At 38.1% G+C, this 72089-nt stretch overlaps 1 protein-coding gene across 3 annotated transcripts; it reads left to right on the top strand.

The window, feature by feature from the left end:
- The first annotated feature begins 6079 nt into the window (after window positions 1–6079).
- znf644b (zinc finger protein 644b) lies at window positions 6080–43925 on the top strand. 3 transcript variants are annotated; one of them, XM_046854895.1, is made up of 9 exons: window positions 6080–6649; window positions 17112–17158; window positions 17873–17959; window positions 24458–24609; window positions 29573–32335; window positions 32963–33493; window positions 39448–39573; window positions 39779–39875; window positions 40953–43925. In XM_046854895.1, the coding sequence occupies exons 5-9, from the start codon at window positions 29587–29589 to the stop codon at window positions 41122–41124; spliced, it is 3675 nt and encodes a 1224-aa protein (XP_046710851.1). In that variant the 5' UTR covers window positions 6080–6649; window positions 17112–17158; window positions 17873–17959; window positions 24458–24609; window positions 29573–29586; the 3' UTR covers window positions 41125–43925. The 3 variants fall into 3 exon arrangements, with proteins under 3 accessions (XP_046710851.1, XP_046710844.1, XP_046710859.1); XM_046854888.1 differs by lacking the exon at window positions 17873–17959; XM_046854903.1 differs by lacking the exon at window positions 17873–17959 and having other exon boundaries at window positions 32966–33493.
- Window positions 43926–72089: the final 28164 nt, after the last annotated feature.

Raw genomic sequence — 72089 nt, forward strand, 5'->3', positions numbered from 1 at the left:
TTGCTAAGTTTACTGACATTCGAGGTTCAAGTAAATAAGTCAACAAAGCCTCTGGCACTGAAAGTTTACCGAGCACCCAAGTTGAAGTTTGCAAGCAAGGGAAGAGCATAGAGTGATAAAATTGCTGAATAAAGTGGAGATACATTTTTTTTTTTTACAAACTACATACAGAATAACTCAGAACTGGGAGGCCAGCCTTAGTTTAAAAACAAAGATTAGCCAACTATCGAGTAAACGAAAAGCAAAGAAGCCTGAAGGGGTTAAAAAAGCTCTTAAATTTTTTATTTTTTTTTTACCAGTTTGTAGATTTTCATAAGGGCAGATTTTCTTAAACGATTCTATGCAGCAGCCATGAATAAATGATGGTGTAGCAGTGCTGAAGATTCAGAGCTGCAATTTTGTAACACAGCAGCCAGAGGCAGTATGTGCAAGTCTCTTGAGGCTGTTCTAAAATCAAGGTCAAATCCAAAAAGGCAGATCTTTACTGGTAAAACAGGCAAAGATACAAACCCAGTGATTCGAGACATCAGAAAACATGAGAAACTAAGACTAGAAACGATAAAAAAGAAAAAGTGTAAACATGGTTTGTAATGTTAACAGTATATATTCGGAAAAAAAATAAATGCATACACAGTGGTAAAAAGACATAATGAAACAAATGGTAGAAGAATATATATATATATATATATATATATATATATATATATATATATATATATATATATCAAATATTATATTATATTATTAATTTGAATAATACTTTTTTAACAACCATATATTATTATTATTATTATTATTATTATTATTATATTTTGATTATTATTTTTTTTTTTATTAATATTTTCTTACTAATAATCTTTATAAGAAAACTTTATTCATTCATTTATAATTTTTCCATTTCCAAATTATTCTTAAACAGCTTTATCTTATAGAGGTCTTGTAACATTCTGAGGCTCCTTGCTGGACAATATTAGAGGTTAACTGGAGAACATCCTGCCACCTTGTGGTGCTACTGCCCAGTGCAATAAGTAAATAAAGGTCTGAACTCATAGACCCCATCCAATGAACTCTTGTTCTCTTCAAAATAAATAAACATCTTTTACAAGTCAAACAGGTTTGAAGAGTAGAAGACATGGCATCCTCGATAAACACATAAGCGTGGATACAAAATCCAGTGGCACTATTGATTTTGGCAGTGAATATGTAACTTAATTTTTTTACTAATTCAGTCATTTGACTACTTTTATTTTCAGTGTCATAAGACTTATTTTTACATTTAGTTTAGCAACACCTATGCAGCGTAGAAATCAGTCAATGCCTTTCAATAGAAACAAGTTAGGAAAAACAGTAATATCCATCCTGGAAGAAAACATGGGCTCTATTGAATGGGGTCAGTTATATTGAATTGATCAAATATATTAGTGAGATTACTGAACAAATGTTTAATTAAAGCTAAATGACAAATCACACAGTGGGTAAGATGTTTTTGCTAGTAGCTGAAAGTGGATGTAACATAAAACTATGTACCTGAAACTGTTCACGTCATTGTAAATTAATTTAAACCAAATAATAAACATAAACAGTACGTTACATTAATTAAAAATCCAATTTAGTTATTAATCATTTACATTTGCATATAAAAGTCATTCATTCATTCATTTTCAGTAACTGATTTGACTTTATCACCAGAACTGGACTCAATCGCAGGATCACTGGGGACAGCATGAGACAAATGACCCCACATCACAGGGCACGATGTACACTTACACAGATTCACTTAGAGCAAATTATGAGTACACACTCCACCTACATGTTTTGTAATACAAGAGAAAGCTCAGGATTGAACATGTAGATACTTCAAAATATGTGTGGGTTAAGCAATGTGTTTAATTCTTCAATGAAGAAATAAAAAAATATGAAGATAATTTTATATTTTATGGTGCACTCACAAATATCAGGGTACATCATACATTATACACAGAACAAAATTTATGAAGATATACGTGGAAGAACTTAGGCGTCCTGAACTGAACGTCACTGAACACCTTTTAAGATAAAATGCACCTTTCATGAGAAATATTTTGTTAACACATTTTGCCTACATTGACAGAACCTTTTAAAGTCCACATTAAAATTATACCTAGATTTATATATAGGTGAACATTTATTACACATCAACTATGCCCCAGGATCTGGCTGTAATGGACAATTAACCCTATCCAGGCATGAGTTGTTGGTTTAGTTTCAGTGTTATTACTTTCCAGCATAACTGGTCTAACTTGCAGATTTCAACCCTGTGTAAATAATTCACATGCAGGCTGTGTAGTATCAAAGCTTCTTTAAAAACTTATGAACTTGGCCAAAAGACCTTGCAGCATTCGATGAAGCAATGTGCGTTCCATTAATGTGTAAAGAGTGTGGTGCAGGAGACACACAAGAGATGTGTGCTCTCGGTTAAAGTCAAACTTCCTCTGGTGTATTGTGACCCGTGTGTGTCTTTTTTTATGCCCTGTAATTCAAGTTGGTGCAGTGGAATAATAAGCCATTTTTCTGTGATGATGTTCCAACACCATAGCTTCAGGCAGAAGCCTAATCTGCAGCACACAGGATAAAAAAAGCAAGCCAGTGAAAATGAAAAAAGTGGCCCTGCTGTAGCTCAAGGTAGGGAATAAATGAGATGATAACTAACATTGCCAAGCACAAGCAGCATAAGAAATGGTTTAAGATTCTTTCCTGTTATATCAGGCTCAAATTTAGCAGGTCTGGCCATTAAAAGAATTATTTCATAGTGCTAATGTCAGTTTTACAGTATTATAGGAAAGGTGTGGCAGGCTTTCTTTTACTGTGCTCAAACATGGCTAGAAAGGTGACAGGAACAAAATGTGTATTTATTTTTGTCAGGTTCCATAATCATGTAACTACGTTAGTAAATGTATACATGTAGCATAAGCGTATAGAAGACTTTTTCATTACAGATCACATACATGCTGTTAAAAAGCTAGATTCCTTCCATAAATATTATATAAATGTCTCCAAACAAAGTCATCAACGATTAAGCTCTTTTTGTTAACAGGAATGTAATGTTTATTATTAGTTTTAGATTCCGCAGAGCATCCACCATACAAGTCTAGTGAATGAGTTGTTACTACAGAAACAATATCCTATTAAAGTTAAAATTTAAATATAATTAATTAACACTCCTGTATTTAGGAGAAATTCACTTGGAGGAATGCTACATTAAACAAAACAACTCCTCACATGCCATCCATCACCCTGTTGCTATTTTGCCTTTAAATCCTGCAAACTGAACCACAAACTCTGAGGGGAGTCCAGGAAAATCACAGCACATGGATTTCCTACACATTCTCACTCCCAACTTGTCACATTTGCACACATTCTTCAGGATCCCATTGGCATTCACTTTGTGACGCCTGAATTACACCCTTTGGCACATGCATGGTTAGGAGTAGAGTTAGTAAGGAGGGGTTAGAGTTCAGGCTAGTTGGGAGTAAAAACGTGTTGCTGAATGCTGTTTTATAGACCGCACATTGATATTAGATTAGATTAGATTAGATTAGATTCAACTTTATTGTCATTACACATGTACAAGTACAATGCAACGAAATGCAGTTTGGGTCTAACCAGAGTGCAATAACAGCAAGTGCAGGATATATAGATTTAACATGAATTTACAGTTAAATAAAATAAAGACTATAAACAGTAATTAAAAGATGAATATGTACTATAAATGTTGTATACAGATGAATATATGTTATATATGTAAAACACAATATACAGAGTAGTGTATATATATATGTACTATAAATATAAATATAATTACAGATGAGCACATATCAGACAGCAAGTGAATTTTTAAATCAAAAATCAGTTGAAAAGCTGGATAAATATGACCTCGGGGCAGTCTGCTTATTTCGCACGTCAAATTTCAATGCCGCAGGCTCCAGTTCAAAGTTCTATTGAAGTCTATGGGAAACCCTACACGCTGAAGAATTATGCCAAAGGGGTCGAAATCTGTGGGAATCCCCACCCGTAAAGAAATGGGGTACCAAAGGGGTACCCAGTGCTTCAAAAAAGTGACGACAAGGGACCCTGACGAATGTGTCTATATGTGACGAGTTAGGAGTGGGAACGTGTACAGATTTTACAGTTTTCAACTGAACAATTAGCAAAATTGGTGCAAAATTGGTGCCAAACTAGTGACCTTTTAATAATGACTTGGTGAAAAAAATAGAGGATATTTCTTTGCAACAGCAAAGATCATTTGTAATTACACTGATGTTTATTTAAATATATAGGATATAAGATCTCGGACTTTCATCATGCCTTGTGTGGTAGGAAAATACCACTGCAAGGTATTTAACTAAAACATTTCTGTGCTGTGCAGTTTACCACTGGATTTCTCACTGGTAAAATGTGCAAGTTCAGAGAGATTTATGGGCTGCATCCTAACTTGGATAATGCACACAAACTAAATATTAATAGCACCGATTGTGAACTGTTAAATATGGTAGTATGAAGCTTGGGAAAAGATGCAAGAGTGCCTATAATTAAATAAATTAATCATAACTTTATACACCCTTTAGTTCCTCCAAACATTCAGCTGAAATTCTTGGCTATGCCTTTTGTAAAACTAGCCAAAAGTATTCTTTACTAGTTGGATATTCTGACCTTGTGATCCAGTTCCTCCCAGAGCAGTTCAATAAAATTGAGATCCGGGCAGGCCATTCCATGATAGATAACACTCCGGCTGACTGTTTGCTCTCTAAATAGTGCTTACAGCGCTTGGACGTATGCTTAGTAAGTATTGCATAGCCTTGAATCATGAAATGGTATCTATGTTGGTTTAGTATTCCAACATGGAATATTTAGTATTCACTATTTTACCTATGTTTACTGACTACAGGACAAATAGGTACTTTACTTGTTGGGTAACAATACAGTAAATTGGTAGCTAAAACCTCAGCAGTCCTGAATTATTTTTCCTATTAATATTAGACTCCTTTACTTCCTTTTAAAGTGCATATATTCACTCAATCTCACCTGCTTGACCAATGCTGCTCTTAGTCATCTGGTAGTCTGACTTATTTTGTGCACAAAGTCACGGTGGGATGATAATTGATTTCTAGGAATATACAATAACAACATGACGTTTTTCTAATACTTCCAATTTGACAATCTGGACACAAAAATGTGTATTAATCCCAGACTTGTATTAATCCCAGACTTGCTTATGCAAGTCTGGGGCGACTGTGGCAAGGAAAAACTCCATTAGGTGGTATAAGACAGAAACCTTTAGAGGAACCAAATTCAAAGGTGGAACTTGTCCTCATTTGAGTCATATCAAGAGTGTGATTATAGGTGTTAAAAAACAATTCAAAACACTGGAAAGTGAGAACTACCATGAGCATCAGAGTGTGTGATTATGAGTAATGTCCTTTTTACAGTCTTATACAGTCATTTGACATTGTGGAACCAGGAGCTACTGAGCAACTCATAAAATAGCTCAACATCTGAGTCCATCATAGATCCATGCCAGAACTGTTCAAAGAAGTCCAATGTCCAAAAATGGGAGTTTCTATATTGCACTGGTACGTCTCTAGATGGTTCGGGATGATCTACACTTTGAAGGTATATATATATTATTTTATATAACATTTTTATATAATATTGTATATAAAATTGTTGTGCATTACCCTGAAAATGTATTGTAAATTTTCAGGGTAATGCACAACAATTCAGGAAAATCAGATTATAAAATATGTTCTCCCGATCTCTTAATAATCGTGTCTTTTTTTAAATTTTTTATGTGAATTAAAGAATGTTTGTGATACAGGAATTTTGATATGAGGGACAAAGTGCAGTGGGAGGTGTTGCCACGTCACTGCTTCAGGGCCCCCGGTTTGTCACGAGCTTTTGTTTGACACTAGTTTTTTTTTCCTTTAAGATTTTTTGCATTTTCTTAGAAATAACATTAAATAGAATATAATAATAATAATTATTATATATGAAAATCAGTCAGTTAATCCAGTGTAATGTCAGCGTGGTGTACAATAAATACACATTACATGCCAGAGGGCAGCAGAAGGTACAGGGTGCAAGAGGGCAATTCTTTTACAGTAATACAACCAGAATATTTAAGAAAACTTCGAAAGAAATTCTTAAATATTTTATATTTTAAACTCAGTCATTAAATAGTAATGTGTGTTTAGCATGTGTTTCACACTTCTCTGTAGGTACCCTGTAATAACTCAGCCGCAAGTTCGCTCAGGAATGTATTAACCTTATCCTTTTTTTGGGGGGGAATAATCCATATTCCTGGGAGGGGATCAGTTTCAGAGCTAAACACCGAGACTGTTAAATGGGTCAGCATTTTGCAGGCAAATGATAAAAGTTGCATAAATACAAACGATCCTTCCTCATTGTGTTAGTGGAAAGAGGTTGAAAGCGGCCGGGTCGCAGTAGGGAGACGTCGTGATTTTCCTGGACACCCCTCTCGGAGTTTGTAGTTCAACCTGCGGAATTTAAAGGCAAAATGGCGACAGGGTGATGGATGGCAGGCGAATATCCAGCGCTTAACCGAGTGTCATGGCGAGCTTGTCGTCGCCTATGAATTTTCAGCGTCGGAAAGGTAGGTCTGGTTCTCGGTTACGAGCGTCCGCCATTATCCATTTGATATTTAAGCTGTAACCACCGCCGACAGCGCGGTGGTGTCCTTTGGGTTTCGAGTCCTTGGGATGAAAGCTCAAAGACACTGTTGTGGTGGAAATGCAGAAAATGGCCAGGTCAATGTGTGTGTGTGTGTGTGTGTGTGTGTGTGTGTGTGTGTGTGTGTGTGTGTGTGTGTGTGTGTGTGTGTGTGTGAATGAGTGAATCTTTATGCTTAACCTAATGTACAAGTACACAGCATGGTGTAATCTTTCAGTGTCACCACACTTTAATCAGACTTGCTAAAGCAATTGGAGTTCTCAAATAGGCACAATATACCATCATGCAGATATGCTTATCAAGTTTTCCCTGTTTTAGACACACACACATACAAAATCTAGTTTCTAATCCTAATATTCAATACTGATCTGGATCAGCCATGCTGGAGTGTGGCATATTCGCCACGATTGTTGCCATTAATAAAACTTTCATGCAGACTTTCAGTGTTTTCCTTCTGGGAACATACCATATTATACACATGCAATGCTGATGGTGTCAGAATGCTGTCAGTCAATATAAAAATGCCTGAAGATTTTGGATCATGATGTCAAACTTCAAACTCTGCAACATGTCTAAGATTTTAGGGTCTGATGTGTCGTGCAAAACTTCTGTAAGCTGATCTTTTTGCAAACCTACACAGGACTATGTAGTAGCTCAGTACTCACCTGAAGGCAAATCTTTTGTTGAACATATTAAAAACACATTTTGTATATAATAATGCATTTGGCAAAGCAAAAATGAAAGAAATGAGTATGATAGTCAAATCCCTATGGATTAAGTGCTTGAAACAACTGGCATTTGAATTCAAAAGCCCAAATAAAATACATTATGGACGAAGAGATTTATATATACAGTCCCTGTCAACTTTTTGGAAACACCTAGTCTTTTATTTTTTACAAAGACCTCTGCATGTTCCTTTTTTGAATCCAATTAATTTACTAAACAAACATACAGATCTGCAACTTAAGTTTCATTGGAAAATCCTTTCTTATCACGAATGCATATGCTTGTTGTATATTTCTTTCTCACCTTGTGATCCAGTTCATCACAGAGCAGTTCAGTTGGATTTACGTCAGGTGACTGGACAGGCCATTCCATGATGGATAACACTCCAGCCGACTGTTTGCTCTCTAAGTAATGCAGAGCTTGGACGTATGCTTCAGGTCATTGTCTTGTTGTATGGTGAAGTTGCTTCTAATTAACCGTAGTCCAGATGGAATTGTATGGTGTTGAAGTATAAAATGGTAGCCATGTTGGTTTAGTAATTCATTCTTACAGAATAAGTCTTGAATCTTCCCTGGTCCAAAACAACCCCATTAAGCTTACAGCTCAATGTTTGACTGTGAGTGCCAGGGAGTCTGCTAACATCATCTCTCCTGTTCTCCATCTTAGTCCACCTTTTGACTAATCTTTCCACAGAACTTTCTTTGTCATTGTGTTTTTGGCTTTTAGCTAGTTTGTTACATATAAACAAATGGAACATTCATTTGTCTTAAAAACACTTAGACAATAGGTGTTTCCAAACTTTTGAAAAGTAAAGTTTTTCACATTCTGTAAACAGATGTTAGTTTCAAAATAGAAAGACCAGGTCTTTGGTCTTCCCTAAGTGTATACAAATGAGCCTGGAGTGAAGAGGTAATACGTTTGAATGCACAAATAAGACTTTTTACGCTTTCAGTAAAGATGTGAACGAAAATCCACAGACCACCTCAGTCTTGTGTCTTATAATAACTTTTGTTATTGACCAAATACTTATTTGGCACCATAATTTACAAATAAATTATTTAAAATTCAGACAATGGGATTTTTGGAAATTTTTTTTTTCTCATTTTGTCTCTCATAGTTGTACCTATGATGAAAATTACAGGCCTCTCTCATCTTTTTAAGTGGGAGAACTTGCACAATTGGTGGCTGACTATATACTTTTTTGCCCCACTGTATGACGTTTATAAAATATTAGTATCATTATTCAAATGTGAACAATAATGTACTAACATTTCCAGTGACCAGATTAACAGGCTATAAGAACACTTATAATTACAAATATAACTTTTGAACAAGATTTAAACAAGTAAACTGGATATTCAGTGCGTGTACACAAATCAGCCGTAACATTAATGCCGTCTGCCTTTCACTGTAAAGCTCCTCCTTGTCCAGATAAACCAGTTCTCAAATAGACCTGCTGAGGCATGGACTCCACAGGACCTCTGAAACTGTGCTGTGGTATCTGGCACCAAGATGTTAGCAACAAATCCTTTAAGTCCTGTAAGTTGTGAGGTGGGGCCTTCACAGATCAAACTTGTTTGTCCAGCACATTTCACAGATGCTTGATTATATTGTGTTTTGGAGAATTCTGAGGGCGAATCAACTTGAACTCTTTAATGTCGCTCAAATTATAGCTGAACAAGTTTTGCCCGAACAAGTCCACTTGCATTAGAAAATATCGTTGCCATCTCAAAAATCATATGCATTTATGCATATCTTTTTATACAGTCCTACCACATCATCTCAAATGGGTTGTGGTTATTTTATTGACTTGGGCAGCCGGACATGTTCATTTTTTTCCATTATTTAGTCTTAGCTGCTAAGCAGATGGACTATGTTTGACATTTGGTATGAGGTGGTGATAGTGTGTTTGGATTTTAATAGAAATGACTCTGTGCTCAATGACCAAACAGCTACAATATTGTCTTACAAGTCTGAAGGATAACATTGCAGAGTGTTTGTGCTTAATTCAGCAGTAACAAGACAGATAAAGCAGAGGAGCCTCGTTCATACACCAACAGCTCAAAACTTCAGGCCCACAACATTATTACCAGTGGATGCACCAGAGATGTTGGAGGTTTATGAGCAATAAAGTCACAATAGCCGGAAAGAAAGTTGGACTTTTATTTAACATTTTTTTTTATTTATACATTTGTGTTGGCATTTTGATGTAATATGCCAATTAAATGCGCTAAATGGGTTTAGTTTTCACGGATATTCTTTTATGCCATAAAATGTACTTCGATGGAATAATTTGGTAGAATATTCAATTGCTAAAAGAATCGATAGCTACAGCATTACATTTGAACATTCTGACCTTGGAGTGAAATTGTGGGGACGCTCACTCCAGAGAATACTGGCAACTGTTTAGAAGGTTTTCCCCCCTTTTTATTTATTTATTTATTTATTTATTTTTTACAATAATCCTTTTCTCTGTAGAATGTTTCACTTTAAATTGTTTGGAGATACAGCCTTATAACTCTTCCTAGACTGATCATCAACAATCACTGGCAGAAAATACAGGAAGTGAGACACTAATCACTGATTACGCAAAAAAAAAAAATTATTGGATATGGGATTTTTTTTTAAATGGTTAAAGTGTTTACTGTAAAGCATCAGTGTTAAAACTATATTTATTAGGGGAGCACACAATGTGACCTCTTTACACCATGTCAAAATAAAGCACATAAAAAAATTAATAATCACACTATCATAAATCTAACTTGCCTACCAAATAAAGGCAAAAAATAGGTTTCAACAAAGCAAATGTCATGAGGTAAAACAGTCTTGTAAAGGCAGTCTGAGAAAATACTTGTCTACTTAAAAGAGATGACTGTTGTAAGCTGTCAGAGAAGCAAAGTTAAGAATTCATTAGTGCTTGTTTACCCAGTGCTCATCCTGTATTGGTGATTTTCCAGTTCTAACCCGTTTCACCTCTTCACTTAATGTCGTAAACTGTGCTGAACTCTGAATAAAAACGATGCAAGGACTGCTTTAGGCCTGCAGTGACCTGACTGCACTTCATGCAGCCCACATGGTGTGAGGCACATTTTTGTTCCCAAGAATCAGTTAAAAGCATGATTACTTTCTCTCCTGCTTCATTTCTGTCAATGTCTGTGGTCAGTTGTAGGTGAAAGACAAATTAGCCCAGTGTTTTCTTTTCTCCTTTGTGCTTCCAAATCTTTTTTATTTATTTCAACTTTTGTTTTAACCCTCTCCTAATTATTTGCTCACCTCATGTATAGTTTTGTGCTGTTGTCAAAATGCACAGAGAATATAGCGATCTACTTTGGTTATAATTTTCTTAAAATAAAGAGAGAGAGAGAGAGAGAGAGAGAGAGAGAGAGAGTGTTCATGCAGAAAGACAGTTGAACTTTAACAGTGCATTTATAAATGATATTTTACTTTTTAAATTTAAGGGTTTTTTCAGAACATTTTCTTATTTTTTGCTTGTTCATTAATTACACATCATTAATGAGAATTAGGAACAATATACTCATACTTGCAAATTATATATATATATATATATATATATATATATATATAAATCCCGTTTTTGGCATAAATGTGTCTATTGTAATTTCAGATTCCTGTTTTTGCATGACACGGCAGTAATTTGATAGTCTTCTACTGTTGGAGGACTCAAAAATGGAGAAAGGAGAACTTTTAATTATAGCTAAACTGGAGGCTATAAACTTCCCATATTACCATCATAAAAAAGTAAAAGGGGCAGGTTTTCGTGAGGGGAAAAAAATAAAAATAAAAAATAATATATATATATATATATATATATATATATATATATATATATATATATATATATATATATATATATATTTTATATAATATTCGTGTATGTAAAGAAGCTGTGGTACAGTGTCAGAAAAGAAGGGAAAAGCAGTTTGGTGATTTTAGTTGGTCACCAGCTTGGTGCATTTTTTACAAGTAAGGAATATGCCACCAAAGATTTAGTATTGTTTGTTTATCTGTTCTAATACTCACCTAAAATAAACAGGTGGTCTTCTACCAAAAGTGCCATTTTCTAAGTTTAACAAATAAAGAGTGCCTTTCAAAAGTTTGTAAACACAAACACTTTTGTTGTTTTTTAGACACATGAAAGTTCCTTTTGTTTATATGCAACAAACTGGGTAATTTAACGGTTTAAAGATTTACTTTTACCTAACAAACATATTAATGTACAGATGTTACTCTTTATCATTATCATTATCAAACATCCCTTAGGAGTAAACAGTTAGTTTCTCCAAACATGCAGGTGAAATACTTTGCCTTTCCTTGAAGTTGTTTTTTCACTAGTTAGATCTTTTATTTTTTTTTCTGACCTTGTGGTCTACTTCATCCCAGAACAGTTCAATTGGATTTCTGTCAGGTGACTGGACAGGCCATTCCACGATAGATAACACGCTAGCCGACTGTTTGCTCTCTAAATAATGCTTACAGAGCTTGGATCTATGCTTCAGGTGATTGTCTATTGTTTGGTGAAGTTGGTTTCAATAAGCTGCAGACCAGTCAGAATTGCATGGAACTGAAGTATGGAATGGTAGCTATTTTAGTTCAGTATTCCATTCTGTCACACATTCTGTTAGATCCGAAAGTCAAATCTTGACTCATTTGCCCACCAAACATTTTTCCAGTCATTCACTGGTCAATTTTGTGTGTTTTTATCTTATACCTAGTTTGTTGCATAACCATTAAAGAATAGGTTTAAAAACTTATAACAGCCACTTTAGAGTAGATGTAAATATCAGGAAATAGATGTTGAAAATCAGACTCTGATATTTGATGTTTTATATTTCATGCACATGAACTTTATTGCTTGAGTACGAAGCTTAAGAAGGTGCGGCTGGTATTGGCTGATTGTATTTATTTATTTTTGGATAAACTTTTTAAACACTGCATTAAGTGTGAAAAAGTTCCTTATATTGTACATAAGGAGCTCAAAATCCAGCACTCACCTGTGACACTTTGTGCATATTTAGGTTTCGATATGCAATACATGGGAATACAACCGTGTTAATACTCAATTTTGGGTCTGGAGCGTGTTTCTCTAATGAAAATAATTCAGATCATTGATCATACGTCGAGATTCACGAAAAAAATTATGAGCATTATAGTAATAACGATTTCTTTCTGAAGCAAGCTTTAACACGATTCAGTATTGCAAATTCAATACTGATTTAATACTGAATTGTTTTTACTTATTCCATCAGCTTTTATTTTACCTGGGAAATTTATTATTTTGATTATTACGTGTTGTACAGTGCCACCAAAAAGCTCCTCTCTTTAAATAATTCTAGAATACAGCAAGAGGAATAATCTAATATAAGCATATTATGTTAGCATGAAATTATTATTGCTGCAATATTTGAAATTAATCTTTACAGAAATAAAAAATGAAGTATAGTAATCCGCCCGCTTTACCGCGGTTTGAATCTCGTGCTGCGGTTTATCGCGGAATTGCATTTGCCACATAACTAATTAGTTTCGCTGATTTTCCTGGTCTCTCGCGGATAGCACGTAGACCAAAAAAACTTATTGGGAATTGTTTTTATGGCATTTTATGTTGAAATATTGAAATATATGATTAAAAATATAATTATTAATTATAAAATGAAGTAAAATGTTAATACAGTACTGTATACATAAAATAGCATTTTTTGGGTGGCGTCCGTTTATCACGTTTTTTTTTTATTTTATAAACGGGGAATTAGTTCTATAAATAATTGTCTTAATAGATTTTACACTTTCAAAAATTGCTTATTTGATATGAGTTCACCCTCTGAGTGTGAATTGCCTTTTGGCAACAAGTACAGATTTCAGTTGTCTCTGATATGTGAATGTGAACGTTGCAAATTCTGCCAGTTTCTTCAATTCCTCAATGCACAGTTTCTCTAACTTTTTCCTATTTTCAGTTGGGCTTTGACTCATGCATCTCAGAACAGAAACCTTTTCTTTCTCCCCCAAAGTTCTTTTTTTTTTTTTTGTGTGTGTGCCCAGTGTTTTGAATGACCTGTTGCAACATACTCTATATTTTTGCAGATGTCTGGCTGTCTAAAACAGGTTCTCCTTAGCAATTTGCTTATATTTGACTCCATCCACACTGCTTGTGAAACTTACCAGTTTCTTACCAGAAAAGTAACCCTAGAGCATTTTACTACCACTGCTTGTCTACAGAATGATGTTCCCTGTACTGTATGTGGTTTATTATGCTTTACATTTCATTATGCTTTGGCTTTAAACCAAATGGCTTTACTTTTCTCTCCACTTTTTATTCCAAAAGCACAGATATTCTAACATGGGCTTCCTTAGAAGTCCCTTCTTTTTGGCCATGCTAAAGCTTGGATTTGTGATGAGTTGATATTGTTAAGTGCACAGATTCTTCTGTTGTAGCCGAACAGCTCTGTAACCATTTCACTGGTGTAACTGAACTCTTGGACACGTCTGTGATAATTGCCTTTGTTTTCCTGAGCACTCAGTTTGGACTGATCTTTGTAGTGTGTGGGATGTGCCACTTGCTATAATGGATTTTACAGTGCTCCTAAAGAGGTTCAAAAGGTTTGGCAACATTTTAATAGAATATTTGAAGGTACAATTGAGCAGCCTTCTGTTGTAGATTTGCTGGTGTGCTTGGGATCATTGTCCTGTTGCATGACCCAGTTGAGGCTAAGTTTTAGCTGTTGGACAGATGACTTCACATTTGACTCTAAAATACTTCGGTATACAAAGTTTATTGTCAACTCAATGACTGCAAGGTCCCAGCTTCTTTGGCTGCAAAACAGTCCCAAATCATCATTATCATCATCATCTCTCCACTACCTTGCTTGACCGGTGGTGTTTGTGTTGATATGTTGTGTTAAGAGAGGAAGTTCTATATAAATATTCTCTGTGTCATGCAAGTCAATCAAGCCAGCCAATACTTTTCAGACATTTTTGTCAGCCTAAATATGTGGAAAACCTTCAATCCAATTTTATAATTTTACAATCCAAATACTCAATGTTTTACCTCGCATCATATTCTAATCTTAACGTGCACTAAATGTAGATTCTGGGGAGTTACATGAGCCAGAATTAGCAACCCAGCAGAACTGTAACCCGGCCACAGAGGAATTTCATCAAAATCCAGAACACGAAGCCCTTCATAACTCTATTATAGACTCAAAAAAAAAAAAAAAAAAAAGATACATTCATACATAGACATATATTTATTCTCAGCTCCATGCCACATTTAGACTTGCATTATCTTATATATGTGATTTAACTATGATGTTATGATAATGACATATTTAGATTGTAATTATTTTTGTTAAAAGTAAGCACAGTTTACAGAACAGATAGATGCATACTTGAACTTAATGATATGGACAAATCCGACTCTGTATTAATATCCACTTATGGTGATCAGGAACACAAGTGGGCAATGTTAAATGCAGATCCGAACAGAGTTAAAATCTTGGGTAGTTAGTGTGGATTAAATTTGAGATATGCTGATTTATAAGCTCAGTGAAACCAAACACTTAAATGTGCTATAGGATTGAAAGAAGAGCAATGTTTTGGTCAGAGCTTATAAAGCAGAGGATTGCAGATGAGTTATATGAGTAAATGCAGAATAAAGGAACTACTACGCACAACAGATTAGGGTCAAGGTGAAAGAGATTGAGACCAATTTGATTACAGTTTTTACTTTAAACTTTTAACAATGGACATTGTCTCAAAGCAGCTTTACACAGTTAATTTGGTGATTAAAATGAATAAGATGTTCTTTATAAGAGTAAGTTTGTCCCTAATGAGCAAGTCAGTGGCAACTGTGGCAAGGAAAGACTCCCCGAGATGGCATAGGGAAGAAACCTTGAGAGGACCCAGACTCAAGAGGGAACCCATCCTCATCTGGGTTGCACCTAATGTCCATTTATTACAGCTAAACGATGTTGAGGGGTGCAGCGATAGCGATCAAATGCAAACTGTAGTCCTGAGTCAGTGTAGCAGACTGTTGACATTAAGTACGGTCCAAATTCATCCTCAAAGCTCCTGTTACTCTGTAATTTCATGGATCACCAGGCCAGTGATAAGAAACATCCCCAGCTGCACAGAGTGGCCTCCAATCGAAGAAAACACCATCCAGAGGCAGGCTGGGACGAAGCTGGCAGATCCGAGGAGAGAAGAAGGGCAGGAACAGTGGTCACTGGTACCTCAGGAGCATGTTTAACTCGAGAGAGAGAGAGAGAGAGAGAGAGAGAGAGAGAGAGAGAGAGAGAGTCGGAGGACCCAAGAGTGCAAGTGGGTTGAGATTTAGTGGTTAAGGATTGAATTATGAGGGCTGGTATAGAAGGCAGGATAATACCTAATTGTAAAAAATGGTTAGGGTTTTAGAGGTTGGGATTTAGAGTAAAATAGGTGGGAGGAGGCCAGTGTTGGAGGAACTAATAGTGGAATTTGTGCAGGGCCTTGAGTGGCATGATAAGAAGTCTAGTGCAAGAATATCTGAAAGTAGGATGAAGGTCTGTGAGATATAGTGCTTTATATTGTAGGGCGATAGAAAGTTGCCGATAATCAGCAATGTTGCAAAAATAATAATAAAAAAAAAATGCTAACTGATTTATGTCACAAAGATCAAAACGAGCAAAAAAAATGTAAGATCTTGTACCTAAAAAGGAGGTATTTTTTTATCTATTTTTTTAATCATTTGACTTGAATATTCTTTATTAGTCTTAATATTTGTATTTTGTAAATGGTAGATAGAAAAAGTGGCTTTCACTGGTGGTTCAAAGAATTTTCAGAACTCTGTCATAAATGTATGCTGTAAATTTGCAAAGAAATGAAAGTGATCGCTGAAATGAACAGTTTTGAGAAAAAAAAAGATATAGTGAGATATATTGTTTCAAGGTATGACATCAAGATTACATATTGTAATAAAGGACTGTGTATGTATTTCCCAGACCTAATAGTAGGAATAAATATGTTACCAGTGTGCTCGTGTCATGGAATGTGGAATGGTAATGAGTTCAATGTCAGAGAGCCAAAGAGTGGGTGGATTAGGATTATTATGGGTTAGAGATAAGGTAATGTTTTAGAAGCTGAACACAGAGGAACTGACAGTGTAAGGTCTGTTGGGGTATAGGGTGTGAGGGGTTGTTTTCAGAAAAGTGTAGCGTGTGGATGAAGAAGTTATGATGTTTTCTCTTATAAGAGCAGACCCAGATTTTTTAAGGGTCTGATGTAATTTACTTGCTAATGTTATCTCATGCAAAGCCTCAAAGCAGGTTATGGTTTTAGAGAAGTTTTTTTTTGCAAGAGCGTCATAGTTGGAAGGTAAGGCATTTTTATGATGCAATGACCTGTAGTGATTATATTTAGGAGCTTTGTTCAGGGGCAGGTTTGGGCTGGTGTGGACCGTGATTTGTGCAAATGCAGGTCCCTGGATTCCTCACACCCATCCATTCTCCCTCCTACGCATGATAGTATTTGTTACAAAAGTTAGAGTGAACTTGATGCGTACCTTTTTTTTTTTTTTTGGTCTAAAAAGTCTTATCTTGCTGCACACCCTGACCTGCTGAACTTGCTTTGTGTTTTAAGAATGCATATTTAATATGTGTTTTCTTCTCTAGGCTGGCAATCACATGTCTGGATGGTGCCACTGTTTTGGAAACTATTGGTAAGAACTATGTTGTTTTATATTTATCTGTTTAATTATTCTGCTATATTTAATGAGTAAAGAAATAATACCGTGTGTGTGTGTGTGTGTGTGTGTGTGTGTGTGTGTGTGTGTGTGTGTGTGTGTGTGTGTGTGTGTGTGTGTGTGTGTGTGTGAGTGTGTGTGTATTAGGGCTGTCACACAAGTTAACACAAGTTAATTTAAAAGGCACTTAAATTCATTAACAGGCGATTAATGCAGCGCATGTTTCTGTTTTTCAATTTTTATTAAAAATATAAATAAATAAATATAACATTTTCAGTTCAACACCCATTCATTCACAACATCCTTTCTTTACTCAGATATAAAAAATAATAAACCCCAGCGAAATTGTTTTTAAATCAGTAAACATTTGTTTTATTGATACGCCAAGTCTCAAACCACGCGCCAAAATCCGCTATGATTCTTCTTCTTTTTTGGCAGTTCGCCTTGTTAAGTAGAGCATTACTGCCATCTACTGTGGTAATGGATCAGAGATTTGTATCTTTATTCCCCAGACCAAAAACACGCCATGATGCCCACATTCAGCAATTAAAACCGCCCTGTGCGGAAATATCAAAAGTTATATTTTTTGTCCTGATGATTTACGTACTTTAAAACATTAACAAGAATATTTTGTCTTCATGCTGTATTTTATGTACAGTTTCAATAATAACATCTTACATTTGCGTAAAGCATCTATATTTGTTCATGCCGATGTTGATTGGAGCAGTGGTCCCCAACCCCCGGGCCGCCGGCCGGCATCGGTCTGTTTGTCAAATGGTACGTTTTATATCCGTTTTATTTATTACCTGATTCTGAACAATGTTTTATTTTTTATTACCGGATTCTGTCCGCCACATCTGTCTATGATTTACTCTTGATGCATGTCATGATGCCTCGTTCACATGTCTTACCTACATAAATTAGCAGGTTCTCATTTGGAACCTAACTAACAGCAAGTTGCGGATTATCTTTTCGCGGGAATCCGCAACGGGACCGAATGTTCAGGAACGTTAGGAATAACATTTTTAACTATGTTTTCACTAACAAATTTCACAACATTTTACACATTATTGTATTAAAGTGACATCATGTCTAGATAAATTCACTAAGCTACCATAGGGGCTGCGGGGGAGCATCCAAAATCAGCGGATTTTAAGAACTCGTGGGGGGTCTTAGAACGTAACCTCTATGAGTTCCAGGGATCACTGTGTGTGTGTGTGTATATGTGTGTAATATATATATATATATATATATATATATATATATATATATATATATATATATATATATATATATATATATATGTGTGTGTGTGTGTGTGTGTGTGTGTGTGTGTGTGTGTGTGTGTGTATACAGTGAGGAAAACAAGTATTTGAACACCCTGCTATTTTGCAAGTTCTCCCACTTAGAAATCATGGAGTGGTCTGAAATTGTCATCGTAGGTGCATGTCCACTGTGAGAGACATAATCTAAAAAAAAAAAATCCAGAAATCACAATATATGATTTTTAAACTATTTTTTTTATGATACAGCTGCAAATAAGTATTTGAACACCTGTCTATCAGCTAGAATTCTGACCCTCAAAGACCTGTTAGTCTGCCTTTAAGATATCCACCTCCACTACATTTATTATCCTAAATTAGATGCACCTGTTTGAGGTCGTTAGCTGCATAAAGACACCTGTCCACCCCATACAATCAGTAAGAATCCAACTACTAACATAGCCAAGACCAAAGAGCTGTCCAAAGACACTAGAGACAAAATTGTACACCTCCACAAGGCTGGAAAGAGCTATGGGGAAATTGTCAAGCAGCTTGGTGAAAAAAGGTCCACTGTTGGAGCAATCATTAGAAAATGGAAGAAGCTAAACATGACTGTCAATCTCCCTCGGACTGGGGCTCCATGCAAGATCTCACCTCGTGGGGTCTCAATGATCCTAAGGAAGGTGAGAAATCAGCCCAGAACTACACGGGAGGAGCTGGTCAATGACCTGAAAAGAGCTGGGACCACCGTTTCCAAGGTTACTGTTGGTAATACACTAAGAAGTCATGGTTTGAAATCATGCATGGCACGGAACGTTCCCCTGCTTAAACCAGCACATGTCCAGGCACGTCTTAAGTTTGCCAATGACCATTTTTGACCAGAAAATGACCAGAAACCTGACTGATCTAGAGAAGATCTGTGTGGAGTAGTGGGCCAAAATCCCTCCTGCAGTGTGTGCAAACCTAGTGAAAAACTACAGGAAACGTTTGACCTCTGTAATTGCAAACAAAGGCTACTGTACCAAATATTAACATTGACTTTCTCAGGTGTTTAAATACTTATTTGCAGCTGTATCATACAAATAAATAGTTAAAAAATCATACATTGTGATTTCTGGATTTTTTTTTTTTTAGATTATGTCTCTCACAGTGGACATGCACCTACGATGACAATTTCAGACCCCTCCATGATTTTTAAGTGGGAGAACTTGCAAAATAGCAGGGTGTTCAAATACTTATTTTCCTCAATGTATATATATATATATATGTGTGTGTGTGTGTGTGTGTGTGTGTGTGTGTGTGTGTGTGTGTGTGTGTGTGTATTTATATAAATAGATTAGGGAGGTAACGGAAAACTTAGTCATAGCAGAAATTTTCAGGACAGGGCTTTTGCTTTTGGTTCGGTACTTAATAGTATCAAATGCAATCCTTTTTCTTGAAATTGCGGCTTTATTTCTTGTGAACATCCAGCATTCCTGGTGCATCCACCGGTAATAATGTTTTGGCCTAAAGTTTGAAGCTGTTGGTATATAAACGAAGCTCCTCTGCTTCATCTGTCTTGTTCCATCTCCTCCAGAGCTGATTGTTACACAGAGTTCTCTTCAGGGATCGGAGGCTTAGTTTAATACCATGCGATTCTATTGATCGTAGACGCTTTCATTTTCAATGTGTAAAGCTTTCTGGCACTACAGAGGGGGTATAGAAATTGCATAAAATAAAGTCGCAGTTATTTGAATTACTCGAGTAGCTCGAGGAATCGTTTCAGCCTTACATTGTTTAGAGAGCAAACAGTGCTTCATGGAATGGCCTGCCCAGTCACTGAACCTAAATCCCATTGATCTGCTCTAGGATGAACTGAGTCACAAACAAATATCCAACTTTCGAGGAGAAAAAATGGCAATAGGCATGTCAAATTATTTTTAGCTGTTTGCTGGATTTAGGTGTGTTAACACAATGCCAAGGAGAAACGGCATCAGAAATCACTTAAGAGAAGTAACTGTTGCTGCATATCAATTTAAGAGGGGTTCTAAACATATATATATAGATTATTCACAAAAGAATAAAGATTATTCTCAAATGAGCTCAAAACATTCCAGACCGTTGCCTGAAGATGCCAAAGAAGATCCTCCCATCTCAAGGTTCAGATTGTGCAATGCTCAGAGAAATTAAAAACAAGCATTACCTTTAACTGAGTTCATGAGAGTACAATTAGAAAAAAAGAATAAGTATTGTTTGTTTAAAAGAGTTGGCAGGAGAAAGTTGGAAAAAAAGGAAATTCTGCTAAGGTTTGCAAAGTTTTATCTGAATAAACTTCTGGAACATTGTTCTTTGTGATAAGAAAATGTTTGGCCATAATGCACAGCCCCACATTTGGCGAAATCCAAACACAGTGTATCAGCACAAACACCTTATATCAGCTATCAAGCACGGTGTTGGAGGTGGGATTGTTTTGCAGCTACAGGAATGAGGTAACTTGCAGTTTTTTTGAGTGCAGTCATGAACTCCTTTTGTATACCAAAGTATTCTAGAGTCAAATGTGAAGCCATCTGTCCGACAGCTAAAGTTTGGCCTAAATTGGGCCATGCAACAGGACAAGGATTCCAAGCACACCAGCAAATGGCTGAAAAAAGAACGAATCAGTGTGTTGCAACAGTCCAGTCAAGGTTCAGACCTCAACTCAATTGATATGCTGCGGCAGGAGCTTATGAGAGCTGTGTATAAAAACGCCCACAAACCTCAATGAACTGAAGCGGCGTTGTAAAGACGAGCAAGCCAATATTCCTCAGCACTGATGTGAGAAACTGCTGAAGGTGTTTCTACAAGCTATTGAATCATAAGGCATAAATACTTTTGCACACATGGAATCTCCAATTTGGATTTGATTTTTGTTAAATAAATAAAACTGTGCAATATGTCATGTGGTGGTGTCCTTACCTAATTACCTGCTAAGGACCAGATGATTTTTGTTATGTCCTGATACATAAAGCCATAGCATTCCAAGAGGATGTGTGCCATTATTTCTTGACTCATAATTTAGTATAGCCTTATATTTAAACAGGTAAATGATGGATATTGCATTGCTGTCGCTTGGATGTGTTGCATAAACTATACGTTATTGCATGAAGTATCGCATGTATCTCATCACATTACCTCATAACCCATAATAATATAATTAATGGCACACTGTATATTTCATATAAAAATAGATGGCAATGCAGGATCTATTGTAACTTTGAGCAAAAGCTCACTCTGGGTATATATGGTGTCAGGTGTGTGTGCGTGCGTGTGTGTGTGTGTGTGTGCGCAATGTCGCAGACGTTCGGTGACACTTTGAGTCGAGCTAGGATGTGTGAACTGCTGTGATACTATAACTGGGTGTGATCAGCAGTCAAATGAAATCAGAGCTGTCAGTCACACTTGCCTGGCAACCTCGTCATGGCAACATTCATCTTCTCCTCCTGGCACACACCACAAAAGTCAAAAAGGAATCGGATTCCTGCACCGTTTGCATGTGCAAACCTGACAAAATGACTTTGTGTAATTGGACAATGATCTGTGACCTGCTTCGCGTTAGGGGGGGAATAAAGACCCCGTAGCTATCAAGAAACGTGTGTTACAGTTACCCGTTACCAAAGAGCTGTTTCTTTAAGCGTGTACTCATGTATATACGTCATGAGTACTTGACTGAAATGGAACTGTGCTGTACGCTTGTCTAAAACAGCAGCTCTCATGCTCAACTTGCACTTGCCAAGCTCTTATTTTATCGTATTTTCCTCGAGCCCTGTCATGTTAACGGTTAATGGGGTAACGAGTTTCCTCACCTGAGGTAGCAGGCGCGAATACGGTTCATCACGATGTCCCTGTAGCAATCGCTTATCCACACCTGAACAGGCGAACGAGCAGCTTTCCTTAATTAACCACTTCATTAAGGGAATTACATGAAACACAAAAGCTCACACCTCCTCTACAAACCTGTACATGTACAGAATCAGCACAACTCCACCAGAGCAATGTCCCTGTTAGGTTTATCACTAGGGGGCAGAATTGGATCACTGATATTATTTCCCTCCCTGACTATAACAATCAGCAGCTGGGTGAGAGGATGTTTTTTCCAAAACACATTAGCAGATAATATTCTAAATTTACGTAGTATATGATGTAGGGTAGCTTCCATTATATTATTTTTTTTACATAGTTTTTAGAATTACCAAACTAAATAAATAGTAACTGCATAATATATAATTTTATTTCAATAAACTATAGCTGTTGTTAATCATCTAAAAAGGTTCACAAGCCTGTTTGAGTAAAATCTACAGCAAATAGCAGATGCCTCTTAGGAATTACAGTAACAATAGTGCCAAATAATTGAGTTGCACTGATCAATGTGCTATTGAGCACACTCATTTCACACAGTCTGTCATATAAAATGTGCAACAGTTTTAACAGGGAACAAGCCAAGGGCTCTTTGTGATGTCCAACCATTTGACCCATTTTGGATCAGATACCGGTAGATAGAATGGAGAAAAATTATTATATTTCGGTGTATAAAATTTGAAGTATAATAATAGAGGAGAATAAGGGTGGAATTATACTAGTGCTGAGTGTGGTATGTTTTTTTAATTTAGTAACACATAGAATCTATTAGAATGAAATTTTGGAAAGGAAGGTTCTTTGTCATCTCATTTTCATAATAGACACAATGATTTTGTGGTTTAAAATATAGAACTTAGTCTCCCAATATTTTGTTCATTCAAACATCACTGATTTTGTTGTTCACAACATTCAATTTGTGTATGTATCTTATAGGCGCAGTGTCTCATACTGAGGTTTTACTGACTTGTGCTGGGAAATGTAATTGCGAGGCCATCTGTTGGTCAAGAGTGAAAATGAAGGGAAGGCAAATGTCCTGGGCATGAAGTGCTGAAAGAATTTACATTTTTTAATTCCATTCACAGCAACATGTAAGTAAGGAAGAATTGAACGGAAATGTAGAGCTGATTTGTTTAAAGTCAAGGTAAAGTTTAATTTGTTTAAAGTTTTACAAAAAGAGCCCAGAGATTGTTCATAAGGAATCCTGGCATTTAAACTGACAATCTTTGCTTGCCATAGAATTAAGAATTTATAGTTTTATTTATTTATTTATTTATTTTATACATTGAAATTCAGATGCAACATTAAAAAAGTTCCAATCCAGCAGTTCATGTCCAGTCTACATTAATCCGATTGACTGTAGTGAAAATGAGAATATAAACTACAATTTGTACTTCTATATACATGCTTTATTAGCTTTTATTCTCCCTTTTATTCCCTGCAGTAATAGGTGAATTTCCATTGGGAGGAATAAACAGACTTATCAATCTATCTACAGTAATATTTTAATAAAAAAAAGCAAGGCTTTAAAGTCCTACCTCAATTATTAAGTCAAAATTGTGTGAATTCACATTATAATTTTTATTACAATTTTATTACAATTATTATTACAAATTTTATTACAAATCATAACCTTAGTTGTGCCTACTGAATTGATATCTACATATGCTATCCATTGTACTTAGGAACACAGTGCGCAAACTCCAGACAGATAAACAAACAGACAGGCAGACAGAGATTGCATTGTCTATCACGTGTCAAAAGAGACATTTTGATCTTTTTTGATACGGTCAGTCACATTTTGATCTTGGCTGTGATGCATCATTAACATTTTAACATTTCCCCTTATTCCCTTGCAGGATTAATGACTCCACCACATCATCCCCACGCCCCCCTGCTGCTAACCTTGTATTAATTGGGACGTCAAAAGCCTCTTCTCCCAATCTTTATTGTATACATTTACCATTAGACTCATTAGCTTCCCGTCGCTTCCCGTCCAGCCTCTCGTTTCCAGCCAGGCATGACTCTCCTGGGAAAACGTTCCCATCTTTCCACTAGGCGTGTCTCAGTGGTATCCCTGCTGTAAACTCCTCTCCTCTGACTGCCCTCTTTTGATATTTCTTTTTTTTTTCTTTTCTTTCAGGTTGCTCTGATCAAGGGCTGCTCGGGTGTTAATTGGCGGCTCGTGTGTGGCTCCGCCTCTTCATTCAGCTTTAATGGTCACCATTGACAAACAGCAGGCAAATAATAAGAAAGTGACACTCTTATCTACCCTCAGGGAACTGTTTGAATGAGGTGAGCTGATCAGGAGGCCTTGTTTGAAAATATATATTTTTTTAATATTTAAATCAGGACTGTGCATTGTGGGAAATACAAAAATGTATTTGAACTGGAGGTCACCTCAGAGTATTTAATAGTTTACATGTTGACAAAGTATGTGAAATGTGTGTATTGCATTTAATGTCTGAAGCTATTTTTGATTCTTTCCACCTCAAATTAACTTCCTTTCTCCTGTCCTATGCCATTCACATCTCGCCCAGCACTTCACGCTACATTTTAATGAAAGCTAATAAGAGCGGCCCCGTCCCAATACTTACGGCTCTTGACATTTCTATAAATGCGAGCGTGCTGGTGGCTGCATGCCAGACCCGATCCTGTTTTTGGAGTCGAGCGTTGACACTGACACCGGATCGCTTTCATCCGATCAGTCACATGTCTGAGCGAAGTGACGGTGACAAAGTTAAGGCTTTTTTCCTCACAGAAGTCAAGCAGAGACAGATGGCTGAAGGTGTGCCCTCAATCACACACAAGCCTGTGCACTTTCCTAGTTTTTAAAGCAGGATAAATGAAAATGGCAGTCTTCTTATTTTGAGACCTAAACAAAGACAAGGTGCTAACAACCAGTGTCAGCTTTTACAGACTAAAAGCAACATTTTTTTTTTAGCAAAACAAATAACACAATTTCTTCTTTAAACCCAAATGAGGTTATTTCGGCTGTCAGGTTTTTCAATATCTCAAATTCACTTGTTTATGCTTTTCTGGCACTGATAGCTATAAAACTGGACAACGCACATCAAATGGCTGAGCATCTTTCTTGAAGCTAGAATCAGTTGCTTCCGTAGTTTGGTGTCACTTCATACATAAAACATAAAATTATGACTGAAGTTAATTCATAGAAAACTGAATCATTTACCAACTTCACCTGTTAGTGGTTGGGAATATATTTATAGTTTGGTTTTAATTAGATTTGAAATGTGTAATGATTCAGATTAAATTAAAAATGTATTCATAAATTTGAGTGAACATTTTATATGGAACACATAAACAAATCCTTAATTCAGACTGAAAGAAATGAATCAACCACTGAGAAGCAGATTAAACAAATGATGCATTTTCATTTGGATGTGTTTTTAATTTTGATACGAGGATCTTGTTCAACCTCAAAAGATGTGCATATATATCCAAGTGCCTTAGTCTATCTGTACAAGACTTTGCATCCAGGTCAATATAAGAGTCACATGGTGCTCTTTTCTCTCTTTTACTCTTTTTAAGAAAAAGAGATGGAAGTTGAAACCTAACAAAGCCCTGGGAAATCCCCATCAGACATCCCTCTCCTAATCCCTTTAATTTTGAAAGGTATTGTTTAAGGCTTCAAAGTTGATATGGTTTAATCCCTGCTCGAACACTACTGGATGGTAAATGAGAGCGCGTCAGACACTAATCTACTCACCACAACAGAAAATCCTTCTTCAAGACGAGGTTGCACGGGCTTCCTGTGAACTTGCCGTTTGATGTTCCCTACCTGCTATCGAACACAGCTTCTGCCTTAACCCAACTGTCACTCGCTGCCTGTCCCCTTTTATCAGACCCTTGCTGCCTTTTTTCACAGTGCTAAAGTTAATATCAAGCCTGACCTTGTTCACTAACTAACTCTCCCTCTATTTTGGGGAATAGTTGATGAGCTCTGGGACGAAGCAATAGATGTCGAATTTCTTTTAATTTGAAGAGACTGTATCATCAGGACATGGTATGTTCTATTGTCGTTTTTCGGGTTCGGTGGTCCATTTTTAATCTGGATGAGCTCACATTGCTGCAGCTTTGCATCAGCGTAGCTTTCAGCAGCTGCCCAGGGAAAAATGCAGCCTCTCACCATTTGTGCCGTCTAGGACGTGCGAATTGTCAGACTTCTGCTTCTCGATGAGCACTAGTTTGTTTGAGGGTGATTATTTTTTCTTTTCTTTTCGTTTTTTTTTTTTTTTTTTTTGAGAGAAGTTGTTCCAAGCAAGCACCTCTGTGCTGTGCAAGTAGTGTAATAAAGGCAAGTTATTTCTGAGCTCTTATTTGGAAAAGTGTTCAAAAAGGGAACTTTTTGGGCTGTGCACCTTCAGCCTTCTCTGTGAGAGGAAAAAAACCTGAGAGAGACAGCAAGTTGCTTAGTAACCTCCCTTGATTAATTTTGCAACTTGTAGAACTGCAGCAAAACTTCTCCCTAGTGTGTGTGTTTTTTTTTTTTTAAGAATACACCCCTGGGATGTTACAGTAGGGATGAGCAGAAAAATTACAGCGCTGCCAGTTTATTAGGTAAACCTACATTGTAGCTACACAATTTAAAATGATTCTGGTTAGATGAGAACACAATATTCTTGACAAGTGGTCCAAGTGCATGTAGATATACAGTGCTACACTCCTGCTGATGTAGAAACAGTCACTGCAATCAATACAGAGTCATTCTGACTGATCACCTTTATCCTTTGGTAGTCCTCGCCCCAGAATGGCTGATCACATCCCGAACTAATATTGACCTTTGGTTTGGCTTGTCATACCATAAACGAGTAGAGGGGGAAAAAATACCATTTGAAAAACAAGAAACAGCTTTATGTCTCTCCTTAGAGGTCACAATAGCTGCATTAGGGATTAAACTCTATTGTACTATAAATTAGATTTGTTTCTTATTGTACTATACATTTCACTGAACTAGAACATTGAAAATAAAACCACTAGTTACACAGATTAAATGTTTTAATGTTACAAGGTAATGTTTTATTTATTTTGAAATAGTATAAAATCCTAAATAAGAGAAACCATATCAACTTTTATTTTAATATAATGTTTGCTATAATGCAATATTTATCTTTGGCCATGACCTTGTTAAATACGTTAATAATTGCAGAGAAAATAATAAGAGAATAATGTGAAAACAATGAGATTATGTAATTGTGAAAATGTATGAATTTATAATTTTTTTTATATTAATATATATATACAAATAATATAATTGAGTTATTACTTTTGTTTAGTTTGCCCTTTCACCCTCACATATTCTATTGCATTGCTTCAGTACAAGTTCAGAATTTTAAAAAAGTCTGCGTCATCGTTATTTTCAATATTAATAGCGACCCTTTTTCATCCCAGCAATGGAATTTGTATTTATAGAGCCCTTTCAATGTTTATTTTAGTCTTTACCTTGTTTTCTCTGTTTTTTTTTTTTTTTTTTTTAAGAACTAGTAGGAAGTATAAATTACAAAAGTTTAAAAACACAAAGTAGATCACTGCTAGTAGGTCTTATTCCCCTCTGATTAATAAATATATCTAAAAAAAGTTTATCTTCCAGGATTGCAGAATAATGTGTAATGATAATATGCAATTATCACCTCAGATTTTTTCAGCAGTAACCTCAAGATGAGGTGTAACTTAAGTGTTAGAGCAAGTGCTGATAGAGAGAGCAGGGAGCGGCGGAGAGAGAAAGCACAGTGACATATGTGTGTCGTGGAAGTGTTAAGCGCTCTTTTACTTTTGCAGTTAATTTAGACGGATCACAATGGGCCCCTCTTCTGATTTGTCCTTGTTTGTGCATTCATTATTGAACACGTTCAAAGGCAATGGAGAAGTGGGAAATGAAAGGAAAGTGAGTGCGAGATTGGAAAGAGTAAATGGAGAACAGAGCTAATCACGTCAGATTGATCCATGCACAGAGTGCACATTTTATTTAATCTGGTAATCCTTGTAAATAGCTCCCAGCAAGGCAAAGTCAACCTTTTAACATTGATTAAATGGAGTAAATAGAAGTGAATGAATTTTTAAAAGACGCGTTGCATTTCACCCCTGTTTGTGGTGTATAGAACAGATTGGTTTGGAAACTGGCAACTAATGAGGCCTGTAAATTTAATGCCGAAATCGGCTTCTGATGGCTTTGCCACCCTGCTGTTCGGGGCTTTCAGTGAAGTTTGCTTTAAATGTGGAGCGTCTGTTCTCCCTCCGAAAGCCCCTCACACCCGAACAGATGGAGAGAATATGGAGCCGGGAAGGTTTACCTTGGAGGTGGTAACAGTGAAGCCACTCATTAACACTGAATTTACCACTTCGTTAGCAACGCAGCTTCCTGTTGAGAGCAGGCAGTGCTGAATGTCAAATCCTCAGAGCATACATTTATCTAAGCAAGTCTGGACCCTATAAAGGGGACGAGCTTTTTAGTGTGGAGAAAAAGTACGACTCCTCACACTTCCCGTTCTGCAAGTACTGCTACAAAACCATTAAATATAATCCTTCATTTCAAGGTGCAAGTCTGTCACTAGCCACTATTATTTTTCATCTATTCCTCTGTACTGTATTTTAGGGGCTGTGTGTGTGTGTGTGTGTGTGTGTGTGTGTGTGTGTGTGTGTGTGTGTGTGTGTGTGTGTGTGTGTGTGTGGTTGCACTTGTGCATGTGTGCCAATTTGTCAAGAATCAAGCAACAACAGTCTCGTGCTGGGATGTACTTTGGCACCATCACAGAGTGCTAAGATAGAATAATATGATCTCATTGGAGGTGTACTTTGTTCCCATGGAAATTGGTCAATTTTAGGAAGTGACTGAGAACTTTAGTGGGAGAAACAGGAAGGTTGTATCCCAAAGGTGTGCTCAGATAATTAAGCTTCCTCACCAGTGTTTCCAGGACTAACAGCAGGGTGTACTGTGAATAGATATGGTGGCAGTAGGTTACAGAAACCCATAATGTAGCTTAAAAAATAATGGCCTTCTCGTTTTGGCTCCACTGAGAACATTTTGCTCTCTCACAAGTAGAAAAATAACTATTTATACATGGACATTAGGGTTATAGTTTTTAGGTTTTACATTGGCCAGAGTGTTTTTTTCTTTGAGATTGTTGACCACATTGCATTTCTACCAAACTGTTCTTTAACACCTTTGCTACCCGTTTAGTTATTCAGTTATTGTACCTTCATGATAATAGATCTTTTTGATGCTAATTGTGTTTTGTAGATGCTGTCTCTGCCATGGCAGCAGTGAGAAATAGTGCCGAGAAAGAGGTGGAATCTGCTGAACATTACACTCAGGAGCTGTCAGGCTCTCACACTTCGTCTCCCACCACCTCTACCCGCAACAACAACAGCAGCAGTGTGGGACCACAGCAGTGCCAATCTTTGGACAGTCACCAAAGCCTTTTAAATGGAGCACAGCCGAACCCATTTGTCTGTGGCGGTGTCCTGGCTGCCCCCTGCACAGACGATTCATTGCCTTCAGGAGCACTTGTTAATGGATCTGCTTCACACTGTACCTCAGAGGAACCCCACGTCCCCAACAAGGATGCGTCCCCTTTGCCTGGGACAGACACCAACCCTGAGGTGTTGGAGCCTCCCTGTGAGCTTCAATCAAACACTTGGCAAAAACCAGAAGGGCACATTATGAAAGCACCATTCACACGGACCCTATCAGAGTCGGACAACAGCGACTGTGAGACTCCCTTGGTGGGGGACAATGCAGATAACAGGGCAATCAGCCGGTTGCGGACAAACAACTGCGTCAGAGCAGGACCCTTATGGGATGTCGATTCCGAGTCAGAGTCATCAGAAAGTTCTTCTGACAACTATGATGGCCTGAACAGAAGCCTCCGAGAGAAGTTTATGTGTTTCCTATTGAAAGGCAGGATACTCAATGAAGTGGTAAAAGGAAAGATAAAGGTGGGAGGCACACAGTCAGCCAGCTCAGGGAGGAGGAAACGAAAAACATGCAGAGTGAAAAGAATACCAATGCAAGAAAAAGTTAACGAGGACCGTGCTTCCCTTATTAACACTGACTTGGATTTTGATTCGTCCATTACTGAAGAGCGTTCCTTGAGGCAGGATTCAGAAAGTTTGAAAGCACACACAGACTCGCATCTGGGGAATTCCCAAGACAGGATGAACTTAATTTCAAGTGATAGTGTAGGCCGGCGCAACGAAGCAGACACCTACGTGGGTGGCCAACCTGTGCCATTAAAGAGACAGCTAGAAACAGGCTTGGAGTCAGCGCACTCGTTCTTCCAATGCACAAAGTGCAATGTTAATTTCAAGGAGAAAAGGAATTTGCATAGGCATATGATGTATCATTTAGATTGGCATAATCAGGTAGGGCAAGCGAGCATCCTTCGCCCGTTTATATGCAAAGAGTGTGGGCGTTCATTCTGTGAGCGTTCTTCCCTGCAGAAGCACATGCTAATCCACCAGGTGCAAAGGAAGAAGTTGATGGAGGAGATTAAAGATCTGAATGAGCTAAGAAGCCAGGAAGGAGAATCTCAGCTGCAGTGTCCCCTGTGTGCTTTTGAAACCAACTGTCCACATTCATTCATTTACCATGCCAAGACCCACGGAAAAGACCATCTTCATTACAGTTGTGAAGAATGTAATCAAATAATAATGGGCAAGTCAGATACGGAAGCACACCAACAGATAGCTCACCTCCGTGCATGCCAAGGACGAGTCAGAAAACCCTTGGACGTGCTTCTTTGCAAAATTTGCACATTTAGAACAAAGTATAGAGATGTTTTAAGAAAGCACCTGGAACTCGTACATGACCAGCCGCTTTGTGATTATGAACTTCAGTCCCACAATATGGCAGCTGATCTTATGGGGTCTGTGTCCGAGCAATGCAGGAAAACAGACCAAACTGAAGCAGAGAACTTGTCTTCGAAGTTCCTAAGAGAAAAGCAGAACAAAAGTGGAACAGGGCTGCCTGCATGGCCCAGTCGCCTTACTGACCTTTTTTTGACTGATAACGGCACACAAAATTCCTGTAAAAGTTTGAGCTCCTCCCTGATCAAATGGAGCTTTGGCAGCTTAGCAAACAACCTGTCACCGTCTTCCTTGCAATGTGACAAACCAAGTAAATTATCTCTGCCTACAGAGAGAATAGATGTGACAACAGGTCTCTCATATGTTGAAGAGGACAATCAAAAATGTGAAAGTGCTGCCTTCAAGCGGAACACAAAACATCTCTCCAGCTTTTACGCAAACCCTGTGACCAGATCTGCAATTCCCACCAAATCTAAACATCTAGACCATGATGACGATAACACTTCCAAAGATCCCTCACCTGGAAGCAGTTTTGCAGTACAGAAGCAAAAATCTCCCTCAAAAAGAAAAATGTCCATTCCATATCACAACACTCCTAAGAAAATTCCATTGCTTGTACCAAAACAAGAATCTGCAGCTCCAGAGATGGTGGATATTTATTCTTTGCAGAGTGGTGACTACAGTAGTGCTCATTTTGATTGTGCCAATCAGGCAAAGGATGCTAATTGTCCCAGTGAAAGCATAGCACATTTCCTGGATAGCAACGATGCCTCTGACCTCTTAACCCAGCAGGGACGTTTGCTTAAATACGACTTTCTTAACTCTCCTGATCAGTCAGACCTTGATGGACCCATGGAAGACGATGATGAGATCAGCACTCTAATAGTGAAAGAAGAGAACATGGAGAGTGCTGTGAGCGAGGACTATCCAGAGTGTACCGATCCGAATCTCAGTGACTCTTACACCAGCTACTGCGTATCTCCAGTGTTTGAACCAGATCGGAAGTGCTGTCCATATTGTCCAGCAGTGTTTGAGACCGGGGTGGGCTTGTCCAATCACATCAGAGGACATCTGCATAGATGTGGGTTAAGCTATGAGGCTCGTCACATGCTGTCACCTGAACAGGTGGCGTCTCAGGACAGGCAGCCTCGCATTCGTAGAAGAGCACCACCCATGAGCAACAGGATCAGGAGAGGTGAATTTAAACACTTTCTATAAAGTGGTTGACATCACAACCACTACTACAGTTGTTGTTGTTAATGTTGTTGTTTTCATCATTTGTCTAGTCACTTATTGAACATATTGAATCTCAACTTCTGAAGTCTTTCAATAATGTCAGCTTAAACCTAATATGTCCTGTTGGTAGAAACTTTAAAAACAACAAGCTTCATGACTGGAATAGTGTTGTGCATATTTAAAATAACATGCCCAATTTTTTAATATTTCATGAGGTATGTGTGCTGATGAGGTCCATAAAATTTAGTTTACATTTGGAGATTTATCTGAACGCATCTAAATTAAATCAGCAATTTATTCATACTTTAATTTTGATCACATTGCGGTTAACTTGAATATACAGTACATTCATGTCAAAAACATTTACAATGAAATGGTTACACTTCTGATTGGATACGTTTTGAAAATCTGCCAGTACAGTAAGAAGTCCCAGGATTATGAACCCCTTGTGAAGTTTATTTTAGCTGTATGAAGTGCGGTATTTGAACACCTTTTGTTTTCGGTCTTTAACTTTATGGATTTATAACTTTATTTATTTATGGAAAAAATTTTATATAATACATTTTTTGCATTGTTTTTGCCCCAGCAGATAAACCGGAGTCTCAAACTGAACATACTTGCCCCCTGTGTCTGGGCTGGTTCGACACCAAAACCGGCCTGTCCAATCACGTGCGGGGTCACTTGAAGCGGATCGGCAAGCCAATCTCAGGCGTCAGCAAGTCTCCCCTGTGCATCCTCAATGAGCTCCTGCAGGACGAGAACGAGCACAGAAATGTTCTCCGAGCACTTGAGACTAAACCTCGCCTCTCCAGACCCACCGTTTCCCGCAAGTTTGAGCGGGAAACAGAGGGCCTGTTTCTTACACCCACTTGTATCCCGGTGAACATCCAGCACTCTGATAACAGGCTAATCACTGATGAGGGTGAAAATAGGAAAGGGACTGAGGAGAAGGTGCACGAGAACCGCGAAAGCACTTTAGTAGCGCTGCTTAAAAGGCAGAAACTGGACAAGGAGCCGGCAGTCACTTGCCAAACTAAGACGGCCAGAGCTCGTTTCATCATTTCTCCATCCAAGAAGGTTTCTTCTGAAGTTCTGCCTGACTCCATATGTAGCCAAGGTGAGAAATTCACAGATCATCCGTTAAAGTGAAATGAATACAATATTTAGTGCAGATTTACAAAAGTACAGTGGGGGAAATAATTATTTGATAATATTTAATTTTATTTGATCCCCTACTGTTTTTTTTGTGAGTTTACCCCTTACAAAGAATTGTTATGGTAGGTTTATTTTAACATAGAGAGAGAGAGAGAGAGAAAAAAAAATCCATAGAAAAACCACACACCCAAATTAGTCCTGTGTCTTTAGGAAAGTCTTCCTAATATCAACTCGTTATGTCAATAAAAGACACCTGACACAGAATCAACCTCTTCCATTCAAACCTCTACACCACCAGGTCTACAACCTTGACGTCCTTCGACAGCTCTTTCTTCTTGCCCATGGTGGTGGAGAGGTTTGAATGGAAAAGGTTGACCCTGTGGTTGATTTTTCTTCTAGCTCTGCCTCCTGTCTTTTACTCAAAGCCACTGTCTCCAAACTGTACAACATAGCAGGTCTCACCACAGTCCTATAAACTTTTCCTTTTACTCAAATCATTACCAATGTAAAATTCTACACCTCCTACATACCTCTCCTGATGCTTGTGTGAAGTGACAAGAACGTGATTCCAGCTGGGAAAAAAAACTTTTTAAATAGATTTTTATAGATATTGTGCCATAAAGCAAGCCGGTCTTAAGGAATGATTGAAGCAGCACATGCAGTATCAGTGTTACAGCTCTAATTGGGATAGCTATAATTAGCTATCATTGCATCTAAATAAAGTAGATATTTAATTTTGATATTTAATACCGTGCTGCAGTTCACACACTATATTGCCAAAAGTATTCGCTCATCTTCCTTCACATGCAAATGAACTTATGTAACATCCAATTCTTAATCGATAGAGTTTAATATGATGTTGCTTACACTTGGCACAATGCAAGTCAGACAAGTACCGTTCTCCTGGCAACCGCCAAACCCAGACTCTTCCATCGGATTGCCAGACTGTGAAACGGTGATGTAAGGCTTGGATGCAGCTGCTCAACCATGGAAACCCATTCCATATAGCCTTCTACTCAATGTTCTTGAGCTAATCTGAAGGCCACATGAAGTTTGAAGGTCTGTAGCTATTGACTCTGTAGAAAGTTGGCAACCTCTTTGCACTATGTGTCTCAGCATCCGCTGTCCCTCTCTGAGATTTTACATGGCCTAACACTTCGTGGCTGAGTTGCTATCTTTCCCAATCGCTTCCGCTTTGTTATAATACCACTAACAGTTGACTGCGGAATATTCAGTAGCGAGAAAAATTCCACGACCAGACTTATTGCACAGGTGGCGTCCTATGACGGTACCACACTGGAATTCACTAAGCTACTGAGAGCGACCCATTCTTTCACCTGTAACCATGGATGTGATTGAAACACCTGAATCCAATGATTTGGATGGGGGAGTGAATACTTTTGGCAATATAGCGTATTTCAGACAAACTCCTTGACCCGTACAAACAAATTTACTCACCAACAGCAACACATTGACTGCCTGCATTACTGCAATTTTAAGACACTTATTCTATTGTCCTTTTTTAAAGATAAAATATGAAGCCTTGCATAATTAGCCCTATTTGAAGATCTTAAGTTTATGCAATAGTTTAAATAATATAAATCATTTAAATACAGTACATCACATTATACATTTATATTAAGTGTGTAATCACTGCCTATTTCTGTTATCTATTTTTTTTTTATATGAAAGGATTGCCTACACTAAAAAGATTGAATGTGTTTAGTCACTTTTGAGAAAACATGTAATTTACATATAGGAGTTTCTCATCAAATGCAGTGTATTTGTTAAAACTGCACATAATTTTACCATGCATTTCTATTTTCTAGATTGAATTATGTAGAGTGAGTGGGATTGATTCACTGACAGGATACTTTAAATGTAGAAAGCCTTTAAACATGCTATAGAGTAGTGCAGCAGTAATGCGGCTGGGTTTCTTATGGTGAGCGAATGAATGCTGACATTCAAGGCTTGGAAAAATCTAATCAAATCAAATCATGCTGGTTGTATAAAAAAACTAAATGTGTTTGTGTAACTCAGTTCAATCACATAGAACTGAATGTACACATTATTCTTTTTCTCAGGGTAGGTAGGCTGCCTGTTTACTGCTAATGTAATCCCACTAAAATCCATAGTGCAAAGTAAAGGAGCACAGGTGAGACTGACAGAAGCACTTGGTGCAGAAATAAAAATGAACCTGAGGGCAGGCAATTTTTACTTGTATGCAGGTGGAAAAATGTGGTCCAATATGCAGCATGCAGGCTTAAAAACATCTTTCCAGTGTTTTCTAGTTCAGCGCCTTTCAAATTTTCAATTTTTTTTTTACAGACCCCTGTTTTATTCACTGGTTCAGTAATAATAATGTCAACACATCTGCACTGATGTTTTGCTACTAAAACAGATCGATGAGCATGCACGTGTCAGTTTGTTAATCGAGTTACACTTAGTCCTAAAAGGTTCGAGTTGTAATGACTCCGTTGTGTCCGCTTCTTCAGCATTTCTGCGTCCTGAAATATCATTCTCTAAAGCTTTTGCAGTGTATTTAATGTTCATCATTTCACTCACGTTAAGCTGAAGCAAAAATCGTTTCATCTTTTGCCTCGACCTGTACACCTGCATTACTCTCCTAACACCAGCACAACACACACACTACTATACTTAGTGTTTCCTGTTAAATAAAATTCATCAGTAGCCTTAAGAATCCCTAATTTATTTTTTTCGTAAGTCTTCCCTTGTAATTTTAACTGAATTGAAGTGTACATAAATCACTCTTCTTTATCTCAGGCAGTTTTAATGAGCACACAGATTCACTGTAACACAAGGCCTTCTCTCTGTCTCAGACAGCGGTATGTATGATCTGTCTTGTCTCTACTGATGTAGAATCAAAGGCAGCTGGTGTGATGTGACAGACAGGTAATGGCTAAATTGTATGATATGCTAAAAAATCTGGGTCACGTACTTCTTTTTATAATGTAGATACTATTATTCTTTAAGTGTGGTGGCACTAATCTGAGTCATTTGCAAAGGGTCTGATGGTAAATGTACTACAGTAGTACATAACCTCGTTTTGCACTGTTTGTATGTTTTTCCTCCCAAAACTCTTTGTTTAATTCTTTAACCGCCCAATCCTCTGTTAAATATGTGAGGCAGGCAGCTCACATATCATAAAGCACCAAAGCTGTCGTTGTATCATTCTTGAGTCTTGAGAGGTCTTCGAAGGAATCAAGGACAGGGAGTTTCTAATACTTGCTACTTATAAACACATATTAAAAGATGGAGCATTATCTGACATGGCTTTGCAATTCAAATAAATTAAACCGTGGTCTTTGATGTAATGTTGGAAACACCTCCGCCATATTTACACACCTGCGTTTCATGTCCTTCCAAATAAGCATTTCAGTAGCATCATCAGAGGAAAATTTGTTTAAAATTTGATTCCTCTTGCTTCCAGGCACAATGGGGATTTGATTGTTTGTAAAACTCTGTATAATATGATTCAGTTTTGTACAATTGTTTGGGTTGGCTGGATCCCGGCAGTATGCAAGTTAGACTTGGACCGAGTAGTACAGAAGCCATGCTTCCTTCCCTGGGAATAAGAGGACACGTCCTTTTTACTAAGATTAATACAATGCAATTATTTTTTGTGTCCATGCCGTCTTCACTGGAACCTTACGTCTCTTTAATTGTGAATGATGGGAATAGAAGCCACACCCCTTCACTTGGAGTGACTGGTGATCAGATCACATTTATAAACTGTCTTTTTTCTCCCGTTTAAACCTGGCCATTTTTATTGAGGTTGCTATTGTCTGTTTTGGCTGAGCTGAATGCTTAAACGTTTGGCAGGAAGTTCAGTTTGTTTTAAAGCCCTGAAGTGGCACATTAAAAAAAGATGTTGCCTTTTAATCAAGCAAGATGATGATGGGAAAATGTGCCTCAAGATATTAGGTAGGCAATTAAGACATCTGTTGGTTTGTTGCATGTAATTGTCAGTACAACAATTTGCAGGTAATTTAAATAACCTTTGGAATATTGTCATGGAAAACAAGTCCAAGTAGCATATGCTTTGCATCGTTTGGTGTGAAATAACTAGAAGCTGTTACAATTTTCCCACAACACAAATGGCATGTACTTCAATTTATCTTTTGTGTCTGTTTTTTTTATCCATCCACATGTCCATCTGTTTACATGGTAAAACATGTAGATCGTAATGTATATGTGAGGCGGCCAGGAAAAACCAATGGAACAAGGCTTCAGCTAAAAACTAAATTGAAGCAGTAGATGTTCAGTAGTCAGTGTGCCTAAATTCGCCTTAAACCATGCTTGCTGTTTTTCTCACAATATGATCAAGTTGCATGTTACAGAGTTGCAAAAGCCTAATCAGGGTTTAAAATAATTTTCTTCAGTGAAGCTTATTTATCCTTTGCCATTCCATTTTTTCCCTGACGCATCTGTCAACATTGTGTTGAGGGTCTAATTCAGCCTGTTGCTTCTCTTCAGGAACAAATCATTTCTGAATGATTGCTGAACATTTTTTTCTCTCATTGTCAAAAAAAAAAACAAACAGTGTGGAGTGTATTTTGATAAACATTGTTCTCAACAATACAGAAGTGAGTGTAAAGATTTGACAACAGATGGAGTGAGAGGGCGAAGACACTGAGGGAATCACAGTTTATTACGCTCAAGCTGCTTGTGTGCTCGAAACGTTGGCCCCAAACACACACACACACACACACACACACACACACACACACACACACACACACAAGGATCTAAATATAGTGTTCACATGTTAATAAAAAGGATCTGTAGACATTGGTGTAATGTAATATATATACCGTAATTTCCGGACTATAAAGTGCACCCATATATAAGCCGCACCCACTGAATTTGACAAAGATTTTTATTTTGAACATAAATAAGCTGCACCTGTCTATAAGCCGCAGGTGTCTACACTGCAACTCATGAACTTTACACAGGCTTTAACGAAAGACACGGTGTAACGGGTGAAATATGTTGCGCTTCCTTTAGGAGCATAGCGGTATTTTGGGAATAGCCTGCCACTGCATTTTTCCAGTATTACTGCATGTGTGCAAGACTGAGGAATATGTCCTTATTATTTTCTGATGCTCAATTCTAAGTTTCTTTGACTAACCCGTAACGCTGTTGCCAAGAAAAATGAAAAAAAGCACGAGTTTTGGAAACCTGTCTGTGCTTATATGATTTCTGTTGCAACTGGAGTTAGCGAGGGCTCCCTTAACCCAGACTCAACACGTTACAACGGCTTGTATCTAAACAGTAGCCTACCAAGAAAGTCATTGTTCACCGTTTTCCTCCTTCCTTTCACAACTATTTCTCTCGGGAGTTTATCTTTTGGTATCGTCGTGCGTTTACAAAAAAACAACCGTTTTTTCTCCCGATGCCGTGCAGCTCAGAACACAGGTGAGGTGCGTTTTTTTCCGTTTCCGTTCAGAAATTTCATTGGTCTAATGTTATGGGGTTCAGTTTTTTGGCTTGAAGTTTGTGAAACCGGGAAAACCTCATGAAAAATTCATAAATAAGTCGCTTTGTTGTTTAAGCCGCGGGGTTCAAAATGTGGGGAAAAAAGTAGCGGCTTATAGTCCGAAAAATACGGTACACTTACAAATATAAAATCAAATTATTGGAGGTTTGGTGTGGGATTATTTAATTAAAAATTGATAATCATATTTAGGAAGTGAGAACCTTGCAACTATTTATTTTTTATTTATGCTAATATTATATGTGAGGAAGAGTGGTCAACTTACTAAGTATTTTGTGTATTTTTCAAAAGTCTAAGTATTTTCATTTTGGGAAATATTATCTTCAATTCATTTTATTGTGTTATTTATTTATTTATTTATTTATTTATTTATTTATTTATTTATTCATGTTTTACAGGGAAGTTTGAAGGAGATAAGAAAATGTGTATCCACTGTAATGCAACTTTCCACAGCGGTGTCAGTCTGTCCAATCATCTTAGGGCTTATGCACGCAGGAAGCAGATCGCCATGCTGGAAGGAACGTGTATGTCCTCTTTCCATCTCATTCACACATATACATTGGAGCATATCAGGAGTGTGAATGTCTCCTGCTGAGATGAGATGATGCTTGGAATCTGTACAGCTATATAATAAATAACAAGACTAGTTTATCGGTTGAAATCAGTCATAATGTATGCCCTGACTCACACATACACACTCCGCTAATTGTAACTGTTTGTGTTTGGCAGCATATGATTGTAATCAGAAACTGCCTCGCTCGAGGTCTGGGCCAAAGAGGAAAATGTTCCACACCGCCTCTGAAGTGATCTACACCCTGACATGCAGGTACTCCACTCAAAAAGACACCTGGAGCATTCGCCATCGCTTCTGTATTTAGTGTGGGTTAGGAACATATTTAGACCAATTCAGTTTTTAAATGTTTCATTATATTTTTTATTTAATTACAAAATGTGCAATCTCTACACAATAACCCACAAGAACAGCATGCATACTGCACATTTATTAAAAACAAAAACAGAAATCTATCATTTATGTCCCTCCACTCGGGAGCCTGTGGTGGCAGGTGTTTTTGCTTTTTCTCATTCTTCCTGAAAGATATCTCAGGATCAGTCTGATTGGATGTAGACATCAGTGATCTGTCATCTTAAAGTATGTCCACCAATTGGGGACTCTTTGGGATGTTCTGGGATGTGGTCTGGGATTCAGCTCTAGCATTGGTTGAGCTGTATGCTTTAATTAGCTGTCATTCTAAAAGGTGACCAGTTTGTTCATCCTTGTCACTGAGAGGAACTCATCAGAACAGTGCATACCGTATGGAATCAGGAGTGGGTTCTGTTTAGCCGTGCTCTCATAAAGGCTCTCGTTTTTTTTTTGAGTACTTGTGATTTGGCAAGTTTTTCCTTCTCAGCAGGTGACTTGCACTGGGTTTTTGGACACTTTCCTTAACCAGGTTGAGGAAGATCCGTATTTGCCACAATTACAAAGCCTATTGTGTACATTGGATGATTAAAAGCATTAGAAGTGGCTGTATCACCCTTCCCAGATTTATGCTTTGACACAGTGAGAATTCCTTGGAAATAATTTGGACTATGGTCTGGATCCAGTGTGAATTGTGGAACCATGTTAATTCAGGTGTGTCCAGTTAGTGTGTAAATCCTGCTCAGGTTGTTGAATTTGCAACAGGTGATTAAGGAGAAGAAAATTTCATTCAATTTCTAAAGAGATCTAAGATAATAAACAGAATGCACATTGCTCCAGAGTTCTGAATACTTGGCTAAAGCTGCAAAAGTATGTGTTTGCTTTCCCATTATGGATTATTGTGAATAGATTCATGGCTGGTTTTAATTTCAATCATATCTGTAACACAAATCTTCCCAAACCTACTGTATCATTCTGTCTTAGGTTCTGCGATCTGGTCTTCCAGGGGCCTCAGTGTGTGCAGGAGGACTGGGTAAAGCACCTGCAGAGACACCTCATGCATACTGCTGTCAGAGGGACAGGCGCCGGGATGGTGGAGGTGCCAGCTGTGTGCGAGGAGCCCTGTGCTCCGGACTGTGTCACTCAGGGGCTTTAAATCACGTTTACACACAAGCTTTATTCATGTTACCACTCTTCGGCATATGTAAATAGAGAGATAAGAAGAGACATGCACACTTATTCTACATAAAGATATCTCTGGACAAGTGTAGAAATCTATATGATAAATATTTGAGATATATCAAATAAAAAAAAAATGAGAGAGAGAGAGAGAGAGGATATTTTCCAATATTGCACATATTTTCTCTTCTCTCCCTTTTTTTTCCAATGTTCTTGTTTTAGACATGACATTTGTCATAAAAGTCTGGTATTGACACGTTCCTACGTTCATATAGTCTGATACAGAGCTGAATATTTGCTTAGAGATTATATGCTCTGATCTATTTTTAAGCAGCAATCATTCTTGGTGCACATAGCGTTACATTTATTGCTAATTCGTATGTAATTAGGATGCGCTGAAATTATGGCTACTGAAAAGATTTTTTTAAAAGTTTAAATACAACAAATATCAACCAATATCACTTTCTAAATCATTTCCCTCTAATTCGCAGTTATTCGCAGTTTGGCCCTTATTCATCCATCTTATGTACAGTCAAATCTGATTGTAAATCGATCGGTATACAGATTTCACCATCAGCTTCCTTATTATATTCCTTACTAAGAAAAGCGTATTTTTGATAGGCGTTTATTTTCTTAGAATTAAGGTACTTGACTGAAACGTTTGACGAAAGGTGTCGATTCTTCTGAGACTGTAAAAGATTATATGTAAATAAGGGAGATATAGATGGGAGCTTGTTATCACACAGCAGAGGTGATTTACTCTCAAATCACCAGTTGCATTAATGTCACATGGCAGTTTGACAAGAATTTGTTTGTATACACTGTTCAAAAAAATGAAGGGAACGCTTAAATCACACAGTGGATCCTGGTAAACGTTATATTCATTCAAAATTAATATTTCGTTGGAACTCTTTACTTTGATATATTTGTGAAATTCATTAACGACAAAAATGACAATGGTCACTGAAAAGAAAAAAAGAAAAAAATCAACCCATTGAGGGCTGGATTTAATATCACACCGAAAAGTAAAAAATAAATATATGACGGGTTGATCCAACTTGTGTAAATTGTACGAAACTTATGAGATGGTGTCTTGGGGGACCTCCTCTCAGATTTGGATCATGGCATCAGTGGATGGACCCTCTAGAGGATATATTAGACCCTCATGCCACCCTCAAAGAGTTTTACTTTTGTAGGGCTCTGGCAGTGCGCCTCCTGTTCTTCCACGCTCATGGGAGCAGATACTGGTCCTGCTGCTGAGCTGTTGCCCTTTTATAGCCCTGTCCATCTCTCCTTGTCTAACTGCCCACTTCCTGGTATCTCCTCCAATCTCTTGAAACTGTGTTGGGACGCACACCGAAGCTCCCTGCAGTGGCACATATGGCCGTCTTTAAAGAGTTGGAAAACCTGTGCAACCTAATTGGATGGCAAACACTAAGAAAACACAAAACTAGAAACAGTCAGAAAGGATGGTAAGAGAGCAATTGTGTGTGGCCATTACTTGTAAAACTATTCACCTTTTGCTGTTGCCTTTCCAGTGCACCTCTTGTCACTTTTATTTGCACCAAAGCAGGTAAAATTATAAAAAAGAATTATAATTTACAATCACTTAAGCTTCCTAACTGGACAGATTGATATCCCTAGTTGACTTTGTACTGTGATGATTGCGTGTTCATTTTTTTGATCAGTGTATTTCTCAATGCTCAAATCTGCTCATTTCTATCTTCCACTCTGCATCCCCAGTGTAATATCTCGCTCTAAATTCTAGTGTTTTCTGAATTGGGCCATCTTCATCACTGCTTTCTTTGCATTACATGTGTACCTTTTCTGCTACATACACCTCACATTTTCTACAACTGAACAGCTGTGGAGAATTATCAGCCATAATCACCTGCAGTGCAGGATTAACAATTTATTCTAGTAGTTTGTTTATCAGATATTGTTAGTGATTAGTGTTGGTTTTTGTTCAAAATATTCACCTTTTGTTTAAAAATAAAATGCAAAAAAAGATAGAATTTATGCAATGATGCAAAAACCAAATGAACCAAAAATGCTAACTATATAGAACCCATATATAATTCACCATTCTCTTATCATTATTTGTGTGTTGATGCAGTGGATCTGCGTATTTTAAGTGTGCGAAGGCATTCATAGAGACGTCTGCAATTTTAGAAACTCACTTAAATCAAAAGTACATTGGATACCAGAAAGACACACATTATAACGTTTCGTGATAAAAGAACGCAAATCTCCAGCTATAAGCTCACCTAGATGTTTTAAAAGCACACTGTCCTGTGATACACTACACTGCTGTAACAGCTGCATACACTGCTTTTCAGTTCTGATGCCAGATTTCAGCACTGTTTGTTACACTCACCTCAACTCTGAGGCGTTCTAGTAGTCAACTCTTACTTTAGGATTTATCGAGAACGGATCTATTAACTTTTCTGTGCTTAAACTATTTATGAACATTTTTATATGTGAATAAGTGACATACTGTATTGTCCAGATTATAAGATTTGCTATATTTGCCCTCTTCTGCATATACAGTAAAGCAAGATATGTTTTCTTTTTGTTAGTTTTTTTTATATAATGCTTTGGCCTAATAATAATAATAATATGCCCAACTGTTAAGATTTTTTTTTTTACACTATACGCTACTTCTGCAGTTATGGTAGTTTCCCTGTCCCATATGTCAACAGAGCAGCAATATTACTGACGGATAAAAGTTATAAATAAACAAGATAAAAATAAAAATGATCATATTCGACACCCTCATATGTCTGAAGTTGTACTATTATGTGTATAAAACCCGTGTTAAAAACTGACATTGACTTGACACTAAAAAACAAGTTGATACTATTGAGTTGCAGTGACTGACAAATGTTACATATGTTTTGGTTTTGTTTAGAGCTGACAGAATTTAAGATAAATGCTCAAGTAAATGCCTCAGGATGGTGTACAGGGTTGAAATAGGGCAACTGTAATGCAGAGAATTGCCAGTACAAAGAAAACAAATAGATGTTTTTTTTTTCTTCAGAATCTAAGCAGAATTGTTGTCCTGAAAACATGAGCTTAATCTATATTAAGCTTCATTTGCTTTTACAGCACTGAGGTTATCCATGTAGTAATAACTATTAAAACCATCAAATCCTATAGATATTGTAGAGCCTCTAAAAATAGGCTTTTTAGAATCCTTTAATAAATTTGTTGATGACAAATGCGTAACTGTGTTTCTTTTCTGTTTTAGTAAGATTTATGGTGACATGTCATTTTCTTTTGCTTCCAGTGGAAAAAAGCAACATCAGTGTTATGTAATCAGTAATCATCTCCATCTTGCTGCCCGGCTCTATGCGTGACCCCTCGCTTTTATCGCGACCAGGGCTTAGACAGGCGATCAAAGCTGTACAAACCAATTGTCATCACGTTCCTCCAGAGGGAATTGGAAGTACATTAATGCCCCTGCTTTGGGATGTAATTGTATCTCTCTGTGACTTCATTAGGTGCTCATGGCCGAATCAAAAGGGGCCTCTTGAGCAAGACCAGGCATCCCCGGGGGCCGAATGAATAAAAAACGAGGTATTATAATGAGATTGAGCTAACCGTGACCAGGATTATGAATGGGCAGGAATGAGGGGGAGGCAAGGAACATAAAGAAATGTGTATCTAGTGTAAGATCCACACCAGCCATCTGCCACCAGTGCACGCTTATCATTAGGCAGCAAATCAAAGAGGGCCGCTCTCAAGAGATTCCTCTATTAAAAGTGTGTAGACCCGTCATGCCTCCTCGGCGTGGAAGTAATAGCATGGCCAAGAGAGCATGCTTAATGTGAGCGGAGAGGGATAACGAGTCAGTATTGCAAAACGACAGACGAGGCAGCTTCGTGTACTCGTACGGTCACCGTGTTACATTTGTTAAGTCAAGACCTCCAGATATGGCATGTGGTTTTTATACCAATAAGAACTTTAGGTGGTAATTAAAAATGCTTCATAGCCTTCATGCATAAGAACAAGGAATGAGTTTGCAACAAGGAGAACAAAAATCTAACTTGATGCATTGTCTCAGGTGAAGACCAAGAAAACTGGTGATTGATTGACTGAGCTCTTTCTTTCACCCCCTGTTTTCTTCACCTGAGTTGTGTTTTTCCTGACTTGTCATGTGGCAGGAGCGACCTCGAGATCACAACCATTGAGCTTTGTCTTAGCTTCTCGACGGTCACTCTAAAAGCACCGGCTACCTCCTTAAGGGAAAAAGGAGCAGGAAAAGAAAAGAAAGACAGAGGCTGTAAAAAAAATCAATAGGTTTCCATTATCCGGTTGGGCAGTGTCACTGGCGTGTCAGTGATCCTGCTACACTCCCGATGCGCTCGATCGCCACTGACAAGAGGAAAGCATGCTGACAGTCCGCAGGAACAAGTCAGAACACAGATTTGCACTTCAAGAGCGTGAAGGGCCATCATATGCCAAGGGGCCATACTCAGGGGGCACGGAGGAGCATGGGAAGAGGAGGTAGTGGGCATTGGATCAGGGCTTTTTTTGGGGGGTGGGGGTGGGGGGTTTGGATGTGGTCTGGCTTTCACACCCCCTGACCCCCCCCAAAACCACCCCACCCTCTCTTGGCTGTCTGACTGTCTTACTTCTCTCCACTAACGCTTTTATCCCTGCATCAATTATTTACCTTTGGATCCACCAAAGGAAACCCAGGTGCACTGATTGTGGCGGAGAGAAATTCATCACCTTCACAGTCGGCCACTCGCTTTTTTTTTCCCTCTTATGCCCTCTTCTCTTTTTTCCCCCTTGACTGCCCATCTCCTGCCCCCAACAGATACTAAAGAAACCATGATAATCCAATATGCATTTAAGAATATTATAATGATGTGCATGTGTGTATGAGGCTGTGTGAAATATAGTAGTATTCTTGGTAATAAAAATAGCAGTTTAATTGTCTGCCATTTTTACCCTTAAAATACTATAGATTAAGTCAGTATAAGTCTTATAATATGTATAAGATATAAATCAAACATAGTGTTAATTTTTCAAGTTAGATTTTGTTAGAAAATTCATGTAAAAAAAAATATATATATATATAATATATAATAATTATTATAATTATAATTTTTTTTTTCCCACTTGAAATTTCTTCCATGTATTTGGCTGCAGTATAACTAAAAGCTCTACTTATCTTTAAGAATCTTTAAGAGGTGAAACAAGCTGACTTACAGTATATTCTATACAGCAAAACATTCATTCAGTGGTGATCTGATTTTAGATGAGCTTTTTTTTTTTTTGCCTCCTAATGTGCGAAGATGTTCCTAACTTTTGGGTCAGTGCAAAAGAGAAATTCTTCATTCAGGTGATATAGAGACTAAACAAAATATGTGAATCATAGCTGTCAGTCATCCATCATCACTTATTTTCAAAACATCTACAAAAATTTATCTGTATATACATTCCTTACTCCATACTGCTATTTATTGTAAGTAGGCCATTTATGCACTTTTGGTTACATGCTAACTTAATTTCATTGGCTCTGTACATTGTTTAATCTAATCTAATCTAATCTAATCTAACATATTCCTCATACAAATCTAACAAATATAAATGAATATTGAAGCCCCAGATAAATGTGATATTTTAAATAAGTTAAGGATTTGTATATAATGACAAATGAGTGACACATTACAGGGGACAATGAGCTAAGTGTCTGTTTGGTGTGATGATGGAGTTAAACGCAGGAGTTGTGTCTCATTAAAAGCGCATCAGTAAGAACAGACGCTTTACACTGATCCTCTCCCGCTGACCGCCTCAGTCATGTAAGAGAGACATCAGCTGCTCTACTAAAGTGCAAAAAAAAAAAAAAAATCAATACATTTTGACAAGGATCAAACCTGTTTCAGGTTTCACCATTTTGGTCCTCCAAAAATATGCTATTGCCCATGTCAGATGCAATTACATCATTTGGTGAAGTCAGGATCAGGCTGTGTAACGCCCAGCTTTAGCACACAGTGGACATGCCACCATACTGTCCATATTATTTATAACTTAAGGGCTAAAAGATTAGTTTAATAAAAATAAAACAAAAAAATGTTCCACTGGAAGTTCTTCCTAAAAGTAAAAAAAGTAAAATAAGACCAGAGGCAAAATCTGATATGTGGCAAGGGCTTTTAATTAATTCATAGAAAATGCCAATTGTTTTTCAATTAGAATGCATCCTTCTCCTCCCCTTCCCCGTTCTCTATAGCTTTTTTCTAATGCTGTAATTCAGCCCTAAATGACTGCAGGGAATTGGAGTGAATATGTTGACAAGCCTTAACAATAGCAGGTCATGTCGTCCTGCACGCTTGGCTGAGTCGGGTCACTTCAGCAGCTGACAGCTCCTAATCACACACTGCCCTAAAGGCACAAAGGACTGGAATTACTGAATTACACACTGCTTTGCCGGTTTTAAATTGAGACATAATTAGGGCTGGAGATGGTGTAATTGTGTCTGCTGATTGGGCAGATAGAAGTGTTACTGAGTTAGTAATAAGACACAAGCGAAATGGTAAAACAATTGGAATTTCACATTGCTGATTTGTTCTTTAGTGTAACGTAATTGAAAAAATAACAACATTGTAGATCAGTGTTCACATGTAGGCCTCAACATATTAAAGGGCTTACAATATATGTACTTAAAATATTTTTTAAATATTGCCCAGGTTTTTTATACCCTTTTAAAAATGTATGAGCTTAATCACAGAGAAAGCCTGCATCTCCATGTCAGGCCTCGGTTCATGAATGTCAACCACAATAACAAAAATAATAAAGCAGTCAGTGCCCTGTTCAGACGCACAAGCATGGTTTAGGGCGATGTTGCACCATTATCTCTCATGAATCCCTGTGTGAAAGAAGAGGAGCTGTAGGTAGGTGAGCTCCTCGAGCAGCTGGCCCTCATCCCTTTGGGCGCTTCCTGACCTCCTTTTCTTCCCTCTGTTAAAGCTGAGTCTTGACAGGCCACAAAGTGATTCGGATTTAAGATGAAATGCAGAATATGAGCCAAACGTGACGAGTCAGACAGCGTGCGGGACGTGAACTGGGCCGTAACACGTCGAGCGTAAAAACATCAGCCATTCACATATGAAAAGGAAGCAACAGCAACAGCTCATGTGTCGCCAGATCTCAGTGTTGTGGACTCTTTTGTGTCTGTGATCGAGGGTAATAGGCTGCAATACGTATCTCATCATCTCCATCCATCGTCTGTCTTGTGAAACTTCTTTGCGAAACTTAGAACATTGACTCTGGTGGTGGTTTAGTCCTGATGAATGTGCTAATAACTGTTATTATACGTTCCCCATCAGCAGCTTTTTTTCATGTCAGTTTAGATCTGAACAAATGAATCTCATTAAAGTTGCCTCTGCGTTTTACTAATGTCTCCTCTCCTGGGTAAAACGTGTTAATGCCTCTCCTTACATATTCTACGCTATAAATAAATAACAGCAGCGTCAAAGCACCAGCAATTTGATATCAGCTTTAATAAAATGCGGCGCCAATTTCCTCTTTCCCGCTCTTTTTGGGGGTGCTAATGAATCATTTTAAAAGCGGGAAGAACCGAACGTGGTAAGAAATAAGACCTAATCTAATCGTACCGAAATTATAAAATGCTACGTTTGGGTTTTGCACACACATTTTGGTCCGTAAGTCAAAAAGAAGAAAAAGAGGAAGGAGAAAAGCTCGGCTCTTTAAAAACGCTTAGTAACTTGCAGTGTGCTGCCGAAAATGGCCGCTTGGGGGCGACGCAATTCACACAGTAGCTCAGACTAAACACAAATTCCCAATCTCTCAAAGCTTTGTTAAGGCAACACTGTTCAGACCAACATAAAAAAAATATATAATTCATTTAAAAACAAGGTTTTTTTTTTTTTTTTTACATTCTTTGCAAAACTAAATTATTATTATCTGAAATAAAAAATATATATAATTAACTGTTACAGCATTAATCTAATTATTATTTAATTCACTATTAATTAATACATATATGAGCTATACAAATGACTAAATAAAATGTTTGCATAGTGGTCAGAGGCCAAACAATGTATTAGAATGCTGTGAGAACTACATTTATTCATACAGTTTTACACAGTAAATGGGATAATTCAGGGTGTAAGGGTTTATTGTAATTAAGCAGACTGAAATATATATATATATATATATATATATATATATATATATATATATATATATATATATATATATATATATATATAATGTCCTGATCCTGGGAATCTGTCAAACAGCAATATCAAATATATAAATATTTATTGCATTAATGAGATATATTCAATTTGATATGCTAAACGAGTTTATAAGTCAGGAATATTCCTTCTTATTTTAGGTGTATTTAGAATGACCACTAAGTGTAAGAGTGTTCATCTCATTCAGTCTGTGGCAAACTGTATTCTGTCAGTCTCCTCTAGTTTATTTGAATAACCGAACACTTTCTGTGCGTGTTGTGTTATGTGAATTCTATTGTGGTTTGATTGGAAAATAGGAACCTCTAAGCGAATACAGTGGCACACTGAAAACCTGCATTTTTTAATATCATGGATATTTCATGTCTAATCTGAAATATCTTGGAGTACAATTCTAAATTGGGTTAGATTTTACACTCTGCATAAGGGCATGCATGGAGAAAAAGCTGTGTTGACAAAAAGATGTGACATCACATCCCTTCGTGCTGAGAACTCGAGGTGTTACATCTCTCTCCCTGTTGCACTTTGTCTATACTTTACAGAGACAAAAGGGACTCGGTGTGTGTGTGTGTGTGTGTGTGTTGAGACATGCAAGAGGTTTTCTCCACATCATTTGAATTGTATTTGTCTAGGTATCATATTGCCCAACCTTAAAATCATACATGTATAATTTTGGGCAGCAATTGTCTCTGACTGTAAACAAACAAAAATAATCCTTGCACATATATAAATAATAAACCAATATGCCTGCTCTCTCTCAGACCCAGACACACACACACACACACACACACACACAGAAAGATCCCAGATTGTGTTTATTTCCTGCACAATTTGCCTTCACTGTGCTGATTTTTTTCTTTGTTGATATATATAATTGCGACCCCAAACTGTATACCAGAGTTGAAACGCATGTCAAGTGAATATATAGAGCAAATGACAAAACCACAGAGCGAGGGGGGAATAAGTGACAGATGAAACAGCAGCCGACGTGCTGCTAAGGGGCAAAGGCAGTGGTGCAAAGTGGCACGTTGCTTTGAGTTCGTATCTCCTGTCTGCTTGAGACGAAGAAAGAACAAGCTAACATGGCCTGTTTAGGAAACAAAACATGCAGATTAGATGGGGATTTCTGACAGCATCCCTTGCTTGGAGGATTACGATCCCATCCTACACACACAGGCTACATAAAGAGCAATATAAACCTGTCTACACACCTAGCTTGACAACATTTATCATTATCCTGCAGTGATAAATTCGCAATAATAGCCAGGTGACCTTATTACTCACATTTGATACTGAGGGAAACTTTAAGACAATTGTATTTCTGGAAAAATGCGTGCCCCGGGCTGCAGTTACATTAACAAATAACAATGGATGAAAACCTGCCCAAGCCACATTTCACAGATAAGGCTGTTTTAACTAAAACAATACAGCATTAAAGTATTATGCCTAACCTATATGTGCTTGCATACATTTGTGGGCATTTTACACTCTGCTGCTGAGCCATGAGTGTTAGAGTGTCGTTTGCCAATCAGTGCAAAACGTGTTAAACTGCTCTAATTTGACAGGAGAAAAGGAGGTGACACGTCACATTTCACTGGGGTTAAATAGCAATCTTCTTAAATCCACATCAGGGAATGCAGAGTAAAAATGGAGAATAATGAAAACGGTTCGTACTGTTCTCACACTACTGAATCACAGTTACATTGTAACAGCAATGTACCTGATTTTTACCTTTGCTGATTAAAATGTTAAAGTGTTACATGGTTGGAGTAACTGCAAGTGTGAATAAAATACATTCAGCTACCAAACTGGATAGAAAAATGTAAAGTCAATTAGAAATCAGTACAAACACTTCACAGCTGTATTCCAGGTATGAGATGACTGCCTGAGTGGTGTTACTGTGCATGATTTCCATGTGTTTTGTCCATCTGTGTCCATTGGTTTTCTCCCACCTCCCAGAAACATGCAAATAAAATAATTATTGCTTAAAATAAGTTTCCCCTAGGTGTGAAATAAAGCATTAGTATGGTAGTGCCCTGATATGGACTGGTGTCCCATTCAGGGTGTAAAGATCCACCTAAAGCACAGTTCCTGCCGGGGAACAAGCAAGGTGTGACTGACCAGGATAAAGCCCTTAATGAAAGTGAGAAAACTAATGACTATTGTCAGTGATATACGAGGTTGTCTCTTTCAGCCCCTTTTTTAATTTTTTACAAATACAGTATGCATAAATAAACATCATAATGTTTTCTTAAAAGTGCTGATGTCAAACTATGCATCATTCACTGTGAATGAAAATAAAGCCTCAAAGCTGACACTGACTTTGTCTTATTTACCAGAGCGTTCACTTACTGACTTCACTTTCTTCCCCAACTTACGACATAATCAACCTGGTGTTTCAATTGCTGTGATTTCTGCTTTTCCTTGTATGGTCTTAACTTCCTGTTCTTGTTAGCACTTCTGTCTTGTTGGGGTTGATTAGTGTCACCTGTTTCTCATTTTTCCACTGCTTTCTTTAGGCTTTATGTGTGAAACAGACAAATAGGGTTGTGATCACAAAAAATATTTGCAGTGCAGTTTTAGAGCTACATTAGAGTCTACGACTTTCTTTATCTCCCAAACTTAGTATGAGATATGAGCCTTTTTCTTTGATTTCTTTAAATTTTCTTAGTTTTGTGAGTAAACTGCTTTTTACAAAACCAAGTTATTCCATTCAGTGTTGAAGACTAGGTGAGGAGTGAACTTTTTTAAAACCATTTTTGTCTACCCATATCTCACCTGCTAAAGTAAAAGCAAGTCTCATGAACGCATTTGTTTAATTTGATTGTTTGCTGAGTGATTTTATTTTTAGGACCTTTTTTTTTAAAAAAGCTTTGTATTTTGAAATTTTGGGTTTGGCTCAGTAGTGTACTGTTAAGGTGAATCCTCACAATGTCTCAATAATGTCACAAAGTGCCATTTTTATAAGCTCCCTAATTGGAAAACATTGGGTTTGATTAGATATTTGTTGTTGCTAATGGTTACACACACGTGCATTTATCTTTGTTTACCTTTGTTTACACTTAGTGTAGTCAGTGATTTTTACTTTTTATAATAAACCTGAGAATGTGGAAGTTTGAAGGTGTATATGTATTAGGTTCACCATCCTTCCATGAAAACACAAGAAAGACAGGCATCAGTGGAACTCTAAAATCCCTGTGAATGTTTGAATGCAGAGTGATGCCCCACCTAATCAATAAGCACTTTAATTAACATAAACCGCACATATTTCTAATATACTTGCAAATGTATATACTTGTGTATCAGCAATGTATGCAAACCCTGTTTCTTACTGTGACATAAAAAAACATGATTTCTAAATATATTACTAAGACGATTTAGACAAAAGCATCTGCCAAATGCAACAAATAAAACATGCAAATACAAATGTACCCGCTAGTGGCAACGTAAAATGTTTTTGCCCAAATTAGTTTTTATTAACTGTATGCTTATAAACAATTAATAGGTGATTAAACAAGTAAATGAATAAATGAAAAAAATAATTACATAATTAATGGAATTGATCTGATATTGTAAACCTGTCAGTCAAGATTTTTTATTCACTTAGATTTGTATTCTTTTATTATAGTTCTGTTATTGCAAAACATTTAATCCATTATTTCCCATTCACACTTTTTTTTTAAATATTCTATAGTCTCGATTACGTTGAACCCTTTAAGGATGGATTGTCTTTAAGGATGGATTGTCTAATCTGAGGACTGGCAGAATGATATTGGGAGTGACTGACTTTTAATTTAAAGGTTGCTGCTCGCTTGTTTTAATCACCAGATCAACAGCTCCAATCTACAGGCGCACAAATTGAACAAATGATTAGCATGCTGTGAAAAGTGCAATCCGTTTCCTTATTTAGCATTTAGATAACCGTCTGCACTGAGGAGCCGCCTTCAAAGTCGAGCCCAGTTTAGGCCAGAGGGGGATTAATTCTCTTCTCCTGCATGCTTGGTCGAATCTCTCATTACCAAACTTTGTCTGTAGCTATTGATGTTAGATTTCATTGAAGATTAGAGCATTTAGCAAATCTTGCTTTTTCCATGTGCATCGGAGGTTTTTCAAAGCGGCTGACGCAGGCGCCTGCTGGTCAGTGCCCTCACTTTTTATCCTGTGTCTGCTTCATTTAAACTTAATCAACTCCGCCAATGAAGTGGAAGAGAGAAACAACGGTGTTCTATAATTCTATTGTTTTGTTGGAACGTTTTCCCTGCTCTCTCTCTCTCTCTCTTTTAACATGTTGGCACCGAACCTGAAATTACACCAAGCTGAAATATTTCAATCAATATGATAATGACTATTGGTTTCCTCTTGTTGTTCTGGCAGGCGATGCACTCCTAACTTGTATGTGTAAAACTCATACTACACTAGCTAACACCAACACACACACACACACACACACACACAAAAGACAAAAAACAGTTCATGCACTAGGGAATTATGGATCACCATTTGGGAAAAGGAATTAGGAAGAAACGTATTTATTATTGAATCTCCCTATGGTGTATAAAGTAGCAGGATTTGCTCACTGACTGACTGATGCCCAATCGCTGAATTGATGCATTTGCGTTAAAAATTGCTTGGGACATCCAAACACAAGGTGGCATAAATGTGGTAAGATGAACACATAAAAGAAAAGCTGGCAGAGACATCTGATGATTTTGTCTGGAATCTGTTACTCTATGGCTAAAATACTTACCTGGATGACTTGAATGTGCCATCAGTTGCCTAAGGGCCAGCAAAATTAAACTTGTCTAGTAATTTCTTCCTCTCGTTTCTTCCCCTGCTTGTCTTTTCATTTCCTCACTCACAAACTTTCTTTCTTTCTTTCTTTCTTTCTTTCTTTCTTTCTTTCTTTCTTTCTTTCTTTCTTTCTTTCTTTCTTTCTTTCTTTCTTTCTTTCTTTCTTTCTTTCTTTCTTTCTTTCTTTCTTTCTTTCTTTCTTCCTTCCTTCCTTCCAGAATCCATCCATCCCCCAAAATAAATGTTAAGCATGCACATACACACAGACACATTGTTGTCCAGTATCAGCTATATAAAGTGTACTGTAGAGCTCAATACTGATCAGTCAGTAAACTAAAGGCAGTAAATCTTCATACTTATTCCTCCAGTATTACTTCATCCTATTTGTCTCCATCTTTGTGCACCTATAATGGTGCAGTGCATCATTTTTATATGACTACCCAAGGAGCCATTTCACAAGAATTTGCTGGGGAAAAAATGTCCGTCTCCATCTGTTGGCACGCTAATAAATGTGCCACGCTTCGGCTGATCCAGCAATGATCATATCTTTAATCATCAACTGGCAAGTGATCTACATCTTCCTATAAAAGTCTCCCCTTCTTGTGTCATGTGTCTCCTTGAAGTTTGTGTGAGTTGTAAATGCAGGGAATTATGCTCAAGCTGATGGAACACAACGAAACAGGGGCCCAGAGAGAGACACAAAGAGAGAGAAAGAAAGAGAGAGCAAGAAAGAGATATAGAGAGAGAGCGCACATGAGAGAGAGACTGTAGGTTACTAATAAATAGCCACCTGCCTACAAAATATGATTAAATAGATAATTTATTTGATATTAAAGATCAGCCTAGTTATCCTTTCAAAGCCCAATATTCAATATTCTCTCATCTAATTAATGACAGAATAATAAAATCTATGATTATTAATTCAAAGGTACACTATGTTAGCTAATATAAAGCCTTTGAATTATATACATCTCTCTAAACACCTTGCACAGAATGTCATATTATCAAATCATATCATCCGTCTGTTTTCTTCTTGGGTAACCAAACAAGTACACATGAATAGAGAACCAGGACGTTGTCATGTTAATGCTCTATAGAAATCCAACTTCTTAGATGGCACATTGATAAAGATACAGGAAATAGTAGTGAATAGGATTTTAGTTTTATTCTCTGAAATTTACTCTATATTTCAAGATTAGTGGTTAGTACCGCACTACAGGAGGATGTATGGAAAAATAATTGTAGCCGAGGTCAACATGTTTCTTTGGCATATAGTAAAGCTCTAAATCTTAAAAAAACGCTTAAAGACTAACATTAACGAAAATGAGATTTATATGAAACATTGACATCTGTACAGTCTTTGTGTATTCATGGAAGTGTGGATTATTATTATTGTTTAGCAAATTGATTTTATGTAATTATCACAAACAGCAATTGCAACTGGCCACCGATCTGCTTTGGCTATTTTCTGTGTGTGTGTGTGTGTGTGTGTGTGCGCTTGCATGCATGTGCTATGTCACTGTCTGCAGCATGTCTGCAGATACACACTCTGTCTTCATCCACAGTCACTATAGATTACTGTCATTCTTCTTGTTATATCAGAAACCAATGCTTATTTCATATTTTCCCAGTATCAAGATCACTTTTTAAAATTAACATTTCTTGGTATTTGCATTCTGCAACTCTGTATTAAATCTGCTCAAAGACAAAAACATAAACTGATAAACATGAATTTCCTTTTCATTACTACTGACTTATAGCTTCGACTGCTGCATTTATTTTCCACTTATTGCCATAGCAATTGTGGATCAGTTTTCCTATTTTGGCACCTCCTGAATAAGACTCTGTGTGTGGTGCAATGCATTTTAATTCAGATTAAGAGCTCAAAGGAGAGATCACAGCTGAAAGATGGCATTTTCTAACTGTGAGAATGCAGCCAAGTCTTTTTCTTTTTTATACGCTACGTAAAGCCAGTGTTATGGAGCAGGCCTGAGCCTCTCTAGTGCACACACACATTCCACTTTAGATGCAGCAAGTATGTTAAACAATATAATTTTCGGTTGCAATGCAAGAAAAAAAAAACAGTGGGCACAGGTAAACCGAGATTTATAACTGTTTACAAATCAATTGAAAAAGCCATTTTAATCTGGTAAATCGTTAATGCCACTTTAGACGTGTCTAATGGTGTTTTCCTCACCTTCAGTGTGCGAGTCCCAGGATGCTGGCGTTCATGTGGAGGCTTTCTATTCGAAACCTGCCTCGACAAAGCATCTCATTATTTTTGCCTGAATGTATTGGCACACAAAGAGAAGTGTGATTATTGGTGATAAATATATAAGCATTACGCTTATCTTATTTTCTGAGCGCTCTATGAGCTCTCGCTCACCGCGCCACAGGTAATGGACAATATGTGAACATGCAGTAGGTGAAGATTCTTTATTTTTTCAGTGTGCTTTTTTTTTTTTCTTCTACAAAATCAACAGTTAAACACAAGGATATTGAACCATAAAAATAACAGTGTGAAATGAATATATAAAAATAATACAAATCATGACAGCTGCAGAAACATATCACCAAGAAGGCTCCAGAAACCTGATTGAAGAAATGTTGATTTGTAAGCAGATACAGCTCAGTCGTATATGTATATGTGCATTTTTAGGACTGAGTTAAAAAGCAGCATGATTGGATGTTGTGTTCTGAATAAAACTTGAGTTAAACTCAGGGTTCTCTGGAGCTGGGTCAGTACTTGTGGGTTAGGAGTCACATTTATTCCCATACACAGATGGCAAATTGAAGAACCAAAGAGAGTACAACATAAATACAGCATCAGTACTAGTCAGTGGCCTAAAAAACCTTGCAACATTGTTAGTGTATATATATATATATATATATATATATATATATATATATATATATATATATATAAATACCTGACATATATTAGTCTGTATTGCTCTAGTTTATGATGTTTGCACTGGTCTGCTTCTGGTTTAGCTGGTAAGGCAGCAAAAAGATGATGTCTGCCTGTTAACTATGCTTGATGCAACAGTCAAGTTGCTTTTTCCTATGTACAGGTTGCATTACAATGGAGTACAGGTAGGACAAAAACAAAACACAGAAGGGAAGGGGTGGTGTGGACATAAAGCCTATGTAAGTATTACAATGGAGAAATTGAATAGCGCTGGAATTATTCTCTCTTTTTGATGGGTTCTGAGGCCTACTGCTTTTCATCTTTCTCTGTCAGATTGCAAACAGCTGTCATGTTTGACTGACAGGCCTACATACACCAGACATGGCCAGACTCTCTGGTGTGAAAGCCATGTTCTCTCTTTCAGCTCAGATAGAACTCACCAGTGTGTCAAATGCATGGTTTCAATCACTCCATTCAAAATGATACCAAACTGACATGGTAAAAAAAGATGGAAACTTCTCATGTCTTTAGCTGCTTTAGCTTTAATCACGCAGGATGTCTCCTACTTCCTGCAGCTTCCTGCTAGCTGTAACGAGTCAAAGCTACATGACTGACACAAATGAAAGGTGTACACTAATTGTTGTTTATATAGCTACTTGTTTATAATAATCAACACAATTCTCAACAATGAGTGGAATGACAATTCATTTCCATTTACAACTGCATTTATCCATGCTCTGATTCTCAGCTTCGGTTTCAGTTGAAATGATCTTTGGTGATGTAAGGCCCTGAAAACACCTTGAAGCACAAAAAAGTCAAGCCATGTCAAGTAATATTTTATTGCAATCCTTTTCATATATACATGTATAGAGCATGATGAAATCACTGCATGAAATTACTGTGTGTGTGTGTGTGTGTGTGGGTGTGTGTATATATAATATATAATATATATATATATATATATATATATATATATATATATATAAATAAATAAATAAATGAAATGACAAATGCAGGAGTTAGGCTCATTATTTGATGGTTGCTGTCTTATTAGGCAAATGTTTGCAGTTACTGGGTATGGGACACCTTTTTAGTTTTATCATCTATCATTAATTTTAACTCTGTGCACTACTTGACAGTTGATTATCCTCTATCACTCTATCCCATTATCAGTCATACCTGGAAAATGTTTGTGTTTGTGTGAGTTGAGAAGAGGAAAAGGAAAGATAGCAATATGACAGAGGTATTTATGGCAAACACTGATTCATACATCACTACCTGACTTTGTTGGAAGGTCTTGACATTTGTGCACCTGCACAAGTTATCGAGGTGATTCTCACCATCCCTGGTGGTCAGAAGGTGTGAAATAGAACAATAGTTTAACCCTGTGTGTGTGTCGACTTTAATGGAGCTCATATTTGTCCTAAATAAGAAACCTCAGAGGTTTTCCTGATGACTTGAAAAAATCTTTATCAAAGCAGTGCACAAAAGCTGCCCAGCAATAAAGTCTACCAGGGTAACTGCTTTCCAATTGAAACCCAGTGCATGAGTCAACACTTAAGACCAGCATTTAGACACCTTATGCCATTGCTGCTTTTAAACACCACATCAAATCACGTTTGCACCGAAAGTTGGCTTTGGTGTGGGAGCTTCGCACGCTATAGAGTCATATACAAGAATGAGGATATGGGAAATATCAAAGCTGAAAATCACAGCTTTGAGCTTTTAGCCACTCTATAAAACAAAAAGCCTGCCTTTTTCTCTGCACCTTGCTGTGTTTGCTCATCTGGTAGGACTGTAGCTCTGCCCAGATTCAGTAGAACTGGGTTCTTTCATTTAAGTAAAGAGAATATATGCATCAAATAGAGAAAAAAATACATGCAATTATGTCCGTGATCGGGTTAAGCTTCCTTTTGCCAGCACTGTCCGAAAAGCCGCCTCCAAATGGGCTGCTCCCCAAATTTTACCTCCTCCCTGCCCCTTTTACTTTTCTGGCTACACTGGCCCCATCTCTCATTCCTCAGATCACCGTCCAGGCCTCTCCTCTTTTCCCTCATTCCCTAGCTCCCCGTCCCACATAATGGAGCTCTCTGCCTCTGTGAGGCTGCCAAGGATGTGCCGCTCAACCCAGTAATGACCTGAGGGGACGCCGCGTGACAGGCCGCCTGTAATAACGCCTCCAGCCACGGACAAAGCAGCCCCCAGGGTTCGATTTTTAAATACTTTATACTTTGGAGTGAGACTAAGAACCATTTATTGTTTTTTAGGTCAATGCGTATGGATGGGTGATAGAGGACAGAATGAGAGAATGAGAGAGGGTGAGAAAAAGATAGAGAGACCAGCAGAGGAGAAACATCCTACTTATGCAAGGTGAATATTCTTGTAAAAAAGGCATGAACAAAATCATGCAGCAGTGAGAGCACAGGACAGGTTTACTGTCACTTTATGCTTTAAATGCATTTTGTCATACAGACAGAGTTTACAGTAGGGAACGTTGTCGCAGAGGCACAAGGTTACGTCCTTGATCGCAGCTTTTCCCAAGCCTTTTATTTTAAGAAGGAGCAAAAGTGTGTGGAAAGTGTGTCAGCCCACAGAGCAATGCTTAGTCAGTCAGCACTTTCAGTCTGAATTATCCTTGATGTAATGTAGCTCTTTACGATTCAATTCAATTCAATCATATTTGTATAGCGCTTTTTACAATGGACATTGTCTCAACTGTCTTTACACAGATAAAGGGGTAATAAGGTAATATAAACGAATGTGTACATTTATTGCCTATAGGATAGTTCCTTATATTGTTTAGTCTTGTCATTCTGTTTCTTCTGTCATTTTGACCCAGGCCATTTCTAAAGAATTTAAAGATTTTTTTTAAGTGTGTCACCATGAAGTAAACACAGGAAAAAGGGCAGAAGTGCACATTGATGTAGTATTGCTTTGCTTGGGTCAAGACACTCAAGCTGTTGGCGCTAAAATGCTGGAACAGCAGCAGCTGCTGCCAGTCAGCAAAGCATTCAGCCTGCTTTTAGTTGCTGTATCATTCTGTTTTTGTTGTTGGGAGCAGATTGCTGCATACTGTTCAAATCTATATACCTGGTTGAGCATTAAATACATTACATAAATCCTAAATTTGTTTAAGTGTGCATACTGTTTAGTTTTCAGATACTAGGTTACCTGAGTAAAATATTGAAGTAGGAATGTGTGTGTGTCCATAGAGCTATAGTTATACTGTAGACTGATGGAGCCCAGCTGCTGAGGCTGCTGTTGAGTAAAGGGCTCTGGGGGGATTGGTCCAAAGCCGAATGAGAGCAGAAACATCCTTCACCTTATTGATTTTGTCGATCGTTCTAAATGAGGAGCACTTTAGGCCAAGAGCTCAGCACCCGGGCTCTGCTGGGCTCAAACAGGACCGTGCCACTATGCTGCATGGAATTCTAAAACACACACACACACACACACACACACACACACACACACACACACACACACACACACACACAGGCACATATTCTCACATATACTGTATCATATACATGCTTTTGTCATTTACCTTCTTGGCAGTAATCAATGATGTAATCATTACTATTGTACAATTTTATAACAAAACCTTTCCATCTTGGTCCCTTAGGTCTGCCCAGTATAGATTTTCTGCTGTGCAGTTATTGTTTACCAATTTGCACTGTCCTATATCTTAAAGTGTAAACATTAATTGAAAGAATAAGTAATAAATATTACACAATAAAGCTTTTTTTTATATGGTTGTGCAGTGTCCATCATTCTCACTGTTCCTTAAACTATGTACTGTCCCTTAAACTCTTTTTATTGAGAAATAAGCAAATATACTCAATAACATAAGGATTTTCTAAATAAATGCAAAAAGTTATGTTCTTTAGCTAATACTTATTTACAAATAATAATAAATGATCTAGTATATCATACAAGTCCATAAAACAGTAGTAACCCTATTAAAATGATAGTGAGGTTTACCTCAAATATGTTTGTGCTCAGGGAACTCTGGGATATGAGCTTTGGGTTTGAATGCATACAATAAAAAATTGTTCACTGCCATGAAACCTTTTCTGTCTGTAGTAATAAGCTCTAAATTAGGCCAAATTAAGTGAAACAATGCACTTTTCCCATTATGATTTTGATTATTTGAATCGTAATCATAAGTAGCTCCATAACAATGATATGTATTAACACATGACACAGAGCTCACAAGATTGTTTTTGTATTTTGGACCATTTTAAGTAGACTATAGAAATTGCTGTGTATTATCACGATTGGCTGATTAACACGTAAATGAATGAAAGTGTGTATATATATATATATATATATATATATATATATATATATATATATATATATAGTTACAGTAGAGTTACAATAGTTCAATGTGTGTGTGTGTCTGTGTCTGTGTCAGTCCAGTCCATTTGTAATGAGTAGTCAATTCCCTCTCACTGTTTTAAAAATTCTGTATTTTATGAAGGTTCATTGCTTCATAGTGTGTGTGTATGTGTGTGTATGTGTGTGTCAGGGGTCTTGGTAAACCTGCACACTGTTATTAAAGTGTAATCAAACACAACCCTTGAGTGGAAAATAAAGCATCCAGATTTAATAAGCCTCTCTGCTAGAACGTGTACATGTACATTTTTCAGCTGGTACCTATCCATCCTGCCATGATTTAAAAAAAATTGAAACACACACACACACACACACACACACACACACACACACACACACACACACAGACATGCACAGAAATGAGTGTAAATCAGCAGAGTAATGGCAGAGTAATGACCGTTTGGTGCTCTCAGGCGGATTGAATGATAACAAAGCGTCACACGCCCTGGCCTACTAAAGAACAGAGAGATATAGAGAGAGGGGGAAAAGGAGTGAGGCCCAGTGAACTCAGCTTGCCTCATTAAAAGCTTGTCGACGCCTTGTAAATTTGCACGGAGCATGGGGTGGAAAAATAATCGGACAAACTCCCCAAGAGTGCCAATCCCATCTGGGCCGTCTAGACCAGTTGGCTGGCTGGAGGAAGAGCAGGAATTAGAAGGGAATAGAGGGGGAGAGGGTTGCAGACACAGAGAGGGAGACAGAGATGAGAAGAAAACATGCAGCCATCCAGCATGTGCAGTGTGCCTTCAATAATAGACATATAAATGGCTTCGTTTTGGGTGTTGTTTTGGGTGATGTCGATTTAGCTGCTAATTGGTGACAGAAACTGTCAAACGGGTGGCAGCGAGTGATCGCTGCTGCTTCTGTCAGGTTAAGGTGAGAGGATAGAGGGAGAGAAACGACGTGAAGATGCTTTTCATCTGATAAAGGAAGGAGGGAGATGCGGGCGGCTTCATCGTTGCCCCTTTATTCAGTCATATAAAAAATATAAAGCAAAGAGAGTCAAAGAAACAGTAAAATTGGTTTTATAGAAACCCCCTTCTGTCTTTATTGCGTTCTCTCATTCACACACACACACACACACACACACACACACACACACACACACACACACACACACACACACACACACACACACACACACACTTTGTCTTTTTTGCTGTCTCTCACATAAAACGTTGTGTTTGTTTTGTAGAATGTGTGTTTGCTTGCTGGCAGGAGGTAACTGAGCACATAAATCCAAGAGAAAAAGTCAGAAAGAGGATCATCCGTTGATCTCATGTCCTGGCCTAGTATGTGTTGAAATGAGCAGTAATTAGGCTTTGATACTCTGGCAAATGAACAGTAATTAGAGTGTGTGGATGGCTCCTTCGACAAAGCTAAAATTGTCCAATATTCACACCACTATTGAGCATTAAGTTCTTAATGTAGTGCCATGCACAAGCACATGCTGGCCCTTACAGAGTGCAGGGTTGGCTGCCATTGGCACTGGCTACAGAGAGAAAGAGTGTGTGTGGGTATGTGCGAATGTGGGTGGAGGTTTATAGGGGGAACATGATACCATACATGTGTGTGTGTGTTTTGGAATATTTATTTTAATATTTTGTAAGCATGTGTGCTTTTTAGTCAGTGTTTTTGTGTAACTGTTTAAGACCAGTGTATTTGTGTGTGTATGAGAGAGAGAGAGAGAGAGAGAGAGAGAGAGAGAGAGAGATTGATGCTGTGTAGTAGGATGTAAAGTCAGGTCACTGGCGTATGGTCATATCTCAGAGGGGATTTCCTGGTTATTAGAGCCTTGCTAGATCATGGGCCAATTATACAGAAAACTGTCAGTCAAGGAAGCTTGATTAGAGCGAAAGGACAAAACCAGGTGAGAAGTGTGAGGCTTTCTGGGGGCAGCTTTGATTTGCTAATGAGGGGAAGAGGGGAGACGACTGGGGCCGGGGTCCTCAGCTGCAGTGCTGCTTACCACACTTCATTTTCGCTCTGACCTTCTTCTAGCGGGATTCAGATGTGAGCACAGATACACGCAAAGGAAAAGTGTGAGGCAGGAGCTCCCAGCTCCCAGCAGGCCCTCTTTGGCTTTATGTATGTGGTTTGTGGTGGAGGTCAGAGTCCATAAATGCCACAGACACACACCATGAACACACAGCAAGGGTCAACAGTAATCAATGCAAAGGTCTTCTCTATTATAGCAGAGGCCAAAAGGCTCCTTAATTACCCTTAATAGCTTTAAACATACTTATCGAAGTCCCAGTGCACATTTCAAAGCAAGTTCCATAGCCGGGTAGAGAGCGGGAGGAGGGGAGAGTGAGTTTAAAGGACAAGAGGAAGGAGGGCCAGTCAGCCAGCCCTTCCTCCCAGAGCTCCTCTGCACCTCATTTTGAGAAACAGAGGAAGAAGATGGAGGAGGGAGAAGAAAGGTGACAGAGGCTCCTAATTTAGTAGGTTCTGGTTGTGGTGAATGACACAGAGAGCCATGATGTGACTTTTGTCAGCATCCATATGGTGAAATGGGTGAAAAAAGAAAGAAGAGTGAAAAGGAAAAGAATGCAGAAAGGAAAGAAAAGAAGAGGAGAGGACAGGAGGGGACAGGAGTGAAAATGAGAAGAAATAAAAGAATGAGAGAGAAGAGGAGAAGAAAAGAGAGTAGAGGAAAGCATAAGACAGGAGAGAAGGATATAGTCTGTAATGAAGCAGGTCGGGGGGAGGAGAGGCCGAATAGTGAGATGACAGCTCTGGCAGCTGATGCATGAGGTCCATGCTAATGCTTCAGCCTGGCCGTGATGGATCCAGAAATCTTGACCACACATCCCATTAGCCTCTGTCCATGACAGTCTCAATAAAGATATTATCGCAATCCGCTGAAACTGGCAGAGACCCCCGGGGTCGACACCAGAGGAGCCACGTGCAAATTCCGTGGCTGGATTCCTCCCCCCTAAAAAGTTATTGATGACTTAACCTCTTGCAGTGCAGGTTAGTAGTGATGGATATATCAGAGTGTAAAACGACACAAGATAATAAGGCAAGTTGTGCATCACTGTCGAGTAAAAATAGAACATAAGTTACATGCTGCATATAAGCTGTGGCTTGAGATGCATTTTGTTTCTCAGCACCATCTTTTTCCTGGAATGCATGTGTTTTAGTTTAGAAATCAAACCTCAGCCTAACCCTTCTGTACTGCCAAAAGTGGTCCAGGTGTGTATCTTGTGCTTATCTTTTGTCTTGTACTGTGCATCGGGTAATATTTTTGACAAGTAATGGCAAGGATATAAATGACCCGGGCTGTGGACAAATAGGAAAGTGGGCATTGTGGTGAGTGGCATTGGGAAAGGCACAAGATTCCGCTGAGACAAATCGAGCAGGGAGAGTCATGGAGGAACTGGCGTGCGAGGTTACCGTGACAGACACCAAGCACAATTATCACACCATGATGAAAGAGCAGTGGCCGGCTGGTGCAGCGGACCGTTAATTACGCTTCTTTTTCCACCGGCCTCTAATCTGAGGAAAAACACGCAATGACAAGTGTGTAAAAGAGCAAGCAGTAAATTACTGTCAGAAAAAATAAACGGAGGAGCGCACGGCCTGTGCGATGATTTACGGGGGCAATTAGTCACCGCCCCACGGAGATGCTGAGGACAGCAGCCGAGCGAGAGTGTCAGAGAGGGAGGGTTGGAAGGAGAAAAGGCAAAGGCGGGAGAGGGAAGAGAGGAAGAAGGAAATGATTGGGTAAGACAAAGTACATATAGCAAGAGCAAAGGATGCAAAAAAAAAAGTAAAGTGGACACTTGCATGTCATGATTTATCACAGAATTAGATAAAAATGGATTATTGCATGTCATCATAATAATTTACCTAACATACCTGTTGCTGGTAAACTTGGCTTACAGCAGTTTGCTAACAAGCTATCGAACTCTAGGTAAAAAATTTACTTTGCTAACAAACCTAGCCTCGAGTTTCAATTATGCAAAAAGAGTTATTACAAATCTGGCTACTGGTCTCTACTGTTTGAATAAATAAATAAATAATATGGTCGACATAATATTGCCTACTTTTATTTTGAGCTTAATTCCTGGCCTTAATAATTAAAAAATAGGCTATTTTATAAGCTATAATCTGCGTAATTTAAACAATTTATTAGCAAACCATTTTTTATTTTGATAACAAACCTGCCTGTTATATTTTTTTACAAATAGAGTCCTGGCTAATGGCAAATCTGGCTAAAGGTTTAATTACATAATAAAATAGTTTAGATAACTAGATAACTAGTTCCAGAGGAACTTTGCTAACGATTTAATTTTTATAATTATGTAGAGTCTAAAATCCAATAGGTCAGATAAATCCTGCAGTTATTATAGTAACATTATTGTTGACAAAACTAACATTAGCTCAGAGCTACAATTAAGATTTTTTGGCTCATGTCCTTGATGTCCATTATGTAAAACTAGAGAAATATAGTGTGTTATTATGAAGAAAAAATATGAGGGAGGGAGAGAGGTAGAGAGGTAGAGAGAGAGAGAGAGAGAGAGAGAGAGAGAGAGAGAGAGAGAGAGAGAGCTACTAAGCACCAAACTGAGCCAAATAAATGGTGCAAAAAGTCAAGTGGTGATGTTAAAGAAAGTGTGGAATTTAAAAGTGCAATTACCAGCCCATTCACCTTGCATGCATTTTATTCATTATCCACAATGGAGCTAAACATAACACTTTTTTACTTACCTGAATGTGAATGAAAGTCTGGACCCAGTATCGATAAAAGTGGGTAACTGGTTAGGCTTGAACCTTATTTAGTCAGGGATTCCTTTCACTGAGTAATATTTAGGACACGTCAGGCTACCGGGCAGTACGTTTCTCTGTTTTTTCTGGAGCACTTTTTGCCTGTAGTATCTGATCGTACAGCTGCACAAGTCCTGACCTAACGTTCTGCAATTAAATCTGCTTACTTTCCCAAACTGGTTTGAGCTAGATGACAATAACACACTTAAAATAATGCCTAAGTGAATTTTAACAGCAGAACAAAGTGAAACAAATGCGACGGCACATTTTTAAATAGCCCTGCACAGTCTGAGAGGATGAGCACCTGCGTCAGTAAGTAAATTAGGACAATAAGGAATTCTCCAGCTGCAAGTGCTCTGCAACTCTCGCCAAGCAAAAAGTGAAGTGAGCTCCCAACGGAGAGCACTAGAGAAGCTTTTTAATCTTCCATGTTTACCATAACACACGAGTGTCCTTTAATCACTAAATGTTTGAAATGAGCAGCAGTCCCATGCGCACACACAGACACACACCCATTAATGGGCCTTAATTTGTTCCTAAAGTGACAAGGCAGCATTTCTGCAGTATATACCTGCCTACCTCATCCTTCTCTTTTGTCTCCACCATTTGAATTCTCCTTCACTGTCGCTAAGTGATATTCGCTAGAGGTGAATATGTTTTTTCTTCTTTTCAAACTTGCTTCATATGACATTACAGCTTTCATTCAACATTAAATACCTGCTACAAGTTTTGTAAGGCAATTAAACCATTAGGGATACAGCCATGTCAAATAATATGCTAATTAATAATTGCTAATGATAGACTGTGTAAAATCATTTGTGCTAATTCCCTCATTTCAAGTGGCTGAACATGGCGAGCATGTCTGCTTCTTTCAGATTCAGTTTTCATGGATACAAAGGGAGCTGATCGCTTTCCCATAGCTTACCCTTGCTATGGAAAAACATTGTCAGGTAGGAACTGAAATGTATGTAAATACAAAGAAGTATTGAAGCACATGTGTCTGATATGATGCCAGGTAAAGCAAACGGCCAATAAGCATTGCACACACTCGTTCAGAGAAATCGCTTACTATGCATATTTCACATTTTGCTCTATAGGGGAAGATGTATTTTGCCTGTAGCTTACCAATTGTTATTTTGAGAGCAGCCTAGAGTATATGGCCAAACCATTGACATGGTGATAAATCACAGACCTTTGTACTTTGTGCATCAGACAGATAGTAAGCGGTACAAAAAAAAAATACAAATGTATGTCTTTGTTTTCATGTACACTCTGCTTATTTTATTGGAAGAGACTAATAGCCAGAGGTGGAAAGTAACAAAGTAAAAATAGTTTGGTACTGTACTTAAGTAGATTTCTCTGGTATTATTACTTTACTTTACTATTAACTAACTTTTTACTTAAACTCATTACATCCTTACACAATATTGATACTATCTACTTCTTACATTTTCAAATCAGGCTCATTACTTTAGTTAAGTTTTGGTGAAATGTCAATATTTTTTATTCTCTGCAGCTTTTTTAATCTACCATTGGTCAATAATTTCCTGGCTCTCACGCACCACAGATGTAGGCTAGATTACGAAGCTAACAATGAGCAAGACAGAAGCCAATAAGAAGTATGGGGTTAACACGGATGAGACAGAGGGAGTCAGTGATGTAAACATGACTGAGAACAGAGACATTCCTGATTATCATTATCTTTGCTTTGCTTGTGTTCTAAATGGCGGATGTTCAGCCTGGATACATTCATTAGGTAACATAATTTGAAATGAGTTTTGTGTTAATATATTAATTAGTGCTGTCAAAATTAACGTGTTAGTAACATGTTAACGCAAATTAATTTTAGAGGCACAAATGTTTTTAAGGTGCGACTAATGCATTTCCGATAGATCCGGTAGATCTATCATGGCAACGAGTAGATCCGACAATGAGTGTGGTGGAATCGGGACTTATAAAGGGGAAAGGTAATGGGGAACAGGTGTAGGAGATTAAGAGCAGGGAAAGGCTGAGTGAGAGTTAGAGCCTTGGAGGGAGGCCAAGGCGCAACACCGCCCTCGGAGGGACTCTGGAGCACGGCGGCACCTTCGGCAGGTGTCGATGCCCGGCGGTGGTGCGATGCCCTCGTCGGTGCTCTGGGGCGGAGCGACTGCCTCCTCTAGGGTCGGGGGCGAAAGCGAATGCCTCAGGGCAGGGGGGCAGAGCGACAACCTCTGCGGGGCTCAGGGGAAGAGCAATGGTCTCGTTGAGGCTCGAGGGCTGAGCAACAGCCTAGACGGTGCTTGGGAGCGGAGCGCCATCCCCAGAAAAAAAACTTTAACTTTAATGGACTGAGCGGCACCCCCAGCGAGGAACGTCGGCTGGCCGATGCCCTCAGCGGAGCTTGGAAACTGGGCGATGTACTCAGTGGGGCTTGGAGACTGTGTATTAGGTAGGTTGTTGGGACCGCCAGACTGGAACCCATGCTCCTGGTGAAAAGCTGGATAGCCTGCAGAATAGGGGCTCTGGCGCCCACTGACTTATTTGCAGCTGTCGGGGCCTTCCCAGAGCGGTGTGGGCTGTAGTTGTGGTCCGTTGTTGTCACCCCAAACACCTCAGCAAAGTGCCTGGTGAAATGGGAATATGCGCTGAGGATATCCCAATTTCCTTTCTACACTGCGCTGGCCCATGATAGAGCCTTTCCAGACAGTAGCGAAATTAGAAACTTGATCTTGGAGCATTCGGTGGGGAATCTGCCAGCTTGCGCTTTGATGAAGAGCCTGACATTTCGCAGGAAGCCACTGCACTCGGCCGCTTCGCCGGAGTAGGAAGCCGGAAATGGAATCGGGTTATAGGAGGTGCGCGGTGCAGCCATGCTAGCGTGAGCTTGAGCCAGTGCAAATGCCTCCCGGAGCGCAGCGGCGAATACCTCTGAAGGATGCATGATTGTCGCGGGTTGGTAATCCATTGAAGTAGGTTCTGTTTTGGGTCGGATCTTCTGTCACGAATATAGACCAGGCATCAGAAACCGGGAGTAAACCACAAATGTCTTTATTTAGTCTGAACATATACAAGGCAGAGGCTTGAGGATAAGCATGAACCGGAGAGCGGGTATAATCCGTATTGCAGATAGAATCCATAATGCGGGTAGAATCTGAAATGCGGGTAGTCCAGGGATGATCGCCAGTGTGAACCGTTAAATGCAAACTTATCTTGAGCGATTTCTTCCGAAGCGGAGCCAGAAGCATGGAAGTACAGGGAATAGGAGTGGTAGGAAGTCCGGTAGATCTATCATGGCAATGAGTAAATCCGACAGTAAGTGAGTTGGAATCGGGACCTTATAAAAGGTAATGGGGAACAGGTGTAGGTGATTTAGAGCAGATAGAGGCTGACTGAGAGTTAGAGCCATGGCTGGTGGTTCCCTGACACATATGTTTATTCACAATGTCCTTATATATATAAATATATATAATAAACTCTTTAAAAAAAATTTTGTTCAGCAGTAAACATTTGTTTCACTGATGCACCAAGTCTCAAATCAGCACCAAAATCTGCTATGATGCACACAATTAGTCCTCTGGGGTTGGCGTTTTGTTCCATTTTCTAAATTCTTTTTGTCTTTTTTTATCATACAGATAAGACAATACATCATTAGAATCTGTAAAGTGTCTTCTTTTATTTAAATACACTCATATTAACAACAAAAAGAAAGAAAGAAAATAAAGAAAACAGACAGGGGGACTGCCGTCTCTGTTAGCTCTCTTAACAGACACATAAATAAAACAACCTGAATTTCAGTGAATAATTTCCTCACAACAAACAAAATTTTACAATTCACAAAACAAATATTCTCTGATGATTTAATCCGTATGAAAGTTAGAAGAGGTACAGTTTTTTTTTAGCACCTTATTAATGATTTGTGTGGAAACCTAGCAAAGGATCCGTTTGTGTATTGCTTGATGATTTACATTATTTAAAACACCATAATTACTTTAATACATTTACAAGAATAATTTGTTTTCATGCTCATGTTGAGTATGGTTCCACTAATAAAAAAATATACATTTTCATAAATCATCCATATTTTTTCATACCTATGTTGATTAGAGTATTAAAAACGTGAAAAATATTAATTTAAGGTACATTTAGGACCAATAAAAATCTCATGATAAAAAATTCATGACAATCAGTGATTATTCCGATTAAATATTTAAAAAGATTGTCAGCCCTAATTAATATGACGTGAGGTCCAGCTACCAACTTGAAACTAAAACAATTGTTACTTTTTACATAAGCACATGTCAGAGCCCAAACCTCTTTACTTTAACCTCAGTTAAAAGTATAGCCAGTAATTTAAATTTTACCAGAGTATTTTAAAACATAAGTATTTGTACTTCTAGTTAATTAAAGCATATGTGTACCTTTGCCACCTCTGCTAATAGCATGCATCAGAAGTAAAAGCCAGACATTTTGTACAGTTGTTTTGCCATAGACTTACCAGCCATCCAAGGTGCCATCAACTCAGTTAAAAAGATTAAGAAGGAGTCAGAGTTCCGTATAAACAGGAATGGATGTACAGTGAGGAAAATAAGTATTTGAACACCCTGCTCTTTTGCAAGTTCTCCCACTTAGAAATCATGGAGGGGTCTGAAATTGTCATCGTAGGTGCATGTCCACTGTGAGAGACATAATAAAAAAAAAATCCAGAAATCACAATATATGATTTTTAAAATGTTTATTTGTATGATACAGCTGCAAATAAGTATTTGAACACCTGTCTATCAGCTAGAATTCTGACCCTCAAAGACCTGTTAGTCTGCCTTTAAAATGTCCACCTCCACTACATTTATTATTCTAAATTAGATGCACCTGTTTGAGGTCGTTAGCTGCATAAAGACACCTGTCCACCCCATACAATCAGTAAGAATCCAACAACTAACATGGCCAAGACCAAAGAGCTGTCCAAAGACACTAAAGACAAAATTGTACACCTCCACAAGGCTGGAATGGGCTATGGGGAAATTGCCAAGCAGCTTGGTGAAAAAAGGTCCACTGTTGGAGCAATCATTAGAAAATGGAAGAAGCTAAACATGACTGTCAATCTCCCTCGGACTGGGGCTCCATGCAAGATCTCACCTCGTGGGGTCTCAATGATCCTAAGGAAGGTGAGAAATCAGCCCAGAACTACACGGGAGGAGCTGGTCAATGACCTGAAAAGAGCTGGGACCACCGTTTCCAAGGTTACTGTTGGTAATACACTAAGACTTCATGGTTTGAAATCATGCATGGCATGGAACGTTCCCCTGCTTAAACCAGCACATATCCAGGCACGTCTTAAGTTTGCCAATGACCATTTGGATGATCCAGAGGAGTCATGGGAGAAAGTCATGTGGTCAGATAAGACCAAAATAGAATTTTTGGGTCATAATTCCACTAAACGTGTTTGGAGGAAGAAGAATGATGAGTACCATCCCAAGAACACCATCCCTACTGTGAAGCATTGGGGTGGTAGCATCATGCTTTGGGGGTGTTTTTCTGCACATGGGACAGGGCGACTGCACTGTATTAAGGAGATGATGACCGGGGCCATGTATTGCGAGATTTTGGGGAACAACCTCCTTCCCTCAGTTAGAGCATTGAAGATGGGTCGAGGCTGGGTCTTCCAACATGACAATGAGCTGAAGCACACAGCCAGGATAACCAAGGAGTGTCTCTGTAAGAAGCATATCAAGATTCTGCCATGGCCTAGCCAGTCTCCAGACCTAAACCCAATAGAGAATCTTTGGAAGGAGCTCAAACTCCGTGTTTCTCAGCAACAGGCCAGAAACCTGACTGATCTAGAGAAGATCTGTGTAGGAG

This window comes from Silurus meridionalis, chromosome 1 (genome assembly GCF_014805685.1).
Source record: "Silurus meridionalis isolate SWU-2019-XX chromosome 1, ASM1480568v1, whole genome shotgun sequence".
In the NCBI taxonomy this organism is placed as follows: domain Eukaryota; kingdom Metazoa; phylum Chordata; class Actinopteri; order Siluriformes; family Siluridae; genus Silurus; species Silurus meridionalis.

What these genes read in the sequence shown, in the direction of transcription:
- znf644b (XM_046854895.1), top strand. Translation starts at nt 29,587, where the DNA reads ATGGCAGCAGTGAGAAATAGTGCCGAGAAAGAGGTGGAATCTGCTGAA. An exon ending in GAGCAACAGGATCAGGAGAG is followed by an intron (nt 32,336 to 32,962) that starts GTGAATTTAAAC and finishes TTTTTGCCCCAG; the next exon opens with CAGATAAACCGGAGTCTCAA. An exon ending in TGACTCCATATGTAGCCAAG is followed by an intron (nt 33,494 to 39,447) that starts GTGAGAAATTCA and finishes CATGTTTTACAG; the next exon opens with GGAAGTTTGAAGGAGATAAG.